A 72,089-nucleotide genomic window follows, 5' to 3' on the forward strand; every position below is an offset into this window, starting at 1 on the left:
TGAATAACGTACTGCGAGACCCTACAACGTAAAGTGACAACTTCACACTCACGGTACGAACCGATACAGCACTTGAGAAAGAGAGAGTGTTGCTGTATCATAAGGTGTGAGGAGAATGAACAAGCCAGCAGTGTGTGAGCTCTCCGCCGAGGGAAGTTATAGAATCAGTCGTTTTATTTCTGGACCGGAGGGTGATTTTGCATATTCTCTCATCGACATCGCGAGGGTGTTTACTGGCTAGCATTGCGGATGCATACAGATTTTATATTTCTATCTAGCCCCCCCCCCCCCAAAAAAAAAACTACTCCCATATACACCTTCTAAGGGCAGAAAGATCACCAGTATGATACTTTTTGTAAAGATAATGCAGTTATCTGTGAATGTCTGACACCGTTGTCAACCTGTTCGAGTCTCGTTGATAGTACAAAAATGCCTCTCGTGTACTTCTTCCATGGACAGCGTGTTGATCAGCAGGGTATACTGTAGTTAGTTATCGCATGTGTGGATATGGCCTAGTTTTAAGGCAGAAGCCCTTCTAGGTCTGTTTAAAGATAAACAGTCTCGTATGCCTGCTCTAAGGAGAAAAAGATCATCAGCATAGTCCACTTTTGTAAACACAATGCAGTTATTATCCCTGGGGCCGTCTGACACTTTGACTATCTAGTTCGAGACTCGCTGACTGAAAAACGCTCTGGTTTACTTGTTCTATAGATAGTAAGTTCATCCAAAACTTAGACATTTTAAGGATAATTCATATATCACAAATGTGGATTTGCCCTAGTTCTAAGGCAGAAAAACCTCCTAATATCAACCCTCTGCAGAGAACGGTTCGTGTTCTGTTTATAAAAAAACAGTCACATATACCTGTTCTAAGGACAGAAAGATCATAACAAAGACATTTGCAATAAGAGACGAATGCTGGAAACTAGAAATGCAGCTGGAATTGATAATACTTTTAGGGATATGCTGAAGAGCATGGGTTGTGATACAGTACAATATCTGAAGTAATTGGTTACTCCTTGCAAGGAGGACCTATACCAAATGGATGGAGAGCTGGTATAATGGCCCCTTTGTATAAAGGAAAGGGTGATTATCATCTAGCCGGAAATTACAGCCAGTCAGTTTGACATGTGTTGCATGTAAGCTTGGGGAAAGTATTCTTTCTGATTATATTAGACATTTGGGCGAAAGGCAGTTCGGGTTTAGGGAAGGTTATTGCACTTAAGCTCAACTTGTAGGATTCCAGCAAGATATATTAGATATCTTGGATTCAGGAGGTCAAATGGACTGTATCGCGAGGTAAGGTCTATTGATCAGGTCATCCTTTTTTCCTATCCTCATGCACAGAAGTATAAAAATCTCCGCCAAAAGCGAAATCACATTCCGACGTCACAGAAAATTAGTCAGAATGGGTTTTCAGCTTTAGGACTTCCTGCGCTTTATTACTCCTGTAGCGGTTCAAATATCCCGTTACAAACATTCCCATGTATTATTATTTTATTTGTATTATTGTTATTATTATTATTATAATTATTATTATTATTATTATATTATCTGTATTACTATTATTTGTGTTATTATTATTAGTATTATTGTAACTATTATTGTTGTTTGATTCAATTCCATAGTCTGATTTCGCTATGTATTGACTAACTATAGTTTGCTTCATGGTATTTAATTTATTATGTATGTGTGTGTATGTTAGTATTAAAATAATGTAGAGTGAGAGTTGCTGCCTAATATCAGATATGGATATATTTTGTGAAATAATTTTAAAACATTACAACATATGGTGTAATACTGTTACAGTAACTGTCGAGTCATCGCTCTGTCATTGTATGCATTTAGAACCATGTGATAATTCAGAGAGTTCCTACTTTACCTGAAGCTATTTCAACACAACCTGTAATACTTTGGAGCTGAGTGGGAGTGACATCATGTACTCTTTTAACTCTGACGTGGGTGTTATACAATGTGACAGCTTGTGTCTATATTTAGAGGAGTATCCTATAGCGAAGAGCCAGTTCGAAGGAGAGGTTTGCCATGGAGTGTTGTAGTCAGATGGGAGTGGACTCTCAGTGAGTCGGACAGTGAGACGGATGGTGAACTGTCAATTGGATGGAGCCTTGGTCGATAAGTAGTCAGTTGGAGAGTGAAGCCACAGTTGGTCAGTCAGTCACTTGAAGACAGAGCACTGACATGGATACGTTCTAACCGTCCAGGCTTCTCCAGCCTTACTAATTTAATATAATATCATTTTACGCGATATAATTTGATATCAAGTTTATCCGCCATCGGCGATTATTTGTAATAACATATTTATTCAACGTCAATAATTTGTAATCAAGGCTTTTTGGAATCATATTGTATATATGATAACATCGTTTAATTATTTAAATTATTATATTATGTAGGATAAGAATTCATTATGTTGTAAATACGGTCAATATTTGAGACATAGTTTTTTTCATTTCATCTCATGTTTGTGTATACGGAGGGTTATTCTTGAAGCTTGGGATTTTGCGTTAGTCATGGGTTTATTTTATGACCAAGGCTAGTAAACAGCAACCCGTGCGCGAGGCTTGCAAAGCTGGTCAGCTATATCATCGCCACGCCTTCTGGACTTGTCGAGGAAGAGAAGGGGAGTTGATGCTTCGATCTATCGAATCAGATACTTCGTTGTATATGAGTTTTGAGATTGAACTGTTACCAAGAGTGGGAGTGAGCCCGGATATATACTGATTCTCAACACGAGAACGAGACCTAAGTACAACTTCTGCTGTGAAGCTAACATCCTAACGAGATACTCCATCACTAGTACTTCTACTGTGAACATCTATTTTGAACGACGTGATTTGATTTTTGAAACAGTGTGTGGTCGCTCCGCGACATAGTTAATTTTGTACAATGTGTTGTCGTTTCGGTTATGTTATCGGATCTACGAGAAACGAAACAAGCTTATGGCTTATGTGATATTCAGTAAATATTGTGGACGAAGAACTATGTTTAGTTCAAGTCTACGGAATTTTGGTACAAGTCTGTACCGTATAAATAGTATAGCTCAGTTGGATTGAGATTTCTACTAATATGGAAAAATTCATATCTCTGAATTTTCTCCTCTTACGATCAACGCTGATCAGTCTTTACAAGTATAGGGCCAATGTCTAATTTAAAGACTAGGCATGTAGGGAGTGTTAGTCCAGATAGCCCGTACCATATCAGAGAAGGAAGGAAGGATGTCCATGCAGCAGGGTCTACGTCGAGAAGAGAACGAGTAACCACGGAAACCAGATGACGTCAACGAAAGCTGTAATTGGTGAGCTTCAATTAGATAAAGCAAGCAATAGTAAATTCAGTAAATTATAAATTCCTCCACGCTTTAAGGAAACTTTTCCGATTCATCTCATTTTTTTTGTATAATAAATTCATTTGTATTTTATATTGCGTTAATTTTCTTTCTTAAGCGATACTTAATGGTTAATTATTTAAAATCCTACCCCTGTGATTAAAGTGTAAGTCTCTATGCTAGCAAATATAAATTTTGGTCTACAGTTTTATTTAAAACTGTAACCATGGCGCCCAAACATTACATAGAGAAATGGGGAACCATGGAATGTTAATTGTTTCTATTTGCGTGGCAATTTGCGGGCAAGCCACAAATAGTTTATTTTATATTCATGTGTCCCAAGATTATAACTTTCATCTCCTCAAGTGTTTTGACGAGGAGGAACAGTTACAACGTAATCGTCAGTAACGAAATGGATTACATGTTCGGAGTGTGTTTCGTATATCTGTTCGGTCGACTTCTTGTGTCAGTTCGGTGATAGTTGAATACTGAGTCGTGTTAATGCAGACTAACAGTTATCAGTGAATTACTTGTAAAGTTTATTGTGAAGCGTGAACATAATATCAAGCCATGCTGTATCTCGTTTGTGAAACTAAAAGGATTTTTCACCAAATTACGTTTGAGATACTACAGCTGATACCTATTCAAAGGAATACGTCATAATAACACTCAGAGTGTTCAAGGTACAGTCAAGTGAAACAATGAGGGATAAATTTATTTTACAACTTTGTCTGGTCAAGAGGATTTAAAATCCTCTTTCAGTTTCTCTCAGTTATATCGTCAGAATGTTATATTATCATCTGACTTATTTTGGTACAGAGGGTCCTAGGTTCAGTTCCTGACCAGACCGGGGATTTTAACCTTCATTGGCCCGGGAGCTGGGTGTTTGTGCTGTCCCCAACATCCCTGCAACTCACACACCACACATAACACTATCCTCCAGCACAATAAAACGCAGATACCTACACATGGTCGAAGCCGCCCACCCTCATCGGAGGGTCTGCCTAACAAGGGCTGCACCCGGCTAGAAATTGCCATACAAAATTTTTAAAAAATGTGAATTATCGCAGCTAACCTCGCCATTTAAATTATAAATTTAAAGAATATAGTTTGTTTAGTATCAAATACAATTAATTGTTTTATTTCAATGGTAGATCAGATAACCTCAAATTTCAATTAGGAAAACAAACGACGAAGTCCTATTCCCAGAACCTATATGTTATGCTGTCAAAGTAAGATTACTACCTCACACCCTAGAGATATTCAAGATTCTCATTCATATATAGTTACATGTATTTGTGACCTAATCACACTACAGATGCCACTGGATATTAGGTTATATATTGAGATAAAAAAGGCGGCCTTCATGTGTAGGGGTAACGTTCCTGCTTCTTATTCGGAGGTAACTATTTCGGCCACAGATTCTCCAAAGGTTTCAGTTCCGTTCCGAGAACGAGCAGTCGGCTGTGAAAGACAGGAAATTCAGCTAACGATGTCAGCATCCTGACAATGTGGTGTCCCCGAATATTACTAGTCCACCAGGCTAGGCAGCAGTCACCTTGGTTGGCCTAAGACACTTCATGGGCTGCATCATTCGTGAGTTAAATAAGATGCACAAATGCTTGAACTATCCTTAATGAACGAATGTTGGCACAGGCAAAATAACTGCCACAATGAAATACGCATTTTGTCGCCTAATAAAACGTCTAGAATGGTAGTTATGCTTACTAATAACAATATATCACCGTATCGTTCTATCGTTATTACTGGTTATTTCCACCATTAATTTCTAGTTCATGTTACATAGAAATGGTCGCATAAATAGCCTTCCACAATAATAATAATAATAATAATAATAATAATAATAATAATAATAATAATAATAATAATAATAATAATAATAATAATAATAATATAATATAATATAATAATATAATATAATATAATATAATATAATATAATATAATATAATATAATATAATATAATATAATATTTATTATTATTATTATTATTATTATTATTATTATTATTATTATTATTATTATGATTATTATTATTATTATTACATTTTGAATTTTTGAGAAGAAATTCCTTATATAATATGTACATTTTCGGACAGACACAACAACATAAAAAATGTGTACGTCATCTTCGCGCTACTGCGCGCAAGGAAACACGTGATTTCCGCCAAGCTTATAAAACCGCACACTGCAGCAGGAAAAGAGCTATTCTTCCCCGTCGCGTCCCTTCCTGGGAGAGCGATAAATTATTCTTACATTCTGCACTACCAGAAAACTATATAAATAGGTGAATAACCTTTCAATCATTAATAGAATTCTGTAGAATTTCTTTTATTTTCCACCAAAAAAGCATATATATTCAACAAGACCAATATTTTACATTCTACCAGATTAAATTTGAATAAAATTTCTATTGTAACTTAATACACATTCAGTTGATGAAAATTTAATGAAAGTTTCATTTGCTAGAATCAGAGCAAAGGTGAATAATATTGCGTCACAACCACATCAGGCGCGCAGGTGATGTCACTATAGCCGAAATTCAACAAAGGATTGTACACATTTCGATGTAGATTCATAGCGGACGTTAACATACATACATACATACATACATACATACATACATACATACATACATACATACATACATACATACATACATACATACATACATACATACACTGACTGACAGAGCAAATGCAACACCAAGAAGGAGTGGTCAGAACTTTATGCCAATTGCAGGGTAGACTGACGTCACTGAGGTATGCTCATGATGTGAAATGTGCCGCTGTGCTGCGCACGTAGCGAACGATAAATGGGACACGGCGTTGGCGAATGGCCCACTTCGTACCGTGATTTCTCAGCCGACAGTCATTGTAGAACGTGTTGTCGTGTGCTACAGGACACGTGTATAGCTAAGAATGCCAGGCCGCCGTCAACGGAGGCATTTCCAGCAGACAGACGACTTGACGAGGGGTATGGTGATCGGGCTGAGAAGGGCAGGTTGGTCGCTTCGTCAAATAGCAGCCGATATCCATAGGGATGTGTCCACGGTGCAGCGCCTGTGGCGAAGATGGTTGGCGCAGGGACATGTGGCACGTGCAAGGGGTCCAGGCGCAGCCCGAGTGACGTCAGCACGCGAGGATCGGCGCATCCGCCGCCAAGCGGTGGCAGCCCCGCACGCCACGTCAACCGCCATTCTTCAGCATGTGCAAGACACCCTGGCTGTTCCAATATCGACCAGAACAATTTCCCGTCGATTGGTTGAAGGAGGCCTGCACTCCCGGCGTCCGCTCAGAAGACTACCATTGACTCCACAGCATAGACGTGCACGCCTGGTATGGTGCCGGGCTAGAGCGACTTGGATGAGGGAATGGCGGAACGTCGTGTTCTCCGATGAGTCACGCTTCTGTTCTGTCAGTGATAGTCACCGCAGACGAGTGTGGCGTCGGCGTGGAGAAAGGTCAAATCCGGCAGTAACTGTGGAGCGCCCTACCGCTAGACAACGCGGCATCATGGTTTGGGGCGCTATTGCGTATGATTCCACGTCACCTCTAGTGCGTATTCAAGGCACGTTAAATGCCCACCGCTACGTGCAGCATGTGCTGCGGCCGGTGGCACTCCCGTACCTTCAGGGGCTGCCCAATGCTCTGTTTCAGCAGGATAATGCCCGCCCACACACTGCTCGCATCTCCCAACAGGCTCTACGAGGTGTACAGATGCTTCCGTGGCCAGCGTACTCTCCGGATCTCTCACCAATCGAACACGTGTGGGATCTCATTGGACGCCGTTTGCAAACTCTGCCCCAGCCTCGTACGGACGACCAACTGTGGCAAATGATTGACAGAGAATGGAGAACCATCCCTCAGGACACCATCCGCACGCTTATTGACTCTGTACCTCGACGTGTTTCTGCGTGCATCGCCGCTCGCGGTGGTCCTACATCCTACTGAGTCGATGCCGTGCGCATTGTGTAACCTGCATATCGGTTTGAAATAAACATCAATTATTCGTCCGGGCCGTCTCTGTTTTTTCCCCAACTTTCATCCCTTTCGAACTACTCCTTCTTGGTGTTGCATTTTCTCTGTCAGTCAGTGTAACTTACATACATACATACATACATACATACACACTGAACCCTATCGGTCATTGTTATAGAGGCATGATTTTAGCCTGTGGTATCACGTACAATCAAGACCACCCTGAAGAACCTTAGAGATGATCCTTGTATTTTAATTCATTGCCTGGGAGAAGTTGAGTGGTGCAGTGCTCGTGGGAATGGAACAGCTAAATAATTAGGAAATCTCTGGAATCTCATAAGACAAATTTATGACCCCAAGCCAAGCGCGTTAATTTAGACGCAGGACGCTAAACCCTTTACAAAAGGTGGCGTGTCAACAAAGATTTTAGAGCGAAAAGGGAATTAATTTATATCTTAAAGCACAGAAGAAATGCATTTAATCTGAGAAGAAAATTGCAACCTCCGTAAAATGAGCAAAAGTTTGATATGCGACTTGGGCATAACTAAAAGTGCATATGCGAGATTAGTACTTAGCGCGCTTCTTGCAAGGAGACCGCCGGAGGGAGAATATCGCGGGGAATCCTTAGCTTGGGCACGCGAGACGTGTTATAAATATGCAGCGGTAGAGCACTCGAGACCGCACTCTTTGACTGTCTCGCGACTGCGACGGTGTGATACTACTCCAGGAGGACATCGTGAATCAGATCTAAGCGGCGAGCTGTTAACATCCAGTACAACCTACCAGGGAATAGGAATAAGTAAATAATCTTCATAATCTAATTGAATCTTTGCGACTACATGTGTTTGTCTGCCTGTCATGGAAATGTACTGCCAATAACTCCACTATTTCACTTGTAATTCGAATAGCTTTTAGGGCCAAGTATTAGAAACGAGGTTCGTAATCTTATTATAGCTCAGATGATTTCTGGCCGTTTGGAAAAACATTTCTGTTATTGAAAGACTGAATCTAGGCACAATATGTGAAATTGTGAATGATGGGTGTACTTGACGTCGGTCTAAAAGGAGCTTTAAAACGTGTGAAAGGGGCGTGAGTGGAGACTGACTGTGTAGCAGAACTCTTGGTAACTTATGTCTCTTTTACAGTTTCCCTTCACGTATAGCTGTCGAGACAACCGAGCATCGACGCCGGGACTCCAGGAAGGCGGAGCTCACCACAATACCGGAAGAGACACTGGACCACCTTCACGGAAGCTGTCGAAGAATCATTCACCTGCCAGCATGGATCCAGCGATCTACATAACTTTGCAGATGGCAATGTCATCTGTCACCATGCGATAAGTTCCTGAGTTCCATAGAGAGCCGCCTCACAATGTCATCGGTACTCCCAGGTCAGACAAACCCAATTTCTATTCAGCATGGGCTAGATTAAAATTAAAATTCCAGGTGGCGTCAGCCACGACAGTTATGTAAATAATGGTTTGTATAGGATAGGTATGCACAGACCTCGAACTCTGGACGGCAGATATGGTTATATATTTTTATATTTTCACCTTGCATTATGTTTGTTTCTGTTCGCGGCATCGTTTATGCATTGGTCACGTTAGCTAGGTCTTTTTGCCAGACACGGGATTTCAGAAGCAGAGGATTTTTATTTATTTGGTTACTGTACGTAAGTTTTTCATACTGGAGACAGATTCCTTGACTTACACAGGTTGGCATGGCTGGAGGTGTTAGACATAGGCTAGTGCTTCTTATGCACGGTAGAGAGAGCTAATCGCACGCATGAACGTTATATGTTTGAGTGCTGTTGAGATAATGAATAATTTTGGTAGTGCCAGGGAATTGAACCCAGGTGTCATGATGAAAAGCCCTAGGGAGGCAAAGTATATGAGATTTATATGAATGAGTGCTGTTGATATGATGAATAATTTTGGTAGTGCCAGGGAATTGAACCCAGGTGTCATGATGAAAAGCCCTATGGAGGCAAAGTATGTGAGAGTAATATGTATGTCCAAGCCCTATGAAGGCAGATATGATATGATGAGATAATTTGAGCACTAAAACGTTAGATGTGTGTTTCTCTAAGGGGGTAAGAAGTCCCTGTAGGTGAGCAGCTGTGCGGAGCGTAGGATGGCGGGGAAAGACACTCAGCCATGTGACTTGTGCGAGGCAGGGCAGTCGAGAGTGACGTCATTGACGAGAAGATTTGTCTCTGCCTGGTAGGACCGCAGTTCGTTTGTTTGGTTTATATTTTTTGTCTACTTAATCTCGCCACATGTTTATTCCGCCACGTATTGTTGGAGCAGGGATATTTATGGGTTTATTGATAAGTGTGTGTACCTTAGTTATGTTGGACTATGAGCTTTCATCCAGTCCAGGTCTTGTACTGTAAAGCTTTGATTACGGAAGAATATGGGTTCGAGGTCATGTGACGCAACATTTTTTTACGCACGGGAGATTGCTTTTTGATTTTTCCTTTTGCCCAGATAGTTCTCTTATCTTCCTATTTCGACTTATTCTGTTATTCCACCCTTGTTCCAGCCCGGCAGACTGATGGTTTTGTGACGAGGAGGTTCCCAGCGATATCATATTGGAATATATCAGATATTCAAACTCTTTGTATATATGATTTTGGATTTAAATTTTTGTAATAAATTCATCACGTTATTTTATGAATGCAGCTTGGTTTCTCGTATTTTGTTCATTTTTATTTTAGATTATTCTTACCTGATATGTCACATATCCTGTTGCTTATCGTAATTTCCCCCTTTGTTTCCACTGTATCCCTGAGATGTGCGTGACTGAGTTGCTGTGCGAGGATATGTATTCAGTTAAGACTATGTGCACAAGCTCACGATTGTGGGAGTTTTTTCACTACTGTGCTCGTGGTTCGAGACCGGTATTCGCCTGAGCGGAACCACAGGGCCCTGTAGGGCACAATATATATATACATACATACATACATACATACATACATACATACATACATACATACATACATACATACATACATACATACATACATACATACATACATACATACATACTAAATCCGTAATGAGACTCTTAGTCCGACTCGTTGGCTGAATGGTCAGCGTACTGGCCTTCGGTTCAGAGGGTCCCGGGTTCGATTCCCGGCCGGGTCGGGGATTTTAATCTTCATTGGTTAATTCCAATGGCCCGGGGGCTGGGTGTTTGTGCTGTCCCCAACATCCCTGCAACTCACACACCACACACAACACTATCCTCCACCACAATAACACGCAGTTACCTACACATGGCAGATGCCGCCCACCCTCATCGGAGGGTCTGCCTTACAAGGGCTGCACTCGGCTAGAAATTGCCACACGAAATTATTATTATTATTATGAGACTCTTATATCCCGAGAGCATATGGGTGAACATAAATAGGACGGAGGTACATAGAGGACATTTAAATGAACTAAACAATAAAACTTCAACTAAAATTAACTTATTATTCATCAGACAAAAACATTCCTCTCCTTAAGATGGTCATGATACTGGTGATGATCACTACATTAACAATTTGGTGCTCCGATACAATATGTTCAAGGCATCAAAAAAATATCTTATGATTTGTTTTGCCACTCAAAATATTAACAAAACCATCTAGCATTTGAACTGCGTTCAAAAATTTGTTATGCCCATGTTAGTCCCAAACTTTAGCATTTAATTAAATATTTCGTTTCAATTGAAGTCATTCTTATCAATTATGCTTATCTATTGACACTTATATCGCGTTTGCAAGATTTTAAAATGTCTAATATGCTTTAAATCATTTGACTATTTAGCAACAACGTGTTCACTTTGAGGAACGCATAAAAATGTATTTGTTTATGAATTGCCTAAGTCCATGCCAGTTATTGTCTCCCCAAATAACTGAATGGATTCTATCTCACTAAAACTATTACTAGTCATAAGGAGATAAATCTACAACGCCTACTCTCGCCATAAGCATATCACTTCTTGAAGATAAAACTTATAAAGAAGTCTACCCTATCATTCAAATCGAAAACATAATCATATCTTCTGCACACAAACATCAGAAAATACACACACACACACACAATATACAATACTAACTTCGGATGAAATTGAAATGAGGACCATATCATTAAATTTCAATTCATAACCGACACATTAAATCCTGCAGCACACATCACAGCTCTCATTTATGGAAATTAGTTTAGAAGACTTATGTAAATTAACGCCAACACACACATGAAAGTTATAAGTACGTGATATAATGAATATCAAGACATCATATCTCATCAAATTGTTTGCATTATGTTGGATCAACTGTTATTTGAATAAACAAGAACGTGTGCCATCGAACACATTCCCAGAAAAGACAAATCTGAAAGTAATTAATACTACTCCCATGAGAATATCAAAATGGTCCTTCCCATTAGGATATTTAACCAATTTGGAGTAAATAGACAACGCTGTTTTGTACCACACATTTCTTAAATATTCACCTTTGAAAAAATCACAGTCAACACTATGCTCAATATCGCACAAGAATGATAAATCATCCCAAAATCTCGCAAGACTATATCGGTATGAGTTCTCGACGAAGTATACACCAAAGTTTGCATTGAACATGCTAGAACTGTATGCCGTGACTTGTAATTCTAGCGGGTATTCAACTCGACAAAACCACCCGTTGATGTAATTAAGACATCGTAGTTCCCTCAATTTCTTAAATTAAATAGAGATACATTTACAACGAATTCGATCTCAAAACCATCCCGAATTGCTAGCGAGTGGTCGCCTGTTACAAAACCTCTGAAGTATCTTAGTGATAAAGTTTGAAATTTAGATAATTTTGTGTTTGTGTGATCCATTTACTTCTATAAATATTGGTGTTAGTGTTAATTTGTAGTAATTGAGATTAGTGATATTTATTTAAATTTTACATTACATAGTTCCGTAGCCGTCTAGTAGATTACGCGTTGTAGGTTAGATTTTACTCTTTTTCGATTCTTGTATGGGAGAAAGAAGAAAGAATATTAACGTTTATGTTTAAATATCGGTAGGTTTTATAACAGGATACTTACAAAAATAGGATATTATAAGGAGTTGTAACTTCCACAGTGTTTACATTCCTACAGGAAAAAGAGAAAGTATCTCCGAGAGAAATTCGCCCGTTCCACCTATCAAGAAGGCAATAATTTCTTTAAATAATACGGTACCCCCGTACATTTTTAAATAAAGAATTTCAACTGAATATACAGTATTTCACTGGCGAAAGAGTTAACAGTCATAGGTAGTTAAGTCTTCGGCATAATTCATACTTGCACTCTCGATCTGTCACCTTTAAGAGCAGTTTCCATTTCTGTTACCTGGTAGGAATAAAACGAAAATACTTTCTAATAAGGATTTAGTCGTAATTACATTTCTGTTGTTTCAGTAAACCAAATGTAATTAGGGTACTTCAAAACGCAGTTTAGAATCACTCTAGTGTAGATGTATTACTAGGAATGATCGTGATTGCTATATATATGCGCAATATGTATTTAGTAAAATTAAAATCTCTCCTCTGTTAGTGCGTACGTAGAAAAAGAATAATATACCTACAAATTACCAAGTGTTTTAGATTTCACTCCAGTTCTATTGTTTCAGTTAATCTGTTATAAATATGATATATCAAGGTGCAGTTGAGAATTGTAGAGCAGTGAATTTATTATAATTTTGCCTGCTATATTCGTGTGTTATCCTTGTGTATGGTAATCATTTCGATATTTCAGCATTTAATTAAATGGCAATTTTCATTTCTATTAGAGCATAGTAGAAAAAATAGTAATGATAACCTGTTTACTCCTTTAGCATTGTTGTGTATTCCTTGAGTAGTTCTTACAAACTTCAAATTTTAGTTGTAATTTTCATTTCCATTTGCACGTAATAAAGACATATTGTAACTGGGATACGTCTGAAAGCAGTTTTAAATTATCGTAGTGTAGTTATTTTATTAGAAATCAGCCTACTTATTTTATTATTGCAAATATTTTTGTACTTGGAGAAATATCTCTCTAGAAACTTAGCTCTTACTAGAATTCTGTTTTTGTAAATAGGGTTTGCTTAACTCCGGATTATAATTGTGTAATTCTCGTGTATCATTCCGATATTCAGTAAGTAATGGCAGTTTTCATTCTGTTAGGCGTTCTGGTAGAAACATATAATAATGTAATACGACTAAGTAGTATGTACTATATTAATTACTTTATTATCATGTGATATTTGTGTACCATCCTAGACAATATCTTTATCTTTGCTTTTTTAATTACTTCGTGCAGAAGAGTAAGTAATGCAGGTGTAGGAACTGTGGGTTTGGCCAGGCATTAAGGGTTATGGGGGAGAAGTTGGAGAGTTGGAAGGAGATAATTAGGATTCCCCCGGAGGACAGGAAGGAAGGTAGGCCTCCATCAAACAATTCACGGGATACGGTAGGTGTGCACCGGGACGGGAAGAAAAGAGAGGGAAAAGAGGAGGTGGTAATATTTCACGTTGGTACTAACAACGTAAGGCAAGCGGACATAAGTACCAGCATACTAGGGGATGTGTGGGGCCTAGTAAATGCAGCGTGGGTGACGTTTACGGAAGTTGGAATACTGTGTAGGAAGGATACTAACTGGAAGATGATCGTGGATATAACTTAAATACGACTATGAAGTATGTATGTGGGAGATTGGGAGTGAGATTTCTAAATCCTAATGGGTGGGTGGGATATAGGGATGTGTGTTCAGATGGCCGTAACTTGAACCGCAGTGGTACTAATAAGTTAGGAACTTTGTTTAGAAGGGTTATAGGGAAGTATATTCAGGGAAAAAGCGTGGTCTACTGAGCGGTGATAACGGTATAGTGATTTGGAAATCAAGTAGGAATGACGTAAACATGTTCGTGTTGAAATGTGGAAGTATTATAAAGAAAGGAGTAGAATTAAGTAATTTAATGGATATATACTTACCAGATATTGTAATAGGAGTTGAATCATGGCTGAGAAATGATATAATGGGTGCAGATATATTCTCACGGAAAAGGAGTTATAATCGCAGAGACAGGATAGGAATGGTAGGAGGAAGGGTATTCATACTCGTGAAAAAATCTTTTTTTAGCTACGAAAGAGGTAAAGATGACAAATATGAAATTCCAGGTGTAAGGCTCATCTCTAAAGGTAATAGAAAACTTGAGGTTTTTGGAGTGTACAGACCTGGAAAAGGTGGCTTAGACACTGATTGGGACTTATTTGATTTGGAATGTAATGCGAACGACAGGTATCATGACCAACAAAAGGCATATAAGTACATCTGGAAAGGACAGTTCAATCAGATTACATACTAAGCGGAACGTAGAAATCTTCCCTACCTTCGCACCCAACAAATTCACTCAATAAAATTTACTGCCATACCTTGTTTATCTCCCGGAGGAGATGCCATCTATCCTGTGTCCGTAGAACACACAATAACGCTGCCGCATGAACAGACAGTTTACGCTCAACATTTCGTTCCTTATAAAGTGTTTTGGCAGAATAATTTTGATATTTTAAATAAACACCCTTTTGATTGGGTTAAGGGATTTTTATGAAAACATTTATGATTGGAGGTTCACACTTACTCACTGAGTAAAATATTAAGCGTTCATCAGCCATCGTGCTGGCGAAATTGTACAAGTTCCACTTTCAACAACGCATAAAGATCCAATACCAAACGACGTGGAAACAATCTCCATTGATCACGATAAATAATTGAGCGCTGCTGGTGCTCAGCTCGCTTATAGTAATTACATGAAAGGTACCAAAACATTTGCATATACGCGCTAAAACCATGCAAGTCTTTACTACTACCCGAGTTTCTTTATCAACCGCATGATCTTAAAACTTGAACTGAGGTTCTTCAGAGTCTCAAAAAATCAGCCTATTTCGCACACATCGACAAGTTATTTGACAGTACAATATTAATTTGCATATTGCTCAAAGCGTAGTTCCCATTTCCTGTTCACAAGAAGCGTCCCCAAAATCTCTTCAGCCACCACATGGCCTAACGAATGGATCTGTTTATACTTCACTGGAACTTGTTACTTGAGTGGTATATTATGATATAAATTTTTTACATTAATTAAATATACAGAATGTGTAATTATGGCATCAAATATGGCAAACCCATTCGTTTTCCTTGAAAATAGTTTTTATACAATGTAAAACCACGGACAGTGACAGATCTCATTAATCTTTTCTCGTACAGGAAAAATGACATCTCGGTGTAATCGTATCCATCGAAGGAGACCACCATTTAATCATGTTTTCTCTCTCACAGTTAACAGTAGACAAATGAAAATCGAAAAAGTATTGACCGCTAACTGCTCTGGCAAGGAGTATAATGCTTGGAGAGTTGTTTTAATGTTCACAGAGGTCAGAATTCAGCATGCTGTCTCCATCGACCGTAGGTAATGGGTTCGCTAAATACCTCTTCAATACACCAGTTATCGATTCCTTCGTATTATTCTGTGCTGGAGATAGCTCTATCAATAATATGTTGACAGGTACTTACCGAGATGTGTAAAATCTTTAAAAATAAAATTGTTATGTCTCCTACTTTTAAAATAATGTAATTAAATAGTTAGGGCGTTTAAAGAAACCATTCGTCCGGGATAGATAAAATTTGCTCTTGATTAGGATTATGAGATTATTTCATTTATTAATTTATTAAATTCAGTGGAATCGTATTTTGAGAATTATCTTAAAACCAAGTGACTAACTTGAAAACGTATTCTGGAAATCTTAGTTTTATTTGCTGAGAAATCTCAACCTATTAAAGTAACAATTAAGGGGACATGTCCGATGGCAACGGACCTTACTGCCACAAGTGTTGTGAGCATTCGTTGTTGTTGTTATTATTTATGATTTTGATTTGTTAAGCATCAGATGTGCCGGGGATTTATTAATGTAGAAAACCTTGGTCATCAACTACTGTAACATAATTGTGTTCAGCCTTAAGCATACAAGTTTGGATAGTCATGGGATCATCAACCTCCGTGAATTAGATTAGGGATATCTGCCATTATAGCATCATTTTCCTTGCTGTCATCACCCACAATGTCTTTAAATCACAAAGTTAGATGTCGGTCCATGACATAGTAACATCGATTCAATTAGGGGCCCATGCCGTACAATCACTGTGTGACACACACCGATTGGACTGCCTTAATTATTCCAAGAGTACAGAGCTCGTGTTACGGGGCCTAGATCATCACGAATAATTATGGTGGTACATGCAGTCTCACATCGAATCCGATCTTAGGGATCTCCATACTTTGTTTATTCATTCCTAAATTAAGACAGTGGTTTCTAGTAAGGATGCCCCACAGGCAGTTGAATTAAGTTTTCCAAAGCCAGCGTTTCTCATCATCGTTATTGTTGTTAATATTTTTAAATGGACAAGAATGTCCGGCTCCATGGCTAAATGGTTAGCGTGCTGGCCTTTGGTCACAGGGGTCCCGGGTTCGATTCCCGGCAGGGTCGGGAATTTTAACCTTAATTGGTTAATTTCGCTGCCACAGGGGCTGGGTGTATGTGTCGTCTCCATCATCATTCCATCCTCATCACGACGCGCAGGGCGCCTACGGGAGTCAAATCAAAAGACCTGCACCTGGCGAGCCGAACATGTCCTCGGACACTCCCGGCACTAAAAGCCATACGCCATTTCATTTCAATGGACAAGAATGAGTTCACTGTTTAGAGATGATAATAATATCACAAGTTTCTTCGACCTCATTGTCAATAATTAATAAAATATCCATTTCTTTTAACTGGAGTCTTCTCATTGTAGAATATAGTTTAAATCACTGAAACCGGCCTCCTACCGAAGCAGGTGACGAAGAACCCACAGACGACCCAAGACAAAGATCTTATGCCGATTTGCTAATAGGTAAGGAAGATAGGCATCCTACGAAGGACCTTAAAGGGTTCAATATTTCCATTCGAATTAGCTACAGTTAAATATTTGTTTGTGTATTAGGATATTTGGAGTGACTAAAAATATCGTCCACATTCATTGATATTTCTGGTGTTAATACGTATTTCATAAAAACGTTTCATTTTGAAGTATGATCCATATTTTAAGATTTCTAACTTATACTTCTCAGAAAATAATTACAAATTTAATTTGCTAGAAAGCAAGGTCCACTCCATACATTTTATTTTACTTCTTTCCATCTTTGGTCATGCCACTCCAATTGTATGGACCCTACCATAAAGGTGAAACTCTTGTTCTTTGGCTTACAATTACATTCTTATTTTATGACTTTCCTGTTTAAGCAATACCTGTTTAACTGTACTTTTTATAGGACTGAAAATTTGATACAATACATATCTGTGCATCGAAGGTAAAGGGCTCTGTGTCCATGTTCAACAAAACTGAATTTTTACCTTGTCATATATTATTTTTCGCACTATTTACCGGGATGCAGAGCACTACCTCTATGCTCAATAGTAAGCAATTTTGACACCAGGACACGGCACTATGCACCATCATGATATCAAGGTAAACAACAGTAAGTGGACATGGTGACCCTGTTTTAAGATTTTGCAAGCGGAATACAGTCAGTTTTATAGAAGCTTATGGCACACTAACTTTGTGGCAGACTTTCCAGTAAAAGATGACGAACATTGAATTGTTAATTTTGTGCTATTTTTCATAAAAGGTTAATATCATAAATAGTCGAATGGTAAAGTTGAAGTTTTACTGTCAGGCATTATTGTACTCGTATATTACTGTATACAAAGTTTAAAGCTAATAATATTTTACATGACTAATGCCATATTTCAGATACAAAAATATTTTTCTTTTTCAGTAATAATACATAACAATAACAACAATAATAAAACAATCTACTATAATAGCAAGATGTGTAATTTATTTTCTCACTTTTTGATTTACAAATGTATTTCAGTTCAACATTTTTATAAATTAGATTGCAAATTACAACTAATAATTCATTAAACTCTTGTCATGAATTCACTTTGACGAATAAGGACACAGTGCTTCGCTAATGGTGTTGTCTAATTTTCGTATGAGACGTAAACGGCACCAAGTCCAGTATATTTCCAAAAAAAAAAAAAATTACAAAAATCTAAATGTGAGAACTTGGTATTAAAAGTGTTAAAAAGTGTTGCGTGTGTCCTCCGCGCCTACAATCTGCGCAGCCCGCCCGACACATGGATGTTTCCAGAGACCACGAGGCAGACTGCAGTGCGCTGACGTGATCGCCAGGTGACGTCAGCCAGCGCTATAAAAGGAGCAACGTTTCTCGCCTCTGCAGGACGTAGGGATGGGCTGCGAACGGAGTCGCGAAGAGTCGAGACTGCTACCTATGGAACCGACACTCTCGACTCCAGTGTCGACTCCACTGATGCAGTAACGCCATCTATCAACTGTTGTCGGAACTGCTTAGAATTATAGTTCCACGTTCCTCCCTTGGTAACTCGTGATACGATGAATACACGATGATTATTAGTCAGCAAACATTAAATATTGTTTCGGGATTTTATCAACGTTAGTGTTAATGTTGTAGGTCTATTTTAGCGACGGTGATGATAATGATGACGATAATTGTAGTGGTAATAATAATCTGACAGTATACGTTTACATGCTCGCCAATATTAATTAAAACGAGAACAGCTCCTCGGTGTAGGGGGCAACGCGTGAGCCTGTCACCCGGCGGTTCTGAGTTCGATTCTCGCCCGGGCTAGGTTTTTTAAATTGTAAATGATTAATACCCTGGCCTGGGGCATAAAACAGAAAAAAAGAAGCGAGTGCTTAGAGTATGGTTTTACAACAAATATTTTACCAAACATTGTGCGTCATAATAGCCGCCTCCGCAGTCTAGGGAGGCCCCGGGATCGATTCCGGCCAGGTCAGGGATTTTTACCTGTATCTAAGGTTTCGTGATCACGTTGAGGTAGAGACCAGGTCTAGAAAGCCAAGAATAACGGTCGAGAGGATTCGTCGTGCTGAACACACGTCACCTTCTACTGGCCTTCGAGCTGGGCAGAGGTCACTTAGTAGGCCAAGGCCTACCAGGGCTGTCGCGAAAAGGGGCTTTTGTGTATACTACTACTACTACTACTACTACTAATAATAATAATAATGTCCGCCTCTGTGGTGTAGTGGTTAGCGTGATTAACTGCCACCCCCGGAGGTCCGGGTTCGATTCCCGGCTCTGCCACGAAATTTGAAACGTGGTACGAGGGCTGGAACGGGGTCCACTCAGCCTCGGGAGGTCAACTGAGTAGAGGTGGGTTCGATTCCCACCTCAGCCATCCTCGAAGTGGTTTTCCGTGGTTTCCCACTTCACCTCCAGGCGAATGCCGGGATGGTACCTAACTTAAGGCCACGGCCGCTTCCTTCCCTCTTCCTTGTCTACAAGGCCCCTGTTCACCATAGCAGGTGAGGCCGCCTGGGCGAGGTACTGGTCATACTCCCCAGTTGTATCCCCCGACTAAGAGTCTGAAGCTCCAGGACACTGCCCTTGAGGCGGTAGATGTGGGATCCCTCGCTGAATCCGAGGGAAAAGCCGAACCTGGAGGGTAAACAGATTATGATAATAATAATAATAATAATAATAATAATAATAATGCAACAAGACTTAACGTGGTCCTTGAATTATAATGATAACCTACAACCTGTTTTCCAGTCAGTGACCGGGTCAGGAATGGAATGAATGAAGCCCCCATCCTGCGGCGAGGATAGGAATTGTACCGGTTGCCGAGGCCTGTCGCACTCCTCTGGGGCAATGATGAATGACTGACAAATAAAGTAAAATGATGTTGGAGAGTGTTGCTAGAATGGAAGATGACAGGGAAAACCGGAGTACCCGGAGAAAAATAATCTCACGTGGAGTGACCGGGATTTGAACCACGGAATCTAGCGGTGAGAGGCCAACGCGCTGCCGCCTAAGCAACGGAGGCTTTTAATGGTGTTATCTATGTTCGAATTATGTTAGAGGATTTACCCATATTAGATTTGTTTTCATCGTTCATGTGCAATTCATAATGATTTACCATCGATATTTGTTTATCAATTTCCTGATCACGACAAATAAAGACGTGAAATTAAATGCCCGTGGTCTGCTGTGGCGATACTTTCTGACATGACACGTTTAATTTTATTTCAGCTACACCATTACGCTCGTCGTCTTCGTTAACGATATCATACTTCACTCTACAATACTCTTAAAAAAGCCAACGGGCAAATGAGCAGCACCAGGTATGATATTTCATGTTATTTTCCGCACCTCGACACGCTAGCGGCCCCGCAATGAGAGTCAATTTCGCTTGGAGTCGCGAGTCTTCATGCGAAGCGACCGTGCGGCCCCGCAGTGCGCATCAAGTTCGCTTGGAGTCGAGAGGCTTCATGCGAACCGAGACCTGTGTTCGAAGTCGATGGAGTCGACGCTCTCGATTCCAGGCTTCAGTCGCGCCCATCCCTACCAGGACGAGTTCGACTGCGCTAGCGAGAGGACCTACGTGCCTATCGCTCCGCTCTCTCTCTCCTCTCATCGGCTGCGGGTAGTGCTATGCACTGCTCGCCGCGCACCGAGACCGTCAAGACCTTCGAGATGGACACTCACTCGCCCCAACCGGCTACCGCTTCTCGGTGCCAAGGGTTAGTCAGGGATTGCCGTGAGCCAGGGGCCCGTTCGTGTCGGATCACCCCGCGTTCACTAGTTCTCGTTAGCTTGCCCCCACAGTTACGCACACAGGACCAGGCTCATTCTTTCCAAAAGAGCAATCTTCCGAAAGAGCAAATTGTCAATGAGCCTGGGACCTCACAGACAATCTACGAGCGCCGAGAACTTCCAGAGACGGCCGCTAGGGGGGAGCAGCTCTTATCACAGCACTCAACCCAAGTTGCGGGCGTCATTTCGCCGGTCGTGAAAGAAGCGCTGTTCTCACAGCGCTCTCACGAAGTGCAGGGACTACAAGAGCTGGTAATCACACAGACCAGCACCGCTACGCTCTTGTCAGAGTGTCACTTCCCCCCTCTCCCCGAACACAATTCACCGGTCATCGGTTCCACAACCGAGACCCTTAAGGGGAGAAAGGCCACTATGCAGGCTACCCCCCCCCCCCAGGCTGCGAGGACACCGTTAAGCGCCGTGCGCGCAGACGGCAGTACCATAGCACGCACGGGGAGCGTATCGCGCAGTGGTCAGGCCCCCTCAAACACCGAACGCCGCACGAGATCTGATAAATCACAGCGGACAGGTAAAGCAAACCTGGCACCGGACACATCACTCGACGGGCAGGCTATATAACTGGAGCAGAATATTCATCTCTCAGGGCGATACATTGCAAACATGGCGCGCACAAGTACAACATACACAGTCACCACCACCACAACACGCACCACCCCCACCACAACCATAAGCTCAGGGACGCACATACCAGTGCAAGCGGCACCTAGCCGGCCGGCAAGCATTATTGCACAGCCCCTATCTAGAAGCGAGCTGCACAGGGAAGGCGGAGCAGAATTGTATGTGGAGCAGGAGAGCGAACGGGAACCGGGGCAACGTCCTGAAGAGCCGGACCTCTCCCGTGGGGAGGAGTAAGAGGACTCGCTCGAGGCTACAGACCGGAACGGCTCAGCCAAGGACTCCAACTCGGACAATTAAAGGCTGGTAATAGACGAGTCTCTCGTCACCCAGACCAGGGAAACACCCGAGAAGGAGGAAGGCAGGGTAGTACCGGAGCTCACAACGCTCACACTGCAAGCCACGGCGCCCGAACCGGAGAGCCAGCAGGGGCGCTATGTAAAAGTCAAGAGCAGAAGAACACGCCAGAGGGAGCGTAAACAGGGTAAGGAAACCCAGGCTAAAGAACAATCCAACGCCTCTGTCCGCTCTGAAGGGTCCCTAAACTCAACTGTACAGTAACCCAAGAGACACCACAACAACACGAGAAACCACCCAATCACCATATACACCAACGGCCTCATGAAAATTGAGTCTGCGCTGCTCAAGTACCTCCCACACGGCGAAAGGAACTATAAGTTCGTAAAGCCCAGGAGGGATTCGCACGAAGCTGTCCAGCTGATATTATACTCAGAAAAAAGCTATCACCTGGCAACTATCGCACTTGATGAGCAAGACATTCAGTACACTCTCTTCAACTACGGGAGGACTAAGAGATATGTACTCAGAACCCCCGTAAACAAGTACACGTTCAAAGAGATCGGCGACGCCATTTCAGCTGAGCAAATCCCAGTCCTGGCAGTACAGCGGATGCGAACAAGGGAGGGGAGGAAACAAGCCCCACTCTATCTTGTCACGCTAAAGGACCAGTCGGGAGTGGAAAAGATGGAGAGTCTGCGCACCCTCCTAAACATGACTGTAAAGGTAGAGCCTTACCGGCCTAAATACACATGCACCCAGTGCAGAGTGTGCCAAAGGTTCGGTCACTCCCAAGTGGGGTGTAAGCTTAGCCACAGATGCAGGTGGTGTGCCGGACCCCACTCCTCCCGAGACTGTTCGAACGGCGGAGACAGGGAATTTGTTAAATGTTGTAACTGCGAGGGGAGACACACGGCCAGCTACAGTGAATGCCCGAGCCGCAGGGTATACGAAAGCTCCCTCAGAGCTAAGAGACCGAAGGGCGCGAGAGAACAACAGAGTGGCCGCCCTGAGGCTCAAAAACGCCCATCAAGTAACAAAGGCCCCCCTAGCCAACCAGGCCCCTCAGGTAAACCTGGCCAACCAGGAAATAAAGGCCCTGCTAATTGTATAGGCCCTTTAGGCAGAGGCAAGACCCAAAATAAACAAACCAGACAAGACAGACACCCCGGGGCTCAAACCCAACCAGACCCCACTCCCCAAGCAACAGAAATATAGCCTCAAACAACCAAGGCAGGACCAACCCACTAAATAAAAAGAACAAAAGGGACGCAAAGACCACGCCTAGGGAACCCGAGCAGGAACTAAAGGGAGAACCCGCCGCCTGCTCCACCCCTCGCAGTCAGCGCACGATAACCAGGATTACACACAAAGCATCCGCTACCCAGACCACGCCCACCACCACGAACACAACATTCAACACATTACCCCAGCCACAACTTCCACGAGAACCTCCAGGTCAGAAGACCAATGCGGCCGAAGACATACTGAAGTCACTAGGCATAAATATACCGCTGACCATCCTGATACCCACCATACTAAACTTCCTAAAATGGGTGGCAGAGGAGGAGAATCTGAAGTGGCTGAGGATAATAGTAAACCTCATCGAGCCACTTATCTCTATTCCCTGAAATGGCTGCACAAAATACACACCACATAAACACACACAACACACAGGGGCTGAGAGTTCTAATCTGGAATTGCGATGGAATACGCAACAAGAAAATAGAACTCGAAGCCTTCCTAGTAAAGCATGAAATACACGTAGCACTAATCGCAGACATTTCTCGCCCCAGGCTCGAAATTAACAGTTAAAGGCTACAAAGTACACAAGTACGACAGACCCTCACCCAGAGGAGGCGTGGCAGTACTTGTAAGAAGGGACCTAAAACACATGGAGCTTGAAATTCCAGAGCTAGTGGCAATGGAAGCATGCGGGATACGCCTACTAGTATGTGGGACGTTAATTAACGTCATTGCAACGTACTCCCCTCCAAGGACAGTCAACACAGGCGACATTGATGTACTCCTAGGACTAGCCAGAAACACGATAATTGGGGGAGACATCAATTCGAAACACGAAAGCTGGGGCTGTCTTAAACACAACAAACAAGGCACCACGCTATACGAACACATGCTCGCCCGCGAATACGTCATAGCAGCACCCAAGGAACCCACATTCCTAGCTCCGAGAGGGCACACTTCTGATATACTAGACATCGCCCTACTTAATCACATCCCTCTGGAATACAGCATGAAGGTGATCAATGATCTAGGATCAAGACACCAACCAGTACTACTAACACTGGATGCTGACCCCGAGGGATACGAACTAAATCCCAAGCGAAGGCTAAACTATAAAGCAGCCAAATGGGACAAGTTCGCAAGGAAACTTGATTCGCTGTTACAGGGAATAGAAAACAACAACCCTGAAAGCCCTGCCGAGATTGAGGAGACAATATCAAGCCTCAATAAGGCAATACAAAAAGCAACAGAAGTGAGCGTACCCACCCACACACATAAGGAGCACACTTTCGAAATTCCAAGCACCATTAAGGAACTCATACGAAGACGGAACCGCCACAGGCGCAGCTGAGCCCGATACCACTACGACATAGACAGGGAAATGAAAAATCAGCTGAACACTGGAATTCAAAATACCCTGAAAGAACATCGGTCCAACGAATGGAACAATAAACTGCGAAAATTCGACACGAACACCAGACCCGTCTGGCAACTAGCAAGACACTTCACACGCGAACCACACGTTATTCCGACCATTAAGGGGCCAAATGGACCAGTATTCGACACGCGGGAGAAGGCCGAAATCATAGCTGACACATTAGAGGCAGCATTCACACCGAATGACAGTCCTTCCGATCCCGAATTCACGCGGCAAACAGAACCAAAGGTAGAGGAATTTCTGAACAAAGCACCTAGGTCAGAAGTTAAAAAGACAAATATCCATGAAATAAAATGGATTATTGATCACCTCAACCCCCAAAAAGCCGCAGGGCCAGACGATATCATGAATCTAGTTCTCAAAAAACTAAGCAGGAAAGCCCTCACAATAATTACCAACGTATTCAATGCCATGCTTAAGCTGCAATACTTCCCAGAACAATGGAAACTAGCAAAAATCCTTGTATTCGGGAAGCCAGGGAAAGATAAATCGGATCCCAACAACTATCGGCCCATAAGTCTCCTAACAGCCTTAAGCAAAGTATTTGAGAAAATACTGCTAAAAAGGCTCGTAAACCACATAAAGGAGAAAGGAATACTAAGGAACGAGCAACTTGGGTTCCGTAACGGACATTCCTCCACACAACTCCTCACCCGGTTCCTTGAACACGCCACTATCGGGTTTAAGAAGCGAAGGGATACAGGCACGGTATTCTTAGATATACAAAAAGCCTTCGATAAAGTATGGCATGAAGGCCTGCTAGCAAAACTTATAGACTACGAGTTCCATCCAGGATATGTAAGGCTAATTAAGTCCTACCTAACAGACAGAAAATTTCAAGTAGACGTGCACAACACTCTATCAAGTACTCGAAACATCAGAGCGGGCGTAGCCCAAGGCTCACTAATAGGACCGATCCTATTTGTCCTGTATACCAACGATATGCCGACCGCAGAGCTCACTACCACGTACCTCTATGCAGATGACACAGCAATTACCGTCCAGCACCCACAGCTCCTGAGCACAAGAAAGAGGCTCCAGGTAGCGCTACGCACACTGGAACCGTGGCTCACTAAATGGCGCATTAAAGTCAACGTAGAGAAGTGCCAAGCAGTGATGTTCACACGTAAAAACAGACGCACACACCAACCCGCCAACATCAAACCACTGACACTATTCAACAAACAAATAGAGTGGCACGAAAAAGCCAAATATCTAGGGGTAATCCTAGACAAAAAGCTAACGATGCTACATCATGTCAGAGACTTAAGGCAAAAAGTTCAAATAAGCCTTGTTAAACTGTACCCCATACTAAACAGCAGATCCAGCATTAACACCAAGGTAGCAGTCAACATGTATAAAGCCTTAATTAGGCCAATCATCATGTATGCTGCCCCAGCATGGGGATACACGGCCAAAACCAGCATAAACAGCCTCGAGCGCATACAAAACAAATGCCTGCGAGCAGCGGCGAAACTCCCTTACGGAACGGCAATAAGGGACCTACGCGCTCTAACAAACACTCGCTCTATAAGATACCACCTTAGAAAGCAAACACTACGAATGTACACCAAGGCGTGAGGCAACAAAATCAATCCCCTAATCAGGAGTATTGGAAGGTACGACCCAGACCAATACAAAACGTACCCCACGCCAAAACAAATACTATTCAGCCACAGGAATAGAAGGTATCGGACTACTCACTCCTTCTAAGGCATAACTCATCAAAATATACTCAAATCAACACCACTCAAACATCACAAAAAATTAATAATAATAAAAAAATGATAATAATAAAACCAGTGTATGTAAATTGTACATTATATTTTCCACTTCCTTGTATTTCTATGTATATGTTGCAGTAACACGAGGGAAAGCAGCTGGCCAGCCCCTAAAGAAGCGCCCATAGACAACAATCGCATAAGATTAGACATTGTTTACTGGTATATATATATATATGTGTGTATGTTTATCTCTAGATTAGAAGTGACATGAGTGGCCACCACCGCAACGCAGGGACACACCCAAGGGATGAGAAAGGAAGAAGACGTTAAAGAAGACGCTAGTCCCAGCTATACAGCTGGCTTCGCTTATCCCTTCTCCATAAATGGAGGCTTGGCACCAGAGAACAGTGGCGGCTGGACAATGGGACCTTTCCTGTGGTTCCAAAGCCCAGAAGCCATTGGACCCGCGCACGAAATCCCGCAGTGCCAAGAAGGCTGATCCCCATTTAACAAACAAACATTTCTGGATAATGGACATGACTTGTGCATGATACCTACTCCTCACTAACACAACCTGGAAAAATCCAACCCACATCCTTGCATGTGCTATCTACAAAATGTCAGGTTTTACATGTAGGCATCTTTCTATTTCGGCCTATGTGGTTTTTTCCTGACCCTTACTACCCGATTACTCCACTATTGATACCCACCACCACATCTGGCCTGGTAACATGCTGAGCATGGGGAGAGGCAGATACTCCTGTAGTATCACTTCCCACTCTACCCAGCTATCTCTTTTTCTTCTTAGAAACGAATAGCATGTCGGAGGCCATGTAGAATGAGTCAATGGTCACGGCGGGGGAGCGGGCTACGGGGGCCCTCCGTAAAAAAAACAAAAAAACGCCTCTCCAGGACTACCACAGTGTCCAACGACCAGACTACACCGCAAGTCAGACACGGAGGTACCCTCTTAAAAATGTGTTCTGAATAGGTGGACTGATGCCTCGCCGTGAGGTTTCACCTCTGGACATTGCCTCATTCATCCTGCATCCCGTAGCCACGTCGAGCACCCATCCAAGCATTCTGCTACTTACTCAAGTCCTCTACAGTGCTCCGACTCCAATCATAGCATTCTGCTATATATGAACATTAGACGCAAGTTCCTTGCAAGTTATAAGCCTCCTGTTAGCCTTCTGCTAATACGAACTCTCTCTACAAGTTCCACTTGTTATTATACATGACCGATAGTTTTCGACTATCAAGAACATTCTCTCATTTGAACAGACTGTCTCATCAAGACAAGATTGAATGTATATAGGAATCTCAATTTGTACCTTATATTAATATTAAATATGTACAACTCAACAAGCTTCAAGAAAAGTTTCGTTCTATTTTATGTACATTTTGTATAAATCTGTTGAAGCAATAAACTTTTATGTTGTGCCTTGTATACCAAGTTCATTGTATACAACAAAAGGCATAAGATGTGTACATCATTATATTAAAGAAAATTACGAACATTTTCATTAAAAAGCACGCACGTGTAACAAACATAGGAAAGTACTTACTTCTTTTTACTCTCCTGTTAAATTTTATACTTGCGACATATCTCAATGTGAATTTGACTAGGTTTCCACTCACTCATTACTAGCTTTCTGAGCCCAGTTGAGCAGGTTCGTTCTGGCTCAGTCCGGTGGTACTTGAAGGTCCTCAAACACGCCAGACTCGTATCGGTAGTTGTACAGTAACGTCAAGAATTGTCCATCAGATAGGCGTCTCCGAAAACCGTAAAGGTAGTTAGTGGGAAGTAAAACCATTATTATTATTATTATTATTATCATTATTATTATTATTATTATTATTATTATTATTATTCTTATTATTATTATTATTATTATTATTATTATTATTATTATTATTGTCGTATTCTTAGTGGACCACGGAAAGAAAGAAGCATGAGGGGCGAATGGTTGAACAAAGAACGAAACAAAATCTAACTTTTGATAACTGGATGTACTGAAAAATATATTTTCATTCTTTTCTTATCTTTTCAAGCAAGAACATCAAAGATTAGACAAGAGAAATCTTGACAATAAATACAGTAGTGCCCTGTACCTCCGAAGCACAGACGCGTCCTTTATATTTGTTGAATCTTTTCATCGAACATTTATTCCATATTTTGACATTTTAGTCCAGATGCAGAGTGGTAGGAAAACCTGTGAACCGGGTATATCAGCGTTAGAGGGTTCGTCATGCTGTTACATATTTTGAAATAAATAATTCGATATCTCTCACCGTTGTCATTCCATGAGCTGCTGAAGTCAACCAGTCAGCTGTGTTGCTAAATCTGTACAAGGCTTAAGAGCAGCATGAGAGCATCAGAAGAAGAATAAATCGCCAGTAGATGGGTTTGAATGCAGACCCCAGAGCTAACAATTAAGCTACGGTGATACTGGCTAAAACCCACAGTGCGTTTGTGTTTGATGCTGACATTTCAGCAAGGCTCTCAAGCCGTTCATAAGTCACGTGTACATTTAGCAACAATGTCCCATAAAGACCATTTGAATTCGTCCGCGAAGCGATCGGATTGGTTGACTTCAGTAGCTGATAAATTGACAACGGTGCGAGACATCGAATTACTTCTTTCAAATTATTTATAACCCTCTAGCACTCATATATTCGTTTCACGTTGTTTCCGAGGACATATAATAGCCAGTTTTGTTATATATAAATCCTGGCCCTGCTTATCATTCGAATACATCCAATTAATATAATGTAAAATTTTCCTTACTATTCATAGCTATGGGATTGATTCTCTGCTTATTTCTCCCACCCTAACGAGATAATGGCTGGTTATAATTCAACTTCACGTTTAAAGAGGGGCGGCCTGTTTAAAGAGGGGCTGCCTCGCCGAGGCGGTAAAGGCGTGCTCGGTTCGCCCGGAAGGACGTGGGTTTGAATCTCCGTCAAGAAGTCGTAAAATTGAAGAAACGAGATTTCCACTTCCGGAGGTGCGTATGGCCCTGAGGTTCATTCAGCCTACACCAAAAAATGAGTACCAGGTTAATTCCTGGGGGAAAAGGCGGCCGGGGGTAGAACTAACCACTCTACCACATCACTTACCGAGGTTAACAGTGGTGGAATCCTTTACCTTCCACTCCTCCAAGGGCCTTCATGGCCTGTACGGGGGTGACTTTGTGCTTTGCTTTCATGTTTAAAGACTAAGGATAAGTTTTAAGGTACATTAAGTAACGTTCCATGACTTCGGTGAAGGTCCATAAGTAAAGCGAAATATTAATATTTGATTGAGTGGAAGTACGTCCAAATGTATTCGAAAGCTATTTATTGAATTTGTTTAATTAATCCAATTGATACTTGACACATCATGCAGGAAAGACAAGCTTTACTTCCATCCTGAAAAAATTGGGCTAGCCTACCAAGGGAAGTATGTCGCAGAATATACTGAAGAACTTCTGTAATAAGAGCACGGTTTCAGTCTTGTTGTCAAGGGCATGAATAAACAATGAACTGGAGGAAACGAGCCACGTATAACTGTCCGAGGGAGAAACATCCCGTTCTTCTTAAATGTTCACTTGTTATGACCGCAGCCTTCTCTTGAGACTTGTTGATGGTCATGGTAAAGCAAAAGAGACCGAAGCAGGACTGAGTGGCTCGAACTGAAGAGCGCTGGCCTCCTGAGCCCAAGTGAGCAGGTTCGGTCCTGGCTCAGTCCGGTGCTACTTGAACGTCCTCAAACACGTCAGCCTCGTGTCAGTAGTTTTACCGTTACGTAAAGGAAATCCTGCGGACCAAAAGTCCTGAGGATAGGCATCTCCGAAAACCGTGGAGGTGGTTAGTGTGGCGAAAAACAGTTCTTCTTCTTCTATTACTAATTATTATTATTACCGTATTTTTAGTGGATCACAGAGGGAAAGAAGCGTGAGTGGTGAATGGTTGGATGAAGCATGAACAAAAGTTTTAGTTCTGATAACAAGATTTCCTGAAAGAAAGAAATTCCTTTTTTCTTATCTTTTCAAGGAAGAACAACAAATATTAGACAAGAGGGAAACATTGCCGATAAATACAGAGGAACTTGTAAGCTCAGAAAATTTAAAATATTGGGAGAACAGACCCCCATTGCATACAAGTCAGTCAGAGAACGCAGACCAATAGGTCAGAAAATTAGGAGTTTCGGAGAATGACTAGCCTTACAATAGCACAGAGAATATAGAGTCAATTCAGTGCAGGGAAAGAAGCTGTAGCTTCTGGAACAAAATTACATAGCACGGGTCTCGAACCCGAAGCACAGTTTATAAATTATACCTTACAAACGCCTTTTATGGGACCAGGAGGTGACATTAGTGTTTATAGTGAAACATCTCTGACACTTGATGTAGCAAATACATTCTACTTTAAAAACTCAATCAGCTAATATCTTCGTTAACCTTATGTGATAAGAAAGTCACTTTCAAGGCGGGGATCGAAAGATCCATAAAGTTCTAAACGGCTATAAACAGGAAAGGAAAAACAACGGTTAACAAGAAAGGCCAAGAATAAAATATGGACATTGGAGGCTGAAAACACTAAGCACTCCGAGTACAATATTGAAAATAACAACTAACAGGACACAAGGCTCAAAGACGCAGTGGACTATCCATACTGTTTGGTGATTAAGAAAAACAAAAAATCCAAAAGGGAGAGCAGGAGAATTTACAATTTAAAAACTTAGCCACCAGCAAACAAGAAGTAGCAATTTAAACGAGGGTACAAACTCGTGCGTCATTACATTTTACAAGGACCCCATTAGGGGCGATACTTGAAGTCTAAGGACAGCCAAGAAAACCCTGAATATTATATTTAAATTCGAGAAACCCCTACATTAAATTAAAATCCAAGTAAACGCAGATTGACCTAACCGTTACATGCTAAGATGGAACGCTGAAATCTTCCTTATATTAAATCTAGAGCACCTTTACATCGTTAGATAAAAGTTTATGTCTTTACCTTATGCCACCTCTTTACTCCAACCCAAGCCTTAGCATCTCCCGAGGGAGATCTCCTCAGTTACTTTGAACTCTTTACAGTCGCGATGGAGATTAACAACAAAGGTCCTAAATTCACAGTTTTTATAGTTAGGCTGGGTGACAGTTTTTCATAAGGAACTACGTAACCTGATATCAATAAAATAATCGCACATATAATTTTTAATAAAACTCTCAAGCCAAATAGGCGAAGGGTAAGTCTGGCCACGTGGTCGCCCATCACGTTTTACAAGCTGTGAGCCCCTGAATCTCGGGAGAAAAATGAATTACTCCCTAGCCTTTGCTAACCTTATATTGTTGATTTCAGGAAAGATAGAACTGCAAGTGGGAGCGCTATTAGTGTGTGGGAAGCAGAAGGAGGTATTTCTTCGCGTTTTTAACTTAACTACTTTGCTATATGCTATAAAGATAACTCAAACGAGTTGCATCCAGTAAAATATAACATACTAAGTGGACAAAAACCGCTTTAACTTGACCGATAAAGGTTCTGGCATTCTCAAAATATTGCAGGTTGGGCAAAATGGCGAGGAAATGGTGTTTGAATCTCAACTAGACTTATGAAAAGTAATCGGAAGAATCTCTCTCTCTCTCTCTCTTCATTAGATAGCTCAATATGAGCGTTTCTATGGTTTATGTATTTATAGTTTAGAAGAGAGTGAAATATTTGCATGATTATTGCATGCGCTTCTACGTAAGTGTTAATATCGTGATCACAGCATCGGGACCTACTGTTTTTCGTGCAACTCTAATCACAAGGACGTGACATTTTATTTCACAAATCCCACATGCATTGGCCGCGATTCGAACAGTGTCCACTTTGGTGAGAAGACAGTAACTGTGCCACTCGCCTATCACACCCACATTCCCCGTGGGCGAAGAAAGTTAATGACAATGAAGATGACTTTTACGGGATTTTTCGAATGAATTGCTGTCGTCCGCCTCTCTGGTGTAGTGGTTAGTGTGATTAGCTGCCACCCCCGAAGGCCCGGGTTCGATTTCAGGCTATGCTACGAAATTTGAAAAGTAGTACGAAGGCTGGAACGGGGTGCACTCATCCTCGGGAGGTCAACTGAGTAGAGGTGGGTTCGATTCCTACCTTAACCATCCTGGAAGTGGTGTTCCGTGGTTTCCCACTTCTCCTCCAGGCAAATGCCGGAATGGTACCTAACTTAAGGCCACAGCCGCTTCCTTCCCTCTTCCTTGCCTGACCCTTCCAATTCTCCCATCCCCCAACAAGGCCCCTGTTCAGCATAGCAGGTGAGCCGGCCCGTGCGAGGTATTGGTCATTCTCCTCTGTTGTATCTCCCGACCCAATGTCTCAGGCTCCAGGACACTGCCGTTGAGGTGGTAGATGTGGGATCCCTCGCTGAGTCCGAGGGAAAAACCGACCCTGGAGGGTAAGCAGATTATGAAGAAGATGAATGGCTGTCGATAACACAGTTCCGTTAACGCTTACAAGGGAACCTTTCGTACCTTCGGACGACGATCATCATGAAACTGTGTGGGGTGAAAAAACAAGAGACAAAAGTGACTGATGTGAAGTGTGGAATTTCGCAATCACCCGTAAACCTTAGAACACGGCGCGCTACTGTAATGTTTGCAGTCATAACGTGCCAAGCATACCGTACCTGAAGGCCTTGACGTCATTATGTGAAACTGTGCATACCTGGGAGGTATCCTGCCTTGTGTACCTCAACGAATGTTGCTTCAACAGTCTTTCGGGGCTTACGGCTATTCCTGTGCTAATGAATACTGCGTGTGGAAGTCACGAACTATATTGTGTATTTAGTAAAATGACTTGTAACCCTCACACAGTGGAACAGATATCGGTGCGTGAGGTGATACAGAATTACAAAGCGGGTGACAAACCTCTAAATATCGAGCGAGTTGGCCGTGCTGTTATGGTCGCGTAGCTGTGAGTTTGCATTCGGGAGATGACGGGTTCAAATTCCACCGTCGACAGACCTGTTGATGATTTTCCGTGGTATCTCTTTTTCTCACTAGGCGAATGCTTGGAACGCACCGTAATTAAGGCCACGACCACTACATTCCCAATCCTAGCTCACTTTATCAATTCTTCATTGTTTTCAATATTTTTCGATACATGGCTTTCCTCACAAACGTCAGAGTTTTTAAGTCGTTTATTCCTACGTTCTCAAATCGATGATGGTTGTTGATTATGAACATGAGCCATGTGGGTGTGATACTTTTCCACAGAAAAAAGGAATATTCACGGACTTTGAATGTTGATTAGTCATGCTTAGCCTTAACAGGTTTTACAAGATTATCCTTTCTGTTAAATGACGTAGAGCAATGACATGACACAAACATTTTGGATTTATGTTTGCTACATTTATGCCATACATGTTGTCACCCCTTGGGAAGTGTGTATCACATACATCACACTTTAACAAGATCTTTTCCGTAGTTAAGTGAAGACCTGTATAAAATCAATAAAGATTTGAAGAGACTAGCTGCCGACTACAGTAGTTAAAATTTAAGAACACTCTATTGAACCCATGACCTTTATGCCATAAGAATTTTAAGTATAAAAATTATTACGGGAGACCCCATGTCAATTGTAATAGGAAGCTCGAAATTTTATATGGAGTGACACGTGGCAAGGAGGTAGCTACTTTCCATCCCACGCTCTGAGATGTGACGTCATCCGCACGTGTCGAATGTGGAAGGATACAGAATAAAGTTTATGTTGAATAAATATAATTAAATGAAGGAATTAGTGGTAAATGCAATATAATGATGGTGCTGTATTTATCTATAAGACATTTGGTCTTTAGTAAGACGGATTTGAGACTGCTAAGCCATTTCTGGGTATTATTTCAGATGGACGCGCGTGTCTAGCTTACCCACGCCAAGTCGACGAAAAAATAGTGCCTATCAAATGAGGTCATTTAACCAGTTAATTTAATAAGAATCAATTTTAAAAGTCCAGGAACACTACCGCTAGCAATGTAGCAAGTATGTGGTTACATCAAAAACTATTTTAAATACAATTCATTTAAGTCGAAAAAGTTACGCAAATTTTCTTGGCGATAAAGGGAAAATGCCTGGAGAGAGGGGGTAATGTTTATAAATATAGAAGGGACGCCATGTTGAAACCCCTGCATTTTGTATTGTGAGGCTGAAGACAGAGGGTTGAACTGTTCTGTGAATCGATCGACAAGTGGACTAAGTCCAACCAACAGATTTTAGCCGATGTGGCTGGGGTCTTGACTCAATGTGGAGATAGTTTTTCCTTGAGCAGAAATAATTGTATAAAAAGGACGGTCAAGATACCGATGAAGTATTTATAAATTTGTGTGTGGTAAGGAAAGTAATTCGTGTGCGGGTAATAAATACAGTCCGTCGAGTCCGGTCAACAGAAACGACAAGTGAAGGACATTTCTTTTCTTAATGCTTTATTTCCAGGAAAAAGGGAGAAAAATGCAATGTACTGCCAAAAATATAAAAATGGCTAAATAAATGACAGAGGGTCGCCGGTGAGCCCAAAGATGAACGCTGACGTGACTTGAGGTAGGTGACATGCCATCTTACCGCCTACTATATCTTGTTTCGTGATGTCAGACTTACATGTATTTGAAGTGGGTATTTTTGACGCAGTTGGTCATCCATAATGTTTCTTCGTGAACGTCAGAATATGACGAAAGGGTCATCTGTGTTATTTTCTGCTTGGATACATTTTTAAAGTATTGCGAGTGCCGTGTGATGTTGTAAAAAGTTACTAATGAGGGTTTCGAAGTGATATCACGTCCAAAGCAGATCGTCATTTCCGTGCATTTTATTGCTTATATTTGTGATGTCAAATTAAGATGTTTATTCGACGTAAAAATTTTCAGTTGAAATGTTATGGAATTGGTGCGAAAGGGGTCCGTGGTTACCTATTTTCAATCGGATGGAAGTGCTGTGTGTAGTGTTGAGTAATACAGATCGGTGAATTTTGGTCACGAAGTGTAACGCATTCTATGTCCGTTCAAACCGTCAAACCGTGACAATAATAACAGTAAAATTTGTCGATCATTTTTGTGAAAATCCAGTTTTAAAATACGAGATCACTTTATGCGAGGTTGTTCGTTATCAAAGTATTGTGCATTATTAGGCGTCGTGGATTCTAGTAAGGATTTTTATTCCAGTTCTTTTTATCAGTGAGAGTCGTCGAGTTTGAGAACAGAGATCAGATTTGTCGTATGAGTTGAGATAGGATTTGTGAATCAGGTGATTGGAAGCCTGTAGATGAAGCCGGAACTTTGTGGGAGCCCGAGGAAGATTTTATAATGTTTGGGAAGGAAAGTAGAGTACGAGAATCCGCGCCGGTATTAATTTGCGACGTGTACAATAATTGTTGCACATTTAAAAATAAATCTATGTGCATATTTGGTTTGGTCAGAATATCGTATTTTGTTCTATTTTGGGAAGTAAAGGGGTTCATTCTTTGAAGCCAGTCATGTATGACGATGACAGGTGATTCATGTTGAAACTGACAGACAGAGGAGGGTCGTCTGTTTCGCTACCGCCAGCTGATCGATAGGGGACATTTAGTATAACGAAAAACATGTAGAGTGTTACGTATTGAAACGAGATTGCATTCTTGGCAGCGGGGATCATTAACTACGGGATTTAGTTGAAATTTTCATCCGGGAATAACGTGTAGGTTATTAGATACTGTGAATTTGTTTAATTGAGATTGTAATGCATATCTGAAACCCTAAAGTTAGAGTATAATGAGCGAGGTTAGCCAATTTCAGGGTTGTCCAAAATATAGAATGGTGGTAGTGATGATTGTTTTGTTTGTGAGGGTGCACAAACTTTATGAAATGTTATGACAAAATATGATATCGTAATCGGCTTACACTATACGGCGAGTTACTTTTGGTTTGTACGTAATTATTAGGGCTATCCAAGTATTAATAATGGCTAGGGTTAGATTAGATTTAAAGTGTGATGACATGAAACAAGATATAATACTGGAAATGAATGATGTAAAAAATGTCCAGCTACAAAATAATGCCAGATGATAAACATTAAACATGAATTGAATATAACTGCGTCAAACGTTGAGTAGGGACTTGTGAAAGAAACCATTCGTCCGTGGAGATAGAATTTGTTGTTCATTAAGATTTCATTAAATCATTTTTAATTTATTTAATTATTAAATTCAGTGGAACCGTATTTGTGAAATAACTTTAAAGCAAGCGAATAACTTGGAGATGTATTCTGGAAATTTTAGTTTATTTTTCTTCGAATATTAAAATGTTAACGAAACAATTAAGGGGACACATCCGAAGGTAATGGATTTTACTGCCCCAAAGTATTGTGACCGTTGTTGTTGTTGCATTATTTGATTTTGATTGATTGAGCAGTCAATGTTCTGGGGTTAGTAAAGTGGAAACTTTGGTCATCAACCGATGTAACTTAATTGTGTTTAGCCTTCAGCTTAGAAACTTGGATGGTCATGGGGTCATCAACCTCAGGGACTTAGATTAGGGCCATATGTCACTGTAGCATCATTTTCCTTGCGGTCATCATCCAGAATGACTTTAAAGTAAATTAGAAGTTTAGAGGTCGGTCCATGACATAGTCGCAGGTCACATCGATTCAATTAAGGGTCCATGCCGTATAACCACTGTGTGGCACACACCGATTCGACTGCCTTAATTATACCCAGAGTCCAGAGTTCGTGTTACGACGGCTGGACCATCGAGAATCATTATGATGGTACATGTAGTCTCAAATGGAAGCCGAATTTAAGGATTTCCAGACTTTTCTTTCTTGATTTAATAATTGAGACAATGGTTTCAGGCAGTTAGGTCAAAGGCTCAAACCAGCGTTCGGCCCCTCCGTATAAAATGATTGTGGTGGAGTGGGCAAGATAGAGTCCGAATTATACCTGGATTACAAATTATTAATTTCTTCAGAAAAATTTTCCAAAATAAAATACAAATATTTTATGAATAGACCTTTCATTTGAGTAGATAGATTAGGATTACTGAACCCTATCTTTACCTCAGCAAGTGACGAAGAACCCGAAACGACCCAAGAGACCAGATCTCATGAAATTTTGCTGATAGGTAAGGAAGGTAGGTATCCTTCAGAGTGGACCAAAGGGTTCACTATAATACTGCATGCAAAATTGATATGTGAACAGGTTTAACGGAGTGAGCTAAAAACCGTAACTATCAACTCACCAGTTTCTAAGACTGAAAGCGTTCACAACAACTCACAATGATTGCATTGTATCGGTGTATCACTGTCTTCAGATTAAGTGTTCGAACTTCCATCCTATCACACAATATCGTCTATCCATTCCACATGACAGCGTCACCACGGATATGTTGCTCAAGTAGGTTACGAGTATAAAACAACAAATACACTCCTGCTTACAACAAAGCAGTAACGAGTTTCAAATTTTGCTTGTAGCGTGCTCTAAAGAGACAACAAATATTATGGTTCAAAAGACTTAGATAACGAGTCCTGAGGTGATACCTCTCCACCACGATATCAGTACACCTGTTGATTCCCATTTGCAAGCGTCACTGAGACGCCCGAGATCACTTTCGGCCACTTCCTCCTCCGCTCGCTTCTGGGAGGCGACCTCCTCCGCTGAGATGTTCTGACTAACAGTGACCTCAAATGTAGTCATAACTTAACGCTGACTAAGAGAAGAGTGGTACGCTAACCTCATCACGTAACCTACCTTAACTTCACAGGATCACTAACCTTACACTCACAAGTTTGATGCCCAGGCTACCCGCATAAGAGTGCAAGTTGGTTTCGATCCCAGGCTTAAACTAACTGCCATACTGGACAAGATTATTGCTATACATTACTCTTATGGGGCTAACTCTGGAGAGCTACAGCAGAGACTCGCAACTTGTAACTTACGACCTATTGATCTTATTGGACTAACTCTGGGGAATTGACCCAAGCGCTACTAGGCAAGGTGGCTGTTGTACACTGATCTTATGTGGCTAACTCTGGAGAGCTATCTCAGGGGCTCACAACTTATAATTTAGGACCTCTTGTCTTATCGGATTAACTCTGGGGAGCTAGAAGTTAGACACACGAGCTAGCATCATAATAGAATGAGCTTAAATCTACAGGCTTGGATTTTCTTTCAACTTGCTTTACGTCGCCCCGACACGGATAGGTCTTATGGCGACGATGGAACAGGAAGTGGCTAGGAGTGAGAAGGAAGCGGCCATGGCATTAATTAAGGTACATCCCCAGCATTTGCTTGGTTTGAAAGTGGGAAACCATGGAAAACAATCTTCAGGGCTGCTGACATTGGGGTTCGAACCCACTATCTCCCGAATACTGGATACTGGCTGCACTTAAGCGACTGCAGCTACCGAGTTCGGTAGCTTGGATTCGACCCCAAGCTTAACATTACAGGGGCACTAACGTAAGCGACCCAAGTTCGACTTGCGGTATAACCGCATTAGTGGGTAAGGTTGACCTTACAGGTTTGGATTTCACTCGAGGCTTAAACAAACTATCTAAAGGTACTATCCTAACCTCACAGGCTTGGATTCAACTCCTTGGCACAACCTAACAACACAGTATTAAGTTCGACTCCCTGGCTAACCCTAACCTGACAGAGTCATTAACTCTACAGACCCTGTTCGACATCCGGGCTAACGTCATAAGAGTCTGAGCATAAAATTACAGCCAACGTTATCATGCAACCTACCTTAACTTACATGGTTATTGATATTACAGACCCAAGTCCTAAACCCGGGCTAACCGTATAAGAGAATGTGTAGTAGACTTGGACAATAGCGAAGAATTTTAAAAAACTCTGATGTTAAAGAGACGCTAAGTTATTCTTCCTCCTCATTCCGATTCTCTTCTTCTTGTGATGTGTGCATGGTTACAGAACGTGCAGCAGGTCTAGAAAATGAGGTGGAATTAGAAACCACTTCTAGGGGAGTGCTGAGTTCTGTTTGCAAGAAGAAATCATCTACTTGAAAACGTTTGAGCTCTTTCAATTTACGTTGAATAATATTTTGTGCTAAGATGATTTCTTTGCTTGATGTTATGAAGATACTGGTTCAACAACTTTTTCACGAAATTTGAAATTATTTGATTGCCTGTAGCATACAGACCTCTTCGTTTAAATCGCGCCTCTTCATTTCACGTTGCGGACGTTCAGAGTCAGTTTTTAAGCATTTTACTTGCTGATCACGTTTACTCACTGGTCTCGAGATGGTACATACTCTTTCTCCTTGATGCACATGTACTGTAGTTGCCTGATAGTGTCCTACTTTAGGCTAATAGGTATCGCAGGCTTCACATCGTAAAACTCTCGAGCGGTGATGTTTAGAGTGTCCATGACGTACATTATCACATCTGTTAAATGAAGTAGAACATTAGTTGCATGCAAATGTTTTGAGGTTATGTTTGAAAGTAATTATCGCATCAGAAATTAGCTCTTGACAGCAAACATACTAAATCTCTTGTAGAATTATTTAGTTCGGGTGAAGTGGATGTGTCATTAGTCTAACATATGACTAGTTCCACACATTATATAATTATAGCAACATGCAGTTTAAACTTATAACCTAAGCATTTAATACGTAATTCGTAATATGAATTGCGTATTGGATAGCTTGAACACATGACCTTTTAGATTTAACACATTACACTTTATATTATATGGTATGATTTGCTTGCTGTACATACCTGTCTAAGTAAACCTGCTGAAGACAGATGCTCTCTTTCTAATATTCTGAGATCGACTGCCTAAGGAAAGAGAAGTATACAGGAAGAGCCCTGAGGTATCCTGTATTTCCGACGTTTTATCTTTCATTGCAAACCTTAATTTAACACCGAGAGTTTTCTACCGCAGTGCTGGGTTAGGATAAGAACGTTAGCATAGGTTAGGACTTAGTGAAATGTTAACGTCTCAAGCTACGTGCTAAATCGGTAGCAGTTCACTCACTGGCTTGTGTCTCGTAGTTAATACTTTAAGCTTGAAGTAAGAGAGTAGTAAATAAGGGGCGAGAAATTAAATTTTAAGCTGGGGGTTAAGCATAGTGAGCGTCACGACTTCTCAGCCGCTTTCTTAGGGTTTTTGCATTCAGTAATAAACTTTAGTATAGCAGATACTAGAGTAGCGCTTAGTTAAAACGTTAACTCCTTTAGCTGTCATATTACTGCTATTTAGCTAGTTGGCTTACAGGTACAAGAGATCAAGGAAAACATTCTATCCATCTCGACAGAATGTAAGTAGACTGAGACTAAAATTTTATGGGCATTGACATTCAGGTCATCAGTTTTAAGATGAGATCAGTCGTGGGAAGGTTAAGTGTGCACAATATAAACAGAACGGTAAAAGATTAACGTAAAAATCTTTCTGAGCTTCAGGCACCTCAATAAACGTAAAAGAGATCAAGAGATGACTGAGAGAGATCATGCCAGAGCCCTCGGGTAACTAAGGAAGAGAGGAACCTGCGAGAAATCAGGATCAGTCATGATAATATTCAGTAGACGAATCGCAGAAAGCAACGGATAACCACCTCACTACCTTTCCAAGCCAAACGCGATGGTAGAGGTTTGCTCAACTTCATAGCAGCTGACGAGTCTTAGCTCTAAGAATATTTATTGTTTATTCTGGTGAACTGCCTTGAAACTATCATTAGAGAATATTTTGGAAGCGAGATATATAATTGATGAGTTGTTTCCACAACTGTACGCACTGTAGGTGCTGGTTAGGTGAAATTATATTGGCAGTGTAGCTATAAAAACAAAATTAAAACACTCGTAGCTACCTATAATTATCTAAAATGAAAGATAATAGTCTTATACTCCTTTTTATTTTATTCCTTTAGAGTATAGCATTTTAGTGCTAGAATGTCCGAATATATTTTCAACTGATTAGTTCTGAAACTGCTGTAGTGTTAAAATATATAGCCACTTTCTCCTCCTCCTCATAGACCTAGTAGCTTTAGCACGCACGACCCCCGTCTTCCTTATAGACATAGCATTGTTAACATATATGGCCTCCTCTTCTTCGTCTTCCTCATAGACATAGTAGCGTACCTCTCCTCCTACCCAGCCAGCCAGTAGCCTCCAAGGCTTAATGCTCCTATCTCAAAAGGTCCCGGCTTCAATTCCCAATAGAATCGGGAAATTTAACTTTCATACACGAAGTAGCATGCTGGTTATTGGTCCAAAGAATCCTGAGTTCGACTCCCAGTCGGGTTGAGGATTTTAACCTTCACCTGAGCCGAGATGAAACCCGCTAAGTAGAGCTCAAGACGCTAGCACTTCACGGCCTAAGCTAGTTAGCCTAACAATACAAGATAGTTCATGAGTGAGAAATCCCTTGTTTCTTATTTTTGTTACGAAGCAGCATGTTCGTCTTTAGTCCAAGAAATCTCCGGTTCAATTCCCGGTCGGGTCGGAGATTTTAACGTTCATTCGTTAATTCGTATTGCACGAGAGGTTGAATGTTTTCAGCGCACTCAGCTTTAGATTTCATCTTAAGTGCGGTCCTATCTCGAGTTTGATTCTCAATAGAGTGGGGCATTTTAACGTTCATTAGTTAATTCGAATGACATGGGAGGTTGGATGTCCGCACCGTATTCAGCGTTAGATTTCATCTTAGGTGTGATCCAACCTCCACAGACATGAAAGTCGCCTATACAGCATCAATTCCAAAGTACCTGCAACAAGCCTCTCCATAAATCGCACGCCAAAAGCTTAAAGCCATTTTCACTAGATCAACGTTACAGATATTAAGCTAATTTATGTACCAAACCAATACTCTGTTTTACGCTAGGTCAGGATGTATAGTTTGGAAAGTTAGCGTTCCCACCGCTGCACACATGAAGACAGGATGTGCCGATGCCACTACCGCGACCTTTACAGCTTCTAAGTAACCTGTGCTATATTGCTGCCATACTTGAGTTCCCTTAGCGTCGCGCCTCCTGAAAATTCAGGCGAGGCATGCATGTCATATCAATTGTTAGTTTCAGCAACTTGTACTCTTCCACATATACAGACCACCTTCCAGTAACAGTATCTAACAAAAATTTAACCATTGAACTTGAGATTAGAAAGCTTCCTTAGTAGAGAACGAACCCGCAACCACAAAAGAAGGAGGCAAACTGCGTAAGCTAACAGACTCTGCGGTCTGATGAACTCCACACGCGCGGCGGTTATGTACCCCTCGCCTCATAAGAGCGATGTATAAGCGTTACCCTACAGTGCCAGCTCCTCATAGTTAACCCCGTAAGAGCCATGTACATACCGGCCATCTTCTTCATTAGTTCTAATACAGCTCCGAGACCCCAAGGTAGCTCTCCAGATTTATCCCCCATAATAGTAAACTATCGTAATCGTTCCTGTACTAATAGGTCTTAAGTTTCAAGTTATCAGCCCCTGAACTAATTCTGCTGAGTTAGCCCTATTAAGTGTCAGGTACCACCATTTGCGTCTGCAATAGTTCCCCAGAGTCAGTCCCAATGAGGATCGAACAAGACCTCCCTCCCAGTAACAGAATTAGCTGAGGCATACAAGAATTGAACCCTTCGAAATAAAGTTGAGGATCGAACAAGAGCCCCCTTCCAGTGACAGAATTAGCTAAAGCGTTCAAGACTCGAACCCTTGAATTGAACTCAAGTTGAGGATCGAAGAAGTGCACCTCCCAGTCCAAGCATACAAGAATCAAACACTTAAACTCAAGCTCAGAAAGCGCTAACCCATAAACTACTTCAGCTGGGGGTTGAACTCGAGCCCGATAAGACAAATAGATCCTAAGTTACAAGTTGTGATTCCCTGAAGTAGCTCTCCAGATTTAGCTCCATAGGAGTTATATATAGCAGCCGTCTTGCTCAGTAGAGCAGTTAGGTTAAGTCTAGGGTCGAATACAAGGCTGCAAGGTTAGACCGGATATCGAGTCTGTAATGTTAGTAATCGCAAAGATTAAGGCAAGTTACTTGGTGACGTCGGCTGTAAGATTAAGCTTGCCTACTTACGTGGTTTTCTTGGGTCGAACTTGGGTCTGTGAAGTTACAGTTATCCTAGGAGATAAATCCAGGCCTGTAAAGTTATGCTTGCAGTCTTCTGCGGTTAGCTCGGGTGTCTAAGTGTTAGCCAAGGATTCGAACTCGAGTCTGCAAAGTTTACCGTTGACGTCGAACATGATCCTGTACGGATAGGTTTAGCCTAGGAGTCGGACTTGAGTCTGGGAAGTTAGCCCGAATGTTTAACTTGACCGTGTTAAGGAAGCTCAGTTAGGTTAAGCTTGGGTTTGAGAGTCAAACTTGAACCTGTAAGGTTAGAGTTAGCCGAGGAGTTGAACTGGAGTCTGTGGCATTAGCCGTTAGAATCGAACTTGGACCTGTGACGTTAGGGTTATATAAGGAATCGAACTTGAGTCTGTAAGATTAGGGTTATCCCATGAGACGAAGTCGAGTCTGCGAAGTTAACCGGGGTGTCAAAATTGGCCCTGTTAGGTTTGGGTAGATCATTTAGGTTAAGCCCATGGTCGTATCCAATCCTGTAAGTTTACGCATGCTCTCTGCATGCGGTTATCTTGAATATTGGACTTGAGCCTGTAAGGTCAGTGACCATGTCAGGTTAAGCCTCGTATAGAAACCAAGCCTGCAATGTTGAGCTTACACTCTTATGCAGTTAGCCTGGGCATCGAACTTCGGTCTGTGAGATGAGTGCCCCCTGTACTGTTAATACTGGGGTCGAATCCAAGCCTGTACATTTAAGCTTCTACACGTAACCAGCGTTAGGTTATGGTCACGTGAGGTTAAACTCCTCCCAGGCACGTGAGGACTTTCGAAAATAGCACATGTGGTAGTGGTGGTGGTGAGTGTTCTTGGTACACATATATACACAAACAAAACAACTGCCAACATAATAACATTTCAACGAGTGGACACGAAGGAAGATGCGTATTATTTTTCCGATTTGCTGGGTACATTCATTGAACATATTTATACTTATAGTGAGTAAACGATTATAAGTTTCCGCCGCATAAATTAACTTCAACCAACAGAAATTATTGATTCATAACGAAGCTAATACGAGGGTCAAGTCATAAGTATGGCAACTATTTTTTTTTTCGCGAACAGGAGACAACACGGAAAATCTAAGATATGCATTTGGTAATATAGGGCATGTACTTATGCATAGTGCCTGAAAATAAATTCTGGCGTCAGGAGATTCTCGTAGGAAAGTGACAGAACACAGGCCATTGATAAACATTGTTTTATTATGGTATAGACACACAAGACTACGTACAAAGGGCAGGTCTCCACTGGTTACAGACCTTCTAAATAATCACCGAAGGTTTCCACTATGCGTTGCCAGCGGTACATCTTTTTCCATGGACACTGGACGGCCAGGGCGAGGCAAATCGGCAGTTGATACTCTACCCAGTTTGAACGTCTCCACCCACCTCACCACTGTCCTGTAGGGCATGGCATGCACACCTAATGTTTTCCGCAGCTCTACATGGCATTGGCGTGCATTTCTGCCGCGGAGAACTGTTATTTTTATATTCGACCGTTGCTCCTGCTTGTTGACTTCCAATTTGTGACGCTCCCACCCACACACTGAACTTGGGGGCATGCTTAGACCCACACTGTTGTTTACATACACCATCTAGTGGCATCATACGCAAGTACATACCGTACGTTTCCAACTGCATATCTTAGATTTTCCGTGTTGTCTCCTGTTCGCGAGAAAAAAAATAGTTGCCATGACTTATGACTCGACCTACGTATGAAAGTTCATCTACACTGTAGAGCTATTTATGATCACTTGGTAGACATGATCATATGTGTACCGGGAGGTACACCTCTACGCCGCACATTTAAATCTTGCGCCAATAAAACCTCCTCTACTGGAGGAACAGTGATCTTGGAACTAGACCTCCTTAAACTTTTACTCAGAAGATGTCACTACCTTAATTTTGTCATTGTGAAGTTTCCGGGACTGTGTGAATTTCAACTTGTTTTGTTTTCCATTGATCAAGAAGTGTGGGCATTCTCTCATAGATGTCACTGCTAAAAAACTATGATCATGCACCCTGGTGCGAAGTGAAGGAACTTTTTTGAAGAAATTTTGTATTCACAAGTTTTTCCTTTACTAAATTTCGTTCATTCATTTGTGGGTTGGCAATACTTATCCTTTCTTTCCGCCAGTTTTGAATCCAGCCAATTGCTAATTTTTGTAATTAATTTTGTAATTAATTAATTGAGGAAAGCAACGGGAAACTACCTCACTCCTCATTTCCCTAGTACGCCTCTTCAGTGACGCCTAGGCTATTTATGACAGCTGTTGGCGGAGCTGCAGAGGATCAAACCAGCCTTCGGGCTGAATACCCAACACAATTTCCGACCAATCATGGATTTCTTCTTCGACTTTGAGTGTAAATTTTGTATGGTCCAATAAAATTGAGAAGGTGTGGCTTGATTATTCATGAAATGTCTCGAACCTTCCCCGAGGGTTTTCACGTCTCTTGGCCTTTTGATCAACATCTAACTAAGTGTGAAGCAGGAGGCGGGAGGTGCCTCTTTCATCAGGCAGCAGTTCTTCAGCAAGGTAATGGCCGTTTAACATCTTTATTTCTTGCTAGCTTCGCAGTTTAACCCGAGGGATAGGTCCGAAACTTTAATATGTAACCTACTTCTCTAAAATGTAAGTTCTGCCGGCTAATGTGAAAATTTCATAAAATCTGTAACCGTAATTCGGGGATAGAGAGTGATTTACCCTCTCGAGCTCCCCTTCATATTGGTTTGAGGTGACTACGTTTTGGTAACTGGTTTTCTTCCTTTCCGTAATGTCTTAAATTATTCTTGTACGAGTCACCTCCATAGTTTGGGAATAGCCCCTGTTTCATCGGCCTAGTGCCTTTTAGGTTTTATGAATGCATATTTAGGAGTGCAAGTACACGCCTCCATTCATTTTCGTGTTTCGAGCCATTTACTTAACCTGTTCTTTTTCTGCTAATGCCCAGTAGGTTGGGTACAAGATATCCCCGTTTCATTTTTGTAAGTTGTGCCTGGATGGCAAGTAATTGTAAAGGCTGACATTGCCTTGAATAGGCTTGAAAAGCTGAGAGCGTGTCAGCTCTTTTCAAGTGTGGTAACTGTGCCTCTGGGAGGCTTGATATTTGAAGTTGGGAGCAAGTGCTCCAGGGACTAGGGGTTTTCTGCCCTTGTGTAAAATAGTAATCTTTTGTAAGGTCGAGCTGAGAGCTCAGAAAATATAAAGCGGGGGCCTGGAACCCCGGATTACTAAACTGTCACTAAATTTTGGATGCACTTGCCTTGTATAAACTTTGTCATGGTACCTGGTATGTTATTGTTATCTCACCTAGTGAGAAGTTGTTAAAGTTTTGTTGTTGAGTGTTGAAATTCAAAAAAATATAACCTTTGTTAAAGTTTCAAATTAACTTGATTTTGTAGTTAGACCCATTCACCCGGCACCTTCTTTCACCTCTGCTGGTCCACCAAACCTCGGTAACAATATGAATAACCTTCCAGAAAGTTGCGAGCGTAGGAAAATTCTGGAAGTTGGGGAAACTTGTGGTAACTTATACAAAAGTCTTTTGCTTTGCAGTGTTCAAACTGCAAACCTCTGTGTATGAACAAAACGCACCGGAACTATTTGTTCCCGAGCAGACTCTGACTTCATTTCTAATCAGCCCCTTGCTCGGAAAATCAACTTAGGTCCTGTATCCAACCTTCGCATATAGGTGTATTGAATACTAGGATGGATAATATCATATCTTAACCAATATTGTTTTTAAATGATACGGTGTTTATTTCCGTGTCGTGAGCTACTGCAGTCACTTTCTAGTTTGTCAACCATGGGAAACAGCTGGAGTAGCCTAGTATGGTCCTGAGAATAGTCAGGTCACCATTTGCTATGGAATGGGAATTAATATCTTCGACATATTCAGAGTCATGGCCGCCGTTGTGTTCAGGCGGCTAAGACAAATAATTCACTGAGACCCTCTGTAATTATGGCAACATCGTGTTTTACAGAATTTACCGAGGTCAGAATATTTTAAGCAAGCCTCGGGAATAAACGGAGTCGCACTTCCATTAGACCGGCGAGGGACTCCTTAGAAACATCTTATTGAACAAAATAGAATTCGCAGAGGACCTATCAATATTAATGGGACTTATGGAAGAAAGATATTAGAATTGACTGGGTCAACAAATGGATAGGTGGATGTGTTAGGAGTTAAAATTATAGGAGATATAAAGTGTACCTATACTACGACCAAATGAGTCGTCCTGTTGCAAAACACGTTATGTCCATTTTTCCGCAAAGTGAGTTATGACAGCCATTGTACACAGCTTTTCAAAATACACATCCCAAGAATGTAATCATTGCCCAAAGACCGTTTAATCCACATGTTTAAAGGCAACCATAAATTGGAACTGTTGCAGTACTCCTCATGTCCACGTTGTGTAATGCAGCAAAGTACGTTACGTCTAAACAAATAAAACGGATGACCACATGCGCCAGAAAGTTGATGGAGAAATAACAATTTCCTTTGAGTGCCAAAATAATCATCCAGTCCCCAACATTCCTGACAAAGCGGAATATTGTTTAGGCCAAACGTACATTTACAATATTATTTGTGAAGAAAATTCCAAAGGCCCTCAAGGGAAAGAAAGACGTTTGCATATGCGGTAATCAATGGGGGTAAGTGCAAAATATAGAAAGTGAGTCACTGAAAGACCGGTCGAGGAAGTCAAGAATAACGGCCGAGAGGATTCGTCGTGCTGACCACACGACACCTTGTAATCTGCAGGCTTCCGGGCTGCGCAGCGGTCGCTTGGCAGGCCAAGGCCCTTCAAGGGCTGTAGTGCCATGGGGTTTGGTTTGGTTTGGTTTGGTTTGGTTTGGTTTGGTTTGGTTTGGTTTGGTTTGGTTTGGTTTGGTTTGGTTTGGTTTGGTGAATCACTGAAAGAAAACGCTTTACTGAAAGTGCTTAACCTAAAACGACAGAAGATGCTATGTGCCATAGAAACTAGTGCCACAATATTAGAACACTAAGCAGTTGACAAAGAATATATTAAACAATATATTCTGAAAATATGATACAACAAACCATAAGAAAGACTATTAAATGTGCTGTACCCTTGTCATGGACGATACCAGGACTCAAGGGTCACGGGCCTACGCTCATGAAGTATTCTTATCTCAGGGGGGTGGTTACTGTCCGTTGTCACATCTTCCTAGGAAGGGCAAGGTATAGAGGAAGTTATTAACTACTTGGAATGAAAGGAAGTGTTTCCTGAACTGAGATTTCCTTTCACCAAAACAAAATAAAATTGGAATGATGAAGAATAAATTAAAAGTAATTAAATAGTGCCGACATAGAAAAATGAGAATGTCAGAGTAAACTCGGTGAAAACCATACATCGGTCTTGCCTAGCGAATGGCTTTGTAAGGTTGAAATTTATTTAATTATGAATTCTTAAAAAGAGGAAAACACGAACCTGAAAATTAAGTCGAATTTCAGTTAACCGTAGGTTAAGTTGTCTGTGTGTGAAGGTTTTGTTTCTCGAACACTCAATTGCCAAACTTCATATATAGCAAGGATATCCAGTGATTAAAATCGCCAACAAGGTTCAAGTTAATGATCCCTTAACTGTTACGGCCTAACCTCCAATAAATCTTGAGTAACAGCTAATTCTCAATCAACATTTGATGAATTCAAACGTGCCTCTAATTTGAGCTTGAATGTTACGTTCATTCCCTAATAACTGAAGATCAAGATTACGCAAGAATAAATGCAATGGCGTCACTCATAACAATTGAGACTATGTCGTTACAAATATAAAACAATGCTTGAAAATCAGCACCAATAAAACCATGCCCCAACTGAACATATATTGTAAATAACTTCAGAAACCTCAACTTATTTCCAAACTGTTACATTAATTAATGAATACATTATTAAATTAATCCTCAGGTTCGTAATAAATATTTGAAAGCTGAAACTAGCGAGCATGCTCAATCCAATCTAATTATTTAAATAAGAAAAATGATTATTGGTGAAAATAAATATTCCATTCTTAATTCACAGATGGTCGTGTGCTGCTGATCTGAAAATGCATACTTATACAAGTTCGCAAGTTATAACGTTCCGTTACGTTAAAGAGAAAGTTACTCTTCATTAAAACTAACATGTACATGTTTTAAATTACTTTGAGTTCTACCGCACTCAAAAGAGACAATAAATTATGATGAACAAAGATTATATCTACACACGTAAGGTAATACTCACAATGAATTCATAACCATCACTAACAGTTGGCATGGAACGCGAAAGGAAAATGCAATACTTAAAATAAAATCTAGGAACCGTATAGGCCTACTAGTGGTCAGTCACCCTTCTGTGGGATTTCATGGGTTAAGAACTAAATATTTCAAGCCAGGCCATGTGATACTAACTCTGAGGGCATACCCAGCTGACTAGGCCACAACACCACCAATGACCTTTATATCCCACGAAACCATCGTCCTAGATCGAAACTTTTCTCTAGCAAAAATACACACAGGGCACATAAATAAACCCTTAGAAAAGAAATGTAAACACATAAAAAACTAAAAGTAATCCCTAGCATGTCAAATGATCGTCCCAGTCTTATCGAGTGTAGAATCCAACTAGCTATGACAGGAATTCCGTTCTAATGAAGTCACACCACCGTCATTACAGATTGCCTCTCAGATATCAAAATCCACATTCGGTACGACAGGTCATACTTTCAGATTGATCTGATCTGCGTAGCTGGTGGTTACTACTGATTATCAGACACACCTCTAATGTCAGTGGTTACCAAACACACCACTAGTGACGACATATTTAAATACAAAAATGACACCACTCTTCTGCAAAAAAGAAATATGTCCTAAACCCTCATGAAAACCACTGTTAAAAGCCACTGCCATTCTTTTAGTCACAAAGCTAGTGTTAGTCTACAGCTTTTCCAGACAAAAACAACGAACGGCACATGAAGTTAAATATCAATCAAAAGTAAGACATAAGACGTGTAACACAATTTTCCCATCAACTCCATAAATTCCAATCTTGAGGCCACACAATGGTCTACTTTAAATAAACTTCTCGTGAACATCAGTCAGCACGTTTCTCAGAACATACAATTTTACGTGGGATCCGAACTAAAGGATAAGATTCACAAAATCACTTCAGACTCTAACAAGTATCATGTGTGTCCTTTAGGCTAAACCAGGATTTCAAAAATCGTGCACACATAATGCCAACCACACAGCAATGCTCAACATTGATAAAGAAGCTCACTAATTACACCTATATACGTGTACCCATATACTGTAAATCTACATGGGACTAAACCACCATCTGGATATATTCCACTCGTTGGAACAGAAATACTATTGAGTCTGAAGTCAACCGATTCCCCAACACGTAACACAAACACGTATCACAACTCTGTCGAAAATATAACTATTCCCAGGAACTATGACATACGTCAAAATATTCACGAACATCTCAAAAATAATGCCGAACACGGCACATTATACTCCGGAAAAGTCTGCGAATAATTCAACAACCAACGCTTGCAATGAAATGATGCACCTGAAATTCGTGACACAATCATTATTATTATTATTATTATTATTATTATTATTATTATTATTATTATTATTATTATTATTATTATTATTATTATTATTATTATTATTATTATTATTATGGTTCGTGGTGTGAGTTACTGTAGTCACGTCCTAGTTCGTGAACCACGGGAAACAGCCAAGTGGTCTAGAAAGTAGCCCTGAGGGTCACGGTACCAGTTACTACGGAAAAGGACTGGGTATCTCGGACATATTCTGAATCATGGCTAGGACCATACAATCCAGCGGTGGTGCCAAATCCAGTTTCTCACTGGGACTACCGTATCTGTACGTAGGGCAGTACTGTACCCTGTTTTACTGAATTATTACAGGGCACGCTCAGAACGATTTAAGTACGCCTCGGGCCTGTGGGAGTAACAGAGTTCCACTTCCATTTAACAGGTGAGGGACTCAGTCTAGCTCGAGCAGCCGAGGTGTGAAGTCGCGTGGTGCAGTGCGTGCCGTAAACATGGTCGGTATTGAGCAGTACCGGGCCGCGATTGGGAAATGGCAGGTGAAGCAGTGGAAGGAGACCAAGAATGGACGGGTGTTAAAAAAAGAAGGAGTAAGAATGGGGGAAGCGGTGCTGGTAGTGACAGTGATAGCGGTGCTGCTGGTTATTGGGGGTGGGGCGTGGAATTAAACCCAGGCCAATATACCAGCGGAAAATTCAACATGGAGGACTTGGCTGCAATTAAGGTGGTAGTGAGTGAAGTTATACAGGAAAAGTGTCAATGGGCGTAAGGTACAGGAAATAAAGGACATGATGGAGGAGCAGAGGAAGGAGATAGGAGACATGAAGAAATGGCTAGAAACGAAGACTGAGGAGAGTGGAAAACAATGAGAAAGAAATAGAGTTATTAAGAGGGAAAGTGAAACATCTGGAAGAGGAGGTGATGATGATGAAGAGAGAAGCAGAGGGGTACAGGCAGGAGAGAATGAAGCCATATTTGTATATAGTGTGGAAGAAGGTGAGAGGGAAGGCAAGATTGAACTGATTTCCAAGGTGGTAGAGGTCATACGGGATAGGATGAAGATAAACTTCAGTGAAGTGGATATTGACGATGTGGAGAGAGTGGGAAGAACAAAAGGGCGGAGGCCAATTAGGGTAAAATTTTTCTCAACCCTAATGGCAGAAATTGTGATAAGAAACGGCAACAATTTACAGGGCCAGAAAGTAGGGGTGAAAAGAGACATGAGAAGGGAAGGAAGTGAAAATCTGAAGATACTGAATAGGCACCTTTGGAGAGCGAGATATCAGGGACTAAAGGCACGAATAAGAGGCGAGGGACTCGTTGGAAACATCTTGGCGTGCGAAATAAAATTCGATGAGGGGCTATCAATGCTAATAGATCTCATGGAAAAACGTAGAACTGAGTGAGTTATCCAAAAGAACGCGTCTGGATAAGGGAACATAACGAGGAAGAGATAGGTTATTATAAAGCACTCCTAACAGGTGTTAAAAGGGGGAAGGGCAGAGTGTGGGGTAGTGTTGTTCATCAGGAATACACTTCACCCATCATAGTTTCTGTTAAGCATGGGAATGAGCGAATGATATAGGTGGAGGAATTACAGTAGGACGAGAATTGTCTCAATGTATTCACCATGTGAGGGTGGAAATGAGGATGAAGTTGACAAGTTTTATGAAGCATTGAGTGACATCGTAGTCAGGGTCTACAGAAGGGATAGTGCTAATGGGCGATTTCAATGCAAGAGTTGGAGATAGAACTGAAGGATATCAGAAAGTGATACGTAAAAGTGGGGAAGACATGGAGGCTAATAGGAATGGGAAGCGTTTACTGGACTTGTGTGCTAGTATGGGATTAGCATTCCGAATGCAGTCTTCAAGCTTATGGTTATTCACCGCTAAACATAGGTGGGTTGGGACATCTGATCCTTAATACTCTACATCAAAACCAACTTTGAATACAGGAAATCTGTTAGGAATGCGCAGGTATTCCAGGGATTTTTCGATGATACAAACCACTATCTGGTCTGTGGTGAACTAATTATCTTCAGGCCTAGGATGGAGAAGGTGAAATCTCCAGACAAATAATGGCAGAACATCAAGGACAAGGAAACTGGACAGGAGTACTTGGATATGAAAAGTGAAAAGTTCCTAACACAAGACAGTAATCAGGTTCAGGATATAGAAGGAGAATGGGTGGCACACAGGGATGCTGTAGTACACCAAGGACAAGCGTAGGAACAATTTCGTGTAATGATGGGAAAAAGCGAAAATCTTGGGGGAATAACGAAGTGAGGGCAGCTTGTAAACGCAAAATGGAGGCGTATCTGAAATGGCTTCAAACAAGGACTGATGCAGACAGGGAATTGTACGAAGATGACAGGAACAGAGCGAAAAATATAATTATTCAATCCTGGAAAGGTTTTTATAATAACATAGAAAGGCTACTTCAAGCGGCTGCGAAACATGTCAAGACGGTAATAAAGAAAGGAAGGGGCGGAAAAAGTAAATGAGCAGTGTGTTTGTTAAAACAGGTGAACTCACAGTAGATCCCAGGTTGTCACTGAGGTGGAAGGAATATTTTGAAAATATTCTCAACGTAAAAGGATATATTTCTGTTGATGCCGTAAACAAGCGAGCTTATGGTAAGGAGGACAATGAAATCAGTAAAATTACAGTTAAGGAATCGGAAATTCTGGTAGACAAACTTCATTTTCATAAAGCAACAGGAAAAAAACTATTCAGGTATTTTCATTAACAGGCAAGGTGTTCACTGGCAATTTGGAGTGGGGGGGGGGGGGGTGCGGGTGCGATCAATGGTTGAGAGTAAGATAGATGAAAACCAGTGTGGTTACAGACCACAGAGTGTCTGTGAGGATCAGATTTTTGGTATTCGCCAGGTAATTGGAAAAATACTGTGAGAAGAATAAAGAGTTATGTTTATGTTCCGTAGATTAAGAGATGGGATGTGGCAGAGTACAGAGTAATGAGGAAAGATGTTAGCCTTGGGATTAACTGTATACTTTTAATATCAATTAAAAGCATGTATGCTGACAATTGGGCTGCAGTGAGAATTCATGGTAGGAGTTCTTCTTTAGAGTTCCTCATTCAAGGTGACTACAGGGTTTAGACAAAGCTGTAATTTTTCACCGTTGTTCTTCATATTTTACATGGATCATGTACTAAAAGGTATAATGTGGTAGGAGGGATTCAATTAGGTTGGAATACAGTGAGTAATTTGTCCTATGCCCAAGACTTTGTCTTAATGACAGACTGAGCTGAAAGCGTACAATCTAATAGGCCATAACTTGAAAATCGGTGCTATGATTATGAAATGAAAATTGGCTTCTGACTCAAGGTGTAGAAAATCTAATGTAGTGAGATCACAGTTACAATAAACAGTGTTTCGTAAGAAAGGAGTGTGTTCCGGTCGAAACTATCTTTGCACCGCACGGTGAGTCAGAATACGATTCTAGCGGACAAAATTACTTAGCCTAAAATACAGTTTGAATAAATAACATAATGACCTTATATCGTATGGTGTGATTAAACTAGTCAAACAAAAAGAGAGAAAGAACAGCAAAGAATTCCCCTGAGGACAGTTGTCAGCCATCACAAATGTTACATTTTAGAAGCAACTAAACTTTCCTATTTGGAACTGTGGTAGACATCTGTTGCACTAGTTATTTGTAGGATGATCATCTTCCTCATCATTGTCCTGGTCATTTTAATCATCATTATCATCGTCATCATCATCATAGTCATCATCACTGTGCATGTCACCTTCCTACTCAAATGCGGCACTGGGTACTCGTGCTTCCTTCAGCAAACAACGGACGTCCGATGGTAATGACCCTTCTTGCTCCTTGATACTGCAGTTAGCTGAGATATTGCAGGGTCAGAACTTAGCGGTACTAGTAAGACATTAAAAATATCCGGGATAGTAGACCTTCGCGAGAACTTTCTCGTATAGGTCTCCCTGTACTTTCGTAAGTGCCTATGCTTATTTCGTGCTTCTAGACCTGCTTCTGACAGCATTCCAATCGGTAAGATAGTGTATTGTATTACCTACTCACCAAGAATTAGAATTTTATGGATAGAAGGAGGCATGTTTAACAATGAATACATATTTAAATACAATTTTGCTGTTTTCAGACCATATTTATTGAAAGCTTCTACATTTACTTCACTTACTTTGATACATTTTCCACTGATACCTATAATTTTAGCCTACAATGCATAGTTCTCAAAAACTGAGAGCCGCATTGCCATCGTCTGAAGTGCCACTGCCTCGTCCTCTTGATTAATCAATTATCAGTCCCATTAAGGATCGAAATCTCTCTGTTATTCGCTTTTTCTCTGCAACCATCGCTTTATCTTAGGCTTTGCGTGATTGCCAATTTCGAATATCACAGCTGTATGCAATGTCTAAAATGCACTCAAAAAATTGGATCCAGGCATGCGAAGGAGAAAGTCCAAAAGAATACTAAGAGCGTCAATGCTACTGCAGTCCACTTGATTTGTTTTCAGAGTATTTCCACATTGGATTCTGGAGGTCAAATGGACTGTTTCGCAATTGACCTGTCTAAAGCATTTGATAGGGTGTATCATGGGAGACTACTGGCAAAAATGAGTGCAATTGGACTAGACAAAAGAGTGACTGAACGGGTTGCTATATTTCTAGAAAATAGTTCTCAGAAAATTAGAATAGGTGAAGCTTTATCTGACCCTGTAATAATTAAGAGGGGTATTCCTCAAGGCAATATTATCGGACCTTTATGTTCCTTATATATATAAATGATATGAGTAAAGGAGTGGAATCGGAGGTAAGGCTTTTTTGCGGATGACGTTATTCTCTATAGAGTAATAAATAAGTTACAAGATTGTGAGCAACTGCAGCGTGACCTCGAAAATGTTGTGAGATGGACAGCAGGCAATGGTATGTTGATAAACTGGGTTAAAAGTCAGGTTGTGAGTTTCACAAATAGGAAAAGTCCTCTCAGTTTTAATTACTGCGTTGATGGGGTGAAAGTTCCTTTTGGGGATCATTGTAGGTATCTAGGTGTTAATTTAAGGAAAGCTCTTCATTGGGGTAATCACATAAATGGGATTGTAAATAAAGGGTACAGATCTCTGCACATGGTTATGAGAGTGTTTAGGGGCTGTAGTAAGGATGTAAAGGAGAGGGCATGTAAGTCTCTGGTAAGACCCCAACTAGAGTATGGTTCGAGTGTATGGGACCCTCACCAGGATTACCTGATTCAAGAACTGGAAAAAGCCAAAGAAAAGCAGCTCGATTTGTTCTGAGTGATTTCCGACAAAAGAGTAGCCATACAAAAATGTTGCAAAGTTTGGGTTGGGAGGAATTGAGAGAAAGAAGAAGAGCTGCTCGACTAAGTGGTATGTTCCGAGGTGTCAGCGGAGAGATGGTGTGGAATGACAATTTGTTTTGCTAGTTGCTTTACGTCGCACCGACACAGATAGGTCTTATGGCGACGATGGGACAGGAAAGGGCCAGGAGTGGGAAGGAAGCGGCCGTGGCCTTAATTAAGATACAGCCTTTATGTGAAAATGCCTGGTGTGAAAATGGGAAACCACGGAATACCATTTTCAGAGCTGCCGGTAGTGGGGTTCGAACCTACTATCTTCCGTATACTGGATACTGGCCGCACTTAAGCGACTGCACCTATCGAGCTCGGTGGAATGACATTAGAAGATGAATAAGTTTGAGTGGCGTTTATAAAAGTAGGAAAGATCACAATATGAAGATAAAGTTGGAATTACAGAGGACAAATTGGGGCAAATATTCATTTATAGGAAGGGGAGTTAGGGATTGGAATATCTTACCAAGGGAGACGTTCAATAAATTTCCAATTTCTTTGAAATCGTTTAGGAAAAGTCTAGGAAAACAACATATAGGGGATCTGCCACCTGGGCGACTGCCCTAAATGCAGATCAGTATTGAATGATTGATTGATTGATTGATTGATTGATTGATGTGGCAAACCTGCGAAGAAGCGGCTGTCAAAGCATTATACATTTTTCCATCTACCTTGGTCATAATTAAGTTGTGACCTATTCAAAATATCGTGTAATTTATTAAAACTGTTGTAGGCCTCAGGTTTACATTCTGTGTACAGTATGTGTTAAACTGGCATGTGCTCTCGCCAGCAAATCTGTCTCATTATGGAACACTAACTTATTTGGCGTATAGAATCTAGGGGAAGAAGCCGTTAAATTTTGCCATAAGGTTCTCTTCATATTGTCACTTTTGGAAAAGAAGTATAATTGTAATGGCACTATGGAGATAGAAACAGTATCTGTATTACTGAACGCATTTGACAGCCTCTGCTTATGTCCACTGCTACCATCGCAGCCCAGTTTATAAATCATGCAAACCGAGTGATGTGTATTAATAATGCTTGTAAGCACTTCTTCTTCTTCTTCTTCTTCTTCTTCTTAGGGACCGATGACCTAGATGTTAGGCCCCTTTAAACAACAGGCATCATCAACATCATCATCATCATCATCATCACTTCTTCTTGTACAGATACAAGTCGTTAAACTGACAGATCTGGCAGTGAGAGTAAACCTACTTCAGCTGAAACATCCTTGATTTCGATGTTTTCCTTCGATGGATAACACCTTAATTTCGTTTCCCTAACTGTGTTCTACGGTGGATATGTGTCACTATTCCTCTGTTTAGATCCCTTGCGGATACTGTTATACTGAAATATAGATACATTATTTCCTACAAGAAATTACAAGGCTATTTCTGGAAAATGAGGGGCGGGTAGTGGTTGCTGTGACACAAATCCTTTTCTATATCTGAGGCTCTGCGAGGTTTAGTCTCAGTAATATCATTAATTACTTTTGCAGCGTCCCTTTTACCGAAGGCCCGAAGTGAGATTTGAGCTGCCACTGTTAATTCTTGTTGTGACCGTTCTTTAATTAAAGTATCTAACCTTCTCCATTTAGTTCTCAATCCGCTATCTTCAAAGAGTTTTCTAGGCATTTTAACTCTCGAAGTGGATTGAAATTCACTATTCGTTTGAAAATCAGATAGCACAAATTTATGCACTTCCTCAGAAATACGTAAATCTTTTGCTAGCCAATCATATATTTTTCTTAAAAACATGTCTTTCATCCTATAACTGTTTTCCATCACTCTTGAAATGTGTACTTGAAAGCATTCACTGTCAATTTAAGGTAACGTAAAACATCTGAAGAGCAGTCCTGAATGATCATCTTAGATAGTGTCCGGCTCCATGGCTGAATGGTTAGCGTGCTGGCCTTTGGTTACAGGGGTCCCGGGTTCGATTCCCGGCAGGGTCGGGAATTTTAACCTTAATTGGTTAATTTCACTGGCACGGGTGCAGGGTGTATTTGTCGTCTTCGTCATCATTTCATCATAATCACGACGTGCAGGTTGCCTATGAGCGTCAAATCAAAAGACGTGCATCTGGCGAGCCGAACTTGTCCTCGGACACTCCCGGCACTAAAAGCCATACGCCATTTAATTTAATCTCAGATAGTACATAATCCACTAGCTCGTTTCCACTCTGTTTCTTGTCCTACAACACTTCACCCAGATCGTGGTGTGTTTATTACGGGTCGCAGTTGAACACGTGTCATTGCAAATAAAGTTACTTTTCTAAGAACATTGCAAGAAAGTTCACGTTCTGAGTGTGACATTAGCCATAATATTCATTAATTGCTCTACATTATGGTACCAAAATGCTACCTGCTTTACGTCACACCGACACAGATAGGTCTTATGGCGACGATGGGATAGGAAAGGCCTAGGAATGGGAAGGAAGCGGTCGTGGCCTTAATTAAGGTACAGCCCCAGCATGTGCCTGGTGTGAAAAAGGGACACCACAGAAAACCATCTTTAGGGCTGCTGACAGTGGGGTTCGAATCCACTATCTCCCGGATGCGAGCTCACAGCTGCGCGCTCCTAACCACACGGCCAACTCGTCCGGTGGTACCAAAATGCAGCCAGGAATATTCGGATGCATTTTTATAACTTTACATAGATGTTTTAAACATAGAATTTTATGCGTTATTTACTTAACATAACACACAGTTCAAAAAGATTTAGGGGAACATGTCGTTGAACGTATGCCATGCTCCAAAAAGCAATACCTCACACCCAGATATATTACCAACTAAACCTTTATTCTTTACCATTGAAGTATACAAAATAACATCGATGGATTCGCGTTCATTTGCAGAACATGGAAATATCCAAATAGGGGAACAATGGTAGGAGGACACTCGTAATGAGGAAATAAAGGTATAGGCTACTAGGAATGAACTGGACTGTTGAAGCTGTGCGCATAAACCGGCTTCGGTTGTGGGGTCGGGTGAAGCAAATAGAAGAGGATAGCGTACCTAGGAGAATAATGAACTTGGTCATGGAAGGTAGAGAACTGAGGGATAACAAATTGACGATAATAGACTCAGTTTCTAAAGAGAAGATGTATACTGTAGAACTAAACGTGGTGGCCACAGAGCTAGCTGCAAATAGAGGGTTGCAAAGACTTTTAGTAAATTCACAAGGGCTTGCAGACTGAACGCCGAAAGGCATAGCAGTCTACAATGAAGATGTATTATTATTATTATTATTATTATTATTATTATTATTATTATTATTATTATTATTAATCCACATTTTCGACGAACTCGCATATTTCCTTCATCCTATCGATGTGTACATGCACGTTAGATTTATGTACGGATGTAGAGTAGAGAGTGTATAATTCTTTCGTATGACACTAATTAGAGTATAGTTTAAGTGTATGGGACCCGTACCAGGACTATTTGATACTAGAACGGGAAATAATCCAAGCAAAAGCAGCAGGATTTCTTCTGGGTGATTTCCGACAAAAGAAGCAGTGTTACGGAAATGTTACAATATTTGGGCTGGGAAGACTAGGGAGTAAGGAGACGAGATGTTGGACTAAGTGATATGTTCCGAGCTGTGAGCTTGGAGATGGTGTGGAATGTTATTAGTAGACTTGAGCAGAGCTTTTAAATGTACGACAGATCATAATAATTATGAAAGTGAAGTTGGAATCCCAGGGAACAAATTGGGTCAAATATTTACTTATAGCACGAAGCGTAAAGGATTGGAATAATTTATCAAGGGAAATGTTCGCTAAATTTCCAAATGTTTGAAATTTTTTAAGTAAATGCTAGGTAAAAAACTGATAGTGAATCTGCCACTTGGGCGACATCCCTAAATGCAGATCATTGACTGATTGATTGATTGATTGATTGATTGATTGATTGATTGATTGATTGATTGATTGATTGATTGATTGATTGATTGATTGATTGATTGATTGATTGATTGATTGATTGATTGATTGGTAGAACAAATCTCCCTTTCAGTCCCCTTCATTGCTGCTACATATCCGTAGGTTACACATTACATTGTCGGTAATGATGCACTATGCAAGTTAAAATAAAGTCCCTCCCATTGACTTGTCTCCTTGTGTACGCTGTTAAAGCAAGTTATAAATACACTATATTGATTTATGTTTGTTACTCTTTTGCTTTACTAAACCTCTACTACAATCGGACATGATTATCGGGGTAATTGTAATGAAATTCGTCCTTAGCGCGGGAGCAAATCAAATTACACCAAGCTCGCTGCGGACAATGCAGACTGGTTCACTGGTGTGGAAGTGGACATGCACACTGACAGGACTGATATTACTAGTACCGGAATATCAGGACATTGACACTATAGTACGATTAATTTAGGACACCCTAATTTTGCCTCACATTGCCATCGCACCATTTCTACGGCCAACTCATTTGGTTAAATAAAAACCATTATATTGATAATATCCCTTCTCTTCTTTTCTCCGAGTTCCCTCCTCTTTTTTAGTGAAATTTCATTTACATATCGTCGTTGCTTATTCTTAGGCAGGGAACATGATACGGAATAACAGCATTTCTGAGGGTATGAATAATTCGTTAAATGGTTCGCGTTACATTCGCAACAGAGTTAATTATATTTTGTAGTCTATTTTTGTGAAAAATTTAAATTAGGCACTAATGTATAATATTATTCACCAGTTTGTGAATGGACGTACAGTATACATAAAAAGAAATAATAATTTCAAATTAATTGTTCAGATTATTCCTTTCCTGACAAGAACAATAGTGCTAACTTAACCGGAACACCAGTTTGTTACAATTTCTCTTTTACACATCATACAAATATGTTGTGTCCTCTTTTTTCGGTCTACTGTATAATATTGTAACGCATTGGAGGGGTAGTAGAGAAATAAGTATACGACTGGAAGTTCTTACTCTAGGATTAATTAACTAATCACTTACAGACAGGCACATAATTACACTACTTAACAGTTGGCCGTGCAGTTAGGGGCGTGCATCAGTGAGTTTGCGTCCGGTAGATAGTGGGTTCGAACCCCACTTCGGCAGCCCTGAAGATGGTTTTCCGTGGTTTCCCATTTTCACACCTTAATTAAGGCCACGGCCGCTTCTTCCCCACTTCTAGGCTTTTCCTATTCCATAGTCGTCGAAAGACCTATCTATGTCGGTGCGACGTAATGCAAATTGTAAAAACACTAGTTAACTCTCTGTTCAGTCACACTGGTATTTCAATCAAACAAGTACTCAACACGCACTCATGTAACTGTCACTTATAGCCAAGGGAAGGTCAATACACTGTAGCCTACAACGTTCGCGAACGCACATTTCAAAATTTACGCACGTGTATATAGTCTCACAAGTGTGTACGTGGTACTGTACCGTACCGTAGGGTTTAAGGACCACCTAGCACAATGACTCCACTTAATGTCTAAACATCCCACTAAGCTCATATGGGCAGAGAGTGGGTTAGGTTGTCGTGGGTAGTCTAAAAGCCGAAGTTTAAACTTATCTCTAAGTATCACGACAGGATATATGATGGTTTTGTCGAATGAGAAATACTAACATGGGGTAAGATGATTTATTACATAAAATAATCCGAACCAAACTAAACATCAAAAATAAGAAAAAGCAAATTAAATGGCCTCAAAAAGGCACCGAAATGAAATTAAATAAAACAAATTATCATGTTAATGTTAATCAGAACAAAATCAAAACACAGGGCGAAATTCAAACTTGAATACAAAATTACAAGTTTAATTAATTTAAAATATCACTTCAGTCCAATGTGAGAGTTCAAAGTTCATGTTTACATGGAGATACGTCGTATACTGAACGCAGTTTACGGAGTTATTTAATTGGGAGGATTGCATACGATATGTACAACACCACGTGATCTAGTTCGGTCGTTTGTGTGAGATGATTTTCTGAAATATGATCAAATACTAGTGGCCTTCATCTACACTATATTTACAACATGAAAACGGACTTAGTAAATAAATTATATACACTGGATCAGGTGGGTAAAATAACTTACATACTACACAGACTCTACATGTGAATCCCTGTTCACCAAAGATCTAGACGGAATTAGAATAACCTCGATCATCGACTCAGCATACGGGCTGATTCCCCATTAGCAACAAGACATCAAACAAAAATACAACAAATCACTCAAGTACACAATCCTGAAAAGAAACAAATCAAATAAATAATATGTGCACAGAGATAACAACGGGCAACAGTCCCGTTCGTTACGCTGCATTTGAGCACAGGCCAGCGCTCACCGTCATCTTTCCTATCCACATTTCCTGCTTGGAAATCAGCTGTAAATATTAAGAAACAAGAAGACTTGGTTACTGTTTTGAAAGGGCCGTGCACGGAAGCTACTCTTCACTTCACAACTGGGCTATAATTCCAAACTGATAATCTGACCTTGATAGCAAGCACAAAAATCAACAACTGCTCTCTCCGGCTCTAATTCGGACATGCACATTGCAGGCATGCTAACTTCTTTCTCAACACACACAATAATCTCTTGGCCTGACATTTCACTCACTGCGTCTTTACTTCTCAATAATATTTGTCCATTGCCGAATACTAGGCCAATTCTAGCCTCACGAATATATCACATTATTATCAAATGTACATGCTGCACGTGCCCATAATTTCACTTATATCTCAGCATGCATTTCACTCATATATTTAACCTGAATTATTATCAGCCCTTCCATTAGAGTTCAAGGTTCTATTCCCTGCTCGACCATTGTCCAAAACGGTATCCAGTCTATTTTAAAGATCATATTCAAATTCAACAGCGCACAGTGGTCTAAACACCTATACTAGCCGGCAATAAAATCTTTCCGTGTGCACAAAAGCCGGCTAAAATTCCTATTCGGGGGTTTTCGAGGTCGCTGATTACGAATCCGTTAACGGATTTTCGATTAGTGGAGTAGCGGATCCACTACACGTCCACTAACTCGTAAAAATTAAGGTAGCCGCACAAAATTTAGTATTCTGCAAATGGATTCATGGTAAATGGCGCGCTACACTCTCGTTAACTCTTTAATGAAATTATGAACAAGATTTAGAAAGAAACACAAACGTTATAACATTATTTTCGTAAGAATCGGACATGTAATCCATGATCTAAAACATATCAACGATTGTAAAAATTAAGCCAGTTTGGCGAGGAAGGTGACCTGAAAAGGGAATAAGAATATATTACTTTATATTTTAAATGTTTCGACCTTTTAGCGCCGTGTTACTTATTAGTAAGACTACTTACGAGCCATACCTTTGGTTCACTGTCTGTATTTGACATTTCAACGTCCTCTTCTTTGCTCTGGTAGTCTCTTCTTCGGAAGTCCATTCATCCGAAGCCTCCTCTTCATCTGTGTACTCATCGAAAACGAGCAAAGCGTGTGCTTCACGGGGCAGTTCATTCCAGTGAATTTCGGCTTTGATGAGATGCCTTGTAACTACTGGGTCCGACGAAAACAAGAGACTGTGTATTAGATCAGTTGTTATGCCCTTCCTGGAGGTCTTCCGGGTTTGGTGCTCCCGGAATAACCTGTAATCCTTGTTTCGGGATTCTTGGGCCTCCTTGGACAGCTTTCGGATTGGCAGAAGGGCGTATATGATCGCCTGAACACCATGAATTAAGAGTTTGTGGAAGGTCGGAGGCATAGGATACCAATTATATAAGGACTCGAACAATATTGCAGTGTCTAAAGCGTACACGCTGAAAGCCTAACCGTTCACCTGGTGACCACAGGACAAAACCTAAAACCCAGAGAAGGGTATAAATATCGTGAAGCGAAGGAACTAAGTCCAAATATAGTTGAATTGGGTTTTGTTGCTGTATCTGAAATATAACATCAAATCTGATAATTAATTCTTTGCTGACTCCGGTTGCTTCTGCTGCCTTTTTCGGAATGCGAAAGATGTTGAGATGTTGCCGGTGTTCGAGGTCCCAGTCCCTTGAAAAACTCTGTCACTTTTCAGGCCCAGCTCTTTCCATAAAGCCTCCTGGATAATGGATTTTCGATCTTTGACATCTTGCTTTTGTTCATCCGTGGTATTTCGTAAACTACCTTTAAACAACAAATTTCAGTGTAAAGAAATACAGTCAGATCCAGCGTTTAAATTACCTTTCTGCAATTCCAGTTTGTAAGCTATATGGAGAATGCATTCCGAAAACTTGATCCATGCGTGCAGATCTGAAACTCCATACTTTAGTTTTGCCTCCCTAATACAAAAACTGGAATTTAATTGCAGATCGTTCATTTGATATGGTAAACATCCGCAAATATAGCAGGTGGCACTCCCAGTATTTACCAGTGTTGAAATAACCTTTGTGTCTAACATGGTCTAAAAGTTGCAAGAAGTGGCAGCTGATTTTTTGGTGGAAAATCTCAAGTATAATGTATAATACGATTAAACCAATCAATAAGACATAACTACCTATAACTTCGGTTTCCGGCCCTGTAAATGCCGTAAAATCGGAGTACAGTGAAGTCTAAAATATGAAGAAGTTAACAGGTTGATACGGCTTTTTTAGCACGTGCAGAATGGCTTATCCTTGTGAATTTACTCAACAAATACCCTCCAAAAAGGGGTTTTTCAATATCCTGGTAGGTTCAAATAAGATATAAATGTTTACTTATTTCCAAATTTTTTAAATTGTCATGTTTGTGCTTCATTCCCCGCCATTTATACACTCTAAGCACATTATGTAAGGCGGATATGAGGTACCGGGGGGTGCCTATAATGAGTTCCCAAACTTTTTTCATCGATTCCTTGACTTCGATTTTATCGATTTTTTTCCGGCTAGAATCGGTGTTTAGACCGCTGTGCGGCATATATGCGGCTCCATACATCTTACAGCTCCTGAAAATTCATGCAAACCAAGCAGCCTATCTCAGTCTAATTTCTATGCAAATTAAATAAAATTTAGTCTCAACGCTGCGAGTGTATTACTCTTAATATTGATGATTTCGGCTATCTAACCCTTCTATAAAGAAGACACAGGAATAACACTATACTAAAATATCATGCATAAATGCATACAAGACAAAAATCAAATAGAACCTATAATCTCCCTCAGTTCCCCAACTAGCTAATTCTAAAGCAATAAAAATAAATATAAAACATGCATCCTAATCCTGTCCATATTTACAATTACTAACAAACAAAATAAAATCATGCCATCTGACTGAAGTTAACACTGAAATCTGTAATCTAATCCTCACTAGTATTTAATCTGTTTCACAAATCATGCCACTTAGATATCACATGCTACTTAACTCTGCAACTCCCATAACGTTTTTAGCAAGTCACATTCTCGCTTCCATGGTTCTCTACTCCATAGCTAACACACCCTGCACACGTGGATCCATTCTTCTATCTTCGACTGATGAAGCCATCCTCTCGTAACAGGTCCCTGTATAACTGACAACATATATACAGAGTTAGTCACTCTTCACCACTATGCGCACGATGCATCGCAGTAATCCCGCTTCAGGCAGTAAATAAGAAACCAACATGGATAAATGTGCAAAAACACATTATCTACATTCAAATGTACATGTATGGGGTTCAATAATTGTATGTAATAGCGGCCCGCGAATACGAATCGCACACGAACAGTCTCTCGCGATGACGCCCGATCCGATGGTAATATACCGAAAGCGTCCTTCGCTTAGTTACCAGACTACGGCGGAAAGTTTATTTTACACAGTTCTGCACGATATAGTGCTCTCCCGCACTTGGCAATTTACTGTAGTTACTTGAGATAAGACCGTTCACCAAGTAAATTTCACTGTTCTAGGTCTGTGCGACCATACAAAGTCTCACTATGCCCACGTGGCAGCAACTCCACGTCTCACGTACATTGAGGTAGTACCGAAGTGAAGTAGTCAACAACACTAAGCAAAAGGAGGAACGCTCCACCATGTGGTGCGCTTAAGTATGTTTACGGGCGCCGTTGGCACTATCCCCGAATGTTCAAGCTATCAGCTAATCAGAGCAATTGTCTTATTCAATATCTTTATAATCCTCTGAAATTATGATTAAATACAGTCATGTAAACCAGATATCGGCTCAGGTAAATTTTGATGATGATGATGATGATGATGATGCTATTTGCTTTACGTCGCACCGACACAGGTATGTCTTATGGCAACGATGGGATAGGAAGGGCCTGAGAAGTGGAAGGAAGCGGTCGTGGCCTTAATTAAGGTACAGCCCCGGCATTTGCGTGGTGTGAAAATGGGAAACCACGGAAAACCATCCTCAGGGCTGCCGACAGTGGGGCTCGAACCCACTATCTCCGGATTACTGGATATTGGCCGCACTTAAGCGACTGCAGCTATCGAGCTCGGTCAGGTAAATTTCATAATTTATTTTCGAACATATCTAATTCTCAGATTTGTGGAAAAGCTTCAAATAACAGAAATGACCACTATCTCACAATGAACACAGCACACTCAGAACCATGTTGGTCATCCTGAAGTCCACACTTCGCGCTTTCCAATATTCAAAGTAGCCACACGCCTAATTTCTTCTTGGCTTAACTCAACTCGTGGCCTAACGTTTCTTACACGTCGTAAAATGCTGAATTGGATTATAATTGGTAGCCTCTCATGGTCGTTAGAAAGTTACTAGCTAATCCTCACGCCTTACTATCTCCTGTACTTCCGGTCTCAGCTAAAACGCGCAACGTCTGTACTATCCAACTGCAGTCCACGTTAATAAAATAATTAAGTATGCCAAATGATCCTTCAAGATAAGGCGCAGTACCAAGTACACACTTACACAGTAGTCATTTACCAATATCTCGCGTCGCTCCACAGCGTTGTTCCATCACTCCACACGTAGCACTCCTTCGATACTGTAGCACGCTGACCCAGCAGTACACACACTTCACAGCACTGTCCTCGGCTGCACTCGACTTAACCCGTGATAATAGCACTCCTCGATCTCAGTCGCTGACTGAGCTAACACTGAAGCATAAACCACCGAAACATTTTTTCGGGTTATGGCCCGGAGCATGTTATCCTGCTTGGCGATCAGCACAATCTACATCGCCTCCGACATGTTAATTCTAAGAAGAGAGAGAGCAGGCAGGATTGGGAAGAATTGATACTCTAAGGAAATATCTGTCAGTCCCCATGCTCAGCATGCTACCTGGTCTGATGTGGTATCATAGCGGTATAATCGAGTAGTAAGAGTCAGGGGAAAACCACATAAGGAGAAATAGAAAAATGCCTACGTATGAAACCTGACGAATTGTAGACAGCACATGCAAGGACACGTGCCGAAAGATTCCAGGTTATGTTAATGAGGAGTATGTATCATGCACAAGTCATGTATCGCTTGCTTTACGAGGAAGGCTACAAGTATACCTTCTTCTTCGAATTCCTTGGTAATTCCATATTAGTACTTGAAGCCCGTATGTGGTTTGTATATTACTTGTGTTATGTGCAGTCATTTAGGGTTTAGAGATGTATGATTCGATGAGGTTTACCATGATCCTCAGCCAATTGAGATCATCGTCTTCAACCACCTTATTTAGAAAATTAAGAATAGTTTGGATTAGGATGCTGAGTGGCACGTTTATGCCTAGTGTCTTCAGAATGTCTTCGGCTACATGTGTCGGTTTGACTTGAGGATCTCGTGGGAATTATGGCTGTGGGGGTTGGGGGTTTGGGTGAGTATGATGTCGTAAGTTCGATAGCGGGATCTATTTGTGTAGCGGATGTCTTGTATGGAACCCTATTTAGAGTGCGCTGTATGCGTGTGATGGAGCAGTTAATGGGTTCTCCCTCAATTTCCTGCTCGGGTTCCCTGAGTGTGGTCTTCTTTTTTCCTGCTATTCTCAGTGGTTTTCTTTTGGGATTTGGCCCTACTCTTTTAGGTGAGGCTTGATTCACGGCTTGCTTTGCACATTGGCCGAGGCGTTGGGAGGGGTGTGATCTGATTGTGTTTTAGTCTCGGGACGTCTGTCTGTGCTTGTCCCGTTGGTATTTTGCTTCGGGCTGAGGTGCCTGTTTCCTATGTAGGACCCTGGTTGTCTGAAGGCCCTTATTTCCCTGGGTGGTCAGGTTTACCTGAGGGCCTGCTTTGCCCGAGGGGCGATTTAGGGCCTCCAAACGGCCATGCTATTTACCTCCTTCACTTTTGTCTTTTAGCTCTGAGAGACCTTTCGTAAGCTCAGCAGTTTGGGTATTGATTTTGGTTGGCCACCTGTTGCCCCTTGCAGTTAGAACATTTTACGAAGGCTCGGTCGCCACCGTTCAGACAGTCGCGGGATGAGTGGGACCTGCACCGATAACTTAGCTTACATCCCACTGACCGAATCTTTTGCACGCGCTGCATTGGGTACAGGTGGCTTTGTGTCGGTAAGTCTCTGCCTTCGCACCCATGCTCAGAAGAATGCGCATGCTCTCTATTTCTTCCACTCCTAACTAATCTGACAGCGTGACGAGGTTTCCTCCCCTCCCCGGTTCACATCTCCTGTACACACAGGACAGCAATTTTCACATTCTAGATGGCGCCTTTCATCTCAATGAGACTGTACTTGTTTACAGAGGTTCTAAGTACGTATTTCTTAGTCCTCCCATAATTGAACAGTACTGAATACAGTATCAGCTGGACAGCTTCATAAGTGTCCCGAGAGATATTTGAGCAGCGCTGCCTCAGTTTTCAGGAAGTCGTTCGAATAGATGTGATGGAACGGTTTCGTATGTTATTTTGCGTTTGTTTCCGTTTAGGGGCAGTCGAGTTGACAGATTCATCAGAGTGGACAGAGGCGTTAGTGCGATCGTTAGGTGGGGTTCCCTCACCGTGAGCACGCTCCCATTGGCCTGTCCTTCTGTTCTTTACCTCTCTGAAGCGTACCTATTGGCTTTTCGGTATGAGCCCAGGGTCTTGGAGGTTGGCGCTTCAAGTTCCAGTGCTGCTGTTCCTTCCCTCTTCTCAGTCGCCTTAGTAGTCTGAGTGACGGGAGATTCGTCAGTCACCAGCTTTGAATCATCCGAGTCAGGGTCCGAGGTCGAGGTTCCGGTTCAGGGGGTCCTGGGGATAGAGTGAGTCTAGCTACTGTTTCTCCTCCCCCCACCCCGGGAAATGCCCGGCGTTTCAAGGCACAACCCCGGTTCCCGTTCTCTCTTCTCTACCAGTTTTGTAATCCCGTTGTGGCGCTCTTCTAGCTAACGGCTCTGTATGAGATTTAGCCGGCGGCTAGGTACCGCCAGTACTGGAGGCACGTTCCTGAGATCGTGATTGTAGTGGAAGTTGTGTTTGTTGTTGTTTTTATTGTTGTATTCGTTGTGTTAGCGAATGCGAGTCTCGTGACATAGTGTCCGCTGATCGAGAAGCCTTTCTCCTGGTAGCTCCCCAGCTCGTCGATTTCAACTCGGTGGCTGGTCAACCTTACACATCCGCTGGGACTTATCAGAGTTCGCGGGACGGTAGTGGTGGACTATTACTAGACCGTTGGGCGGTAGGCTCCCCGTGTCTGCCTCAGTACTGCCGTCAGGGTGACTCGTCCGACGCAGTGTCCCTGGGAACAGCAGAGGAACTGAAGCAGAGGAGCCGTAAGTGTCACCGTTCGCCCTTCAGTTCCTCTGCTGAGAATCCAAAAACTGGGAAGTCGAAGCGGCTCTCTGGGAAGAGCGTTCCCTTCTCGGCTTCCATCTCTTGAATTTCTCGCAGTTCGCGTTTGTGTAAATGGAACCAGGCTCACTGACAAATTGCATGCTCCTTTGAAAGTGATGAACCCGATCCCGTCTGTGTGCTTGTTAGGCTATTCTAGTTTGAACTAGTGGGTGCGGGCTTATCTGATGCGAATGGGGCCCTGAGCTACAGAATTTCCTATCTAACCCTAGGTACCGGGAAGGGGTAGCCGGTTGGGACTAGTTGTTTAAGTTTCGAAGATCTCGTAGAAGGGCGAATAGCGCACCAGCACTACCCGCAGCCGATGAGAGGCGAGACAGAGGGACGGAGAGAGAGAGAGAGAGAGAGAGAGAGAGAGAGAGAGAGAGAGAGAGACCAGTGAAAGGCACGTACTTCCACTTTCCCTGTCAGCTTGCTCCTGGAACCACCGAAGCTCTTTCGACCTGGTTTTACAGCGGGGCCAGTCCTTCCAAATATTTCAGACGAGGAGAAGTCCCTGGATCTCTTGGGAATTCGAGGGCTCTTGTTACCCGTCTATTCGTTTTTGTTGCCGTTAGCAAGGGCCGAAAGGAGGATACGGAGTATGGTCGTAATATCGAAAGATGCGTTCTGACAGTTCTTAGAGGGAGGTCCGTTTCCTGCTTACCTGGGTGGGAAGAAGGGCGTAGGGGGTATGGTTGCCATGGACATAAGCCTACTGGCCGGGTCGAGTTGCTTGGATTTGCCAAACCTCTCACTCTGAGCGGTGTGAAGCAACGAACAAAAGAGCCGGAAACTAGGGGAAGGAGAACAGAATGGAGGTGGAGAAACACCATGCAATGGCACGTGGAATGCTTCTCCTTCCAGCCTTATCTAACAGAATGCTTCTTTGAATTTTACGAGTATAGTGGGCAAGGGGGCTTCAGGTTGGCCTACGACTGGTTGTAGCTAAAGCGAGCGGGACTGGCCCTACTATAAGGCTCTATAAGATGGGTATGCTTATCCGCCATTTTGGTTCATACATCCGCAATGCGCCATGTGATCAAACTCTAGTTTCTCTTACGAGCGCTCGCTTCGTCACATTGAACGTATTGCTTTAATCACCGCGTGCAGGGACAGAAAAGTGCTATATTTGTGTGGATATTTAATACATAATGGTGCGTTGTTCCCCACGTAATTGCAGTAATGTCTCTACTGCGGGATACAGGTTGTTTAGATTCCCTCCTGGTTTGCATTACGCCCCCAATGCCTCTGCTACACCTTCTACTTCAACTGTTGACTTAAACCTGCATCCTACTCCCACTGACATTACTACACCCCTTAATTCAGTCACACTGATCATTCAATATTCAGTTTTGCCCCCAAAGTCCGGCAACAGGAGTTCAACATCCATACTCCACAGTTACAATATTTGTCAAAACTAACTTCATATGACAGAAATAATTTGTTTAACGTTGGTGACAGTACAACAAAGGTATTATTGAAAACAGAGATCTGTAGTAGGCCTATATGCAGACAAGTTTTAAACTATGAGCTTTCCGACTCAAGCTCGGAAACATTCGTATTCTTTTAAATTTGGGTGGTCTAAAGAAACCACATTGTGAAGTTATGAAATTCATTTGTAACTGTGGGGTCATCTATAGGGACTAAGTGTTATGTAATGCAAAATGGTGCAAATCTTGTAACGGAGAAAATTTTGAATGGTAAATGTACCAGTACATGTTCTCCAACGTACGGTAATTTAAAAGAAAAAAATGTTAGACACTTCTTCAAAATTCAATCCTATGCTGTTGTGGACGTTAATAAGTATGTACGGAATGGAATGTTATTGTTTTGTAAATACTGTAATAAAAGGAGGCAGTAAATTTGTAAAATATTACTTAAATATATATTTTTTAAATGTGCTGC

The sequence above is a fragment of the Anabrus simplex genome, chromosome 2 (genome assembly GCF_040414725.1).
Source record: "Anabrus simplex isolate iqAnaSimp1 chromosome 2, ASM4041472v1, whole genome shotgun sequence".
Taxonomy (NCBI): domain Eukaryota; kingdom Metazoa; phylum Arthropoda; class Insecta; order Orthoptera; family Tettigoniidae; genus Anabrus; species Anabrus simplex.